The following is a 72,089-nucleotide window of genomic DNA, read 5'->3' as shown; positions in this document are numbered from 1 at the left end:
GATTTTTACATACTGTCCCTGGTTTTATTGAGGCTGGCAACCCTGACGGGTATGGGGCCCTCGGGCAGTACCCGAGTGCCCCAATGGTCAGCCCTCCCCTGGTTTGAACCTAGCCTTACACAGCGATTTATGTAGGTAAAAAAAAAGCATTTGTCAAATAAAATAAAAACTTGAATACTCAGTTTGGGGACCTATGAAAAAAATTATCATTCTGTATAATGTGAGGAATTACCTTTGAGTCAGAGATTAGACAGTCTAGTAGGCTGCTTGTGGTCCATTTATATATACTGTATGCATTGTGGTAATGTGTGGTTAAATAACTCTTTTTACTGTTAAAGCATATTTTGGCTGCATTGACTGCAAATGCATAGACTGCTTTAATGCAATGCACATTAACACATAAAAAAACACACTTGTGTGCCCAAAGCAGAGTATAGCTTCAAATTGTCCTTTCATGAAATTGCCAGACTGTGTTGAAGTAAATATGTGTTTATTCATCCTGTCCCTAGTGAAAAACTAAATTGATATATCGAACTTAAAAAAAATAAATAAATAATGTCAGATTTAAAAAGATTACTTCTGTAGGCTCCATCGACAAAGCAATATCGCGCGCGATATTTGGATCACATGACTCCAAATATCATATGCTATATTGAAAATATCAGTTCATTATTAGTTTAAATTGTAATTACCAACAAAAAAAAAAAATAGGCACACACAGCAAATATCACATAAATTGATCTAAAAGTCAATTCACTAACAAACAAAAATACATTTGTTAAATAAGTTGTGGTCCAGCCGATGACTAGTTAACAAATAAAATTATTAGAAGGTAAGTGACTCCTACCTGCACTGCTTATTCAGCTATCAACTGGGGATTCCTGGCTGACAGGTGAATGTAAACAAGAGAGCCCCAGACAATAACATTTTTTTGTTTCAAATGGTGTGGGGGTATTCCCCACAATCTATACCAGGCCCTTCCATCTGCTATGAATTTTAGGGCCATGCAATGGCAAAAAGAAAAAAGGGTCCCCCCAAAATCCATACCAGACCTTTATTAGAGAATGGCCTGGCAGCGATCCCCCCCCCCCCCCCCCTGGAAAAGTGCCTTGTCTTCATGTTGAAGAAGACAAGAGCCTTTTCCTCACAACCATAGCCCTGTGGTTGTGGTGGCCTGCAGGCGGGGGGTTTATCAAACTCCAAGAGCCCTCTTTAACAATAAGGGGTCTCCCAGATACCACCCCCATCACATGCCTCTACTTCTTCACAAAAAAAGCATGTACCGTAGAAAAAAAAACACCCACATTTTTGGGTGATTTTAGTCCTTTATTAAAAATAAGTCCTTTATAAAAAAATAAAAACATTTTAATGTCCCACAATGTACATCTACCATCATTCATGTCATCCAGCAATGCAGGTCCACCTCAATCATGATGAACGACGGCCTGCCAACCTGATTGAAACTAAAAACCAGACGCCTGCCAGTTCCCTGCCAATGAATGACATCTCCATCCCCCTCCTGCCATACCCCCACCATCAAAGTAAACAAAAGACTGGAGGCACCTAGGTAATGTCATGTACCAAATTTGGACATGTCACAGGGTGACCCCCATCACAGTATGTTCCATTGTGCTGCAGAGACCTTCATTGTACAGTAGGTATCTTGTGCTGTCCTATTATTTTAATTATTTGAATTTCTCTCGGACAGGGTTAAATTCTGCCCAGGGTAATGAGAGCATCATCACTGATTAACCTATATGCTGACATGGATTGCTATGGAACATTTCACTTATACTGTCATTGCAAATAAACTTTAAAAATAAACAGTAGTAAGTAGTGGAAATGCTGTTTGCGGAATTGTAGTTTTTCTGTGAAATATGCATTTTAATTTGTACTGGCTAAATAATAACTAATAAGGCTTCTTGAATCTCTTAAACCCTATCTAGAGTATTTTGGAAAAAAAAAATACATATCTGAAACGAGCATGGTTTTCTTAGTTTGTATATTACATGACACAAAAAAATGTGTGCTCTAAAAAAAAACTCCTGTATATGCAAGGGTGCCTCAGCACCACCTTCTGGCCACAATTCTTTGGACTTTCATTCAAATCTCTACCTATTCATATAGAAGCAACTGGAAACCTATTCAGTTCAAACTTAAGAATATACACACTTGATGGACATTTCCCAGTACATCATGTAATTATCGTAATTCATTTTGTTAATTCTGTACAAAGGGGAATGCTCTAGATTGTCAAACTGACAACTGCTGTGGAAGATTGATATCATTTAAATCTGGGGAATATTTCAAGACAATCTTACTTTTTATGTTATCTCTGAGATGCAAATTACGTACATTAAATAGAACTAGCACAAAGAAATCTTAAATATCTTTCAGCTTTAAATGCTAGAACCCAAGCAACAGAATTAAAAAGTATTATCTTGTTTGGGGATGTATTCAATCTTTTCATCAGTTCAAAAACAAATTTACATGACTAATCTGAAACTTCCTGCACAGCCTGTGACAGTTATTACAACTGACAAAGACTAAAGTAATGAAAAATAAATCTTTTACGGTTTCCTAAATATTTTACAGATGATCCACTGATCTTAAAATGTACTATTTGTTACTATTTTTAATATTATTAAAGTAGAACTTAGGCCGCGTACACACGCGGGGACTGTCTGCCGAAACTAAGTTCGTCAAACAGTCCGCTCAAACTTTTGAATGAACGAACACGCCCGCACACGGCACTTTTTGAGCGGACACATACGGCAAACTTTGTTCGTCGTACTAAGTCCGCGCAACTTTTGAAATGAACGGACTCGCCCACACACGAGGCAACAGTCCGCTCATTTCGAGTGCGTGTGCAGGTAGGCGGGGCTCCGCCGCCTGGAATGTACTTAAAGGGGAACCCCAACGCCGAAAAAAATCGGCGTGGGGGTCCCCCCAAAGTCCACAACAGACCCTTGTCCGAGCACGCTACCCGGCCGGCCAGGAAAGGGGGGCGAGCGAGCGCGCCCCCCCCTCCCGAGCCGTACCAGGCCGCGTGCCCTCAACATGGGGGGTGCCTTGGGGAAGGGGGGGCAGCGCGGCCCCCCCACCCCAAAGCACCTTGTCCCCATGTTGATGAGGACAAGGGCCTCTTCCCGACAACCCTGGCCATTGGTTGTCGGGGTCTGCAGGCGGGGGGCTTATCGGAATCCGGGAGCTCCCTTTAATAAGGGGGCCCCCGGATACCGGCCCCCCACTCTATGTGAATGAGTATGGGGTACAATGTACCCCTACCCATTCACCTGTAAAATAAAAGTACCCAAAAAAAAAACACAACACACGAGATAAAATATTTTATTGCACAGCTCCGGGGGTCTTCTGTCTTCGGGGGTCTTCTCGCCGGACTCCTCCGCTATCTTCTTGTAGCTCTTTTGCTAGCGGAGGAGTCCGGCTTTCTTCCTCCCCGCCGCCGGCCTCTTCTCCCGACTTCGGGGGTCTTGTCCCCCTCTTCGGTTCTTCTGCCGGGCCACCGCGCCTTCTTATAGCTCTTTTGCAGGCGGTGGCCCGGTCTTCTGTCGCCGCTGTCGCCTTCCGGTCGCCTTCCGGTCGCCTTCCGTTCTTCTTCTTCTTCTTCTTCTTCTTCTTCTTCTCCAGGAGATGTTGACACGTCGCTCTCTCCGGCCGGAATGCCAGAGCCGCGCTGTGCGGCCACTTATATAGTGACAATGGGGCGGTGTCACATGGTATATGTCACATGGGTTGGTCACATGGGTTGATGTCACATGGGGACTATGACATCGTAAGGGGGCGGGGTCACCATGTGACCAACCCATGTGACATATACCATGTGACACCGCCCCATTGTCACTATATAAGTGGCCGCACAGCGCGGCTCTGGCATTCCGGCCGGAGAGAGCGACGTGTCTACATCTCCTGGAGAAGAAGAAGAAGAACAAGAAGAAGAACGGAAGGCGACCGGAAGGCGACAGCGGCGACAGAAGACCGGGCCACCGCCTGCAAAAGAGCTATAAGAAGGCGTGGTGGCCCGGCAGAAGAACCGAAGAGGGGGACAAGACCCCCGAAGTCGGGAGAAGAGGCCGGCAGCGGGGAGGAAGAAAGCCGGACTCCTCCGCTAGCAAAAGAGCTACAAGAAGATAGCGGAGGAGTCCGGCGAGAAGACCCCCGAAGACGGAAGACCCCCGGAGCTGTGCAATAAAATATTTTATCTCGTGTGTTGTGTTTTTTTTTGGGTACTTTTATTTTACAGGTGAATGGGTAGGGGTACATTGTACCCCATACTCATTCACATAGGGTGGGGGGCCGGTATCCGGGGGCCCCCTTATTAAAGGGGGCTCCCGGATTCCGATAAGCCCCCCGCCCGCAGACCCCGACAACCAACGGCCAGGGTTGTCGGGAAGAGGCCCTTGTCCTCATCAACATGGGGACAAGGTGCTTTGGGGTGGGGGGGCCGCGCGGCCCCCCCTTCCCCAAGGCAACCCCCATGTTGAGGGCACGCGGCCTGGTACGGCTCGGAAGGGGGGGCGCGCTCGCTCGCCCCCCTTCCTGGCCGGCCGGGTAGCGTGCTCGGACAAGGGTCTGTTGTGGACTTTGGGGGGACCCCCACGCCGATTTTTTTCGGCGTTGGGGTTCCCCTTTAAGTCCATACCAGGCGGCGGGGCCCGCGACGTCTCCCTCGCGGGCCCCGCCTACCTGGAGACGCGCTCGAAATGAGCAGACTTTCCTCCGAGCGGGAACAGTTTGCTCATTTCGAAAGTGGCCTACACACGGGCGGACTGTCCGCTCAAACCAAGTTTCAGCGGACAGTTTTTCGGAATTTCCGAAAAACTTTGTTCGTCAAACTGTCCGCTGAAACTGTCCGCTGAAGCCCCACACACGAGCGGACTGTCCGCTGAAACACTGTTCAGCGGACAAAGTTGAGCGAACAGTCCGCCCGTGTGTATGCGGCCTTAAAGTAGAATATTAAATCCTATCCAAAATGTTTTTTGGTCTTTTTTTGGATAGGGTTGGGAAGTGTAACCTTATCTGACATCTTGAATGATCATATTAATCACCTCTTAGGATCCCTCCAAGTCTATCAGTCCCATACACAATTTATTCAATAATACCAACACTCAATTAAGGGGACACTTTGAACTCTGGTAATATGTTTGCTTTTTTATAATATCTGGGTTAAATTAAATCTTGGCCATATAAATTGCTAACAATAAATGGCAAATTTTCTTATCCTATCATGTTCTTTTGAAAAAAAAATCTATTGTTGTCTGTGTTTCTATTGTGTACCTAAGATGGGATTTATTTAGAGGTCCCTTTCCCCAAAAGAATGGCGACTGTTCATGAAGGCAATCTGGTGCAGGAAATTTGTGTGTGTGTGTGTGTGCATTAATGATACAGAGATAGGAAGGATAGATGACAAAAGTGATTTAATCTGTGCCTACAGTTTGAAAAGGACATTGAATACACGTTACCATCTATTAGCTTGGTAAGGAGCACCACTTTATATTAGAGTTCTAAATGAGGTAAACTTATTTGACCCTTTTCTTTTCATTTAATAGGCATGTTGTACTAAAGTTGTGATGAGGAGTTAGCCCAGACATAGTGTAAAGTGGAAGAGCACAGCTTGCAAAAGAAGGGTTTTGGGACCTTAATGGGAACTATCCAGAAAATATATAGCAGACATGAAAGCACAACCATATTATATGAGGCCATCTTGCCAAACTAAGGGTCCTTTCACACGGGGCGAATCAGTGCTGATTCGCCCCGTGGATATCCGCTTGCTCAGCGGGGATCGCTGGAGCGATCTCCGCTAAGCAGGAGGATGACAGGTCCGTCTCTGCACACTGCGCGGGGACGGACCTGTCACAGCGCCGCTCACCCCTATGGGAGATCGGGTGATGACGGACCGCAGTGTCCGTCGTCACCCGATCTGATCCAATGACGGATGGAAAAATAGCTTTATCCTCCGTCACACTTTTTTGGATCAGAGCGGCTCGGATGTCAGCAGACATGTCACCGCTGACATCCGATGCTCCATAGATCTCTATGGAGCATCCGTTCAGGTCCACCTGAAAAACTGACAGGTGGACCGGAACGGATCGGTAGTGTGAAAGGTGCCTAGGTGTGATCAAGTTTTGGACCAGCTCTTTAAATTTTGATGAATCAGGGTTAACAAAGGTTTAACGGTTATAAAAAGTATGTGAGTGAAGACAGAGGAGGAATCCTAGGTATCTGAGGGCCTTGTGTTGCAACCCAAAGGGAAAGTGCCCTTGGAGGGCCAAATATTTTTTGGGTGTTACCCTTAAAACTGCTGTGGGCAGAAAAAAGGTAGGATTCCTACAGCAGGACTGGGAAGATGATTCTTGGATTTGTAATTTAAAGAAATAAATGATCTGTGTACAGGTTCAGTTTGTTTTCTTGCATTCCTGATTTACTAAATTGCTATAGATAGATGCTTCATGGTGAGTATGTAAAGGTATAGAAACAAGACACAGCCTTGATGCATACATTCTGTATAAATACAGGGTTTAAAAGTATTAAAAGCCATTAATCCTGACTCTTCCAAGGGGGCCTTGAGATACCAATTTGGGCAAGAGTCCTGGAAAGGAAGTTGTCAGAGCCTGGACTTGGATCTGGAATCTCTGCTGTGTCTAGCAATCTGCTTTCCGAGCCACTTGGAATGCTGGACAGTTCTCTAGACAATTCCTTGAATGATCCCACCTTGAATCGTGTTTGCTTTGACCTTTGAACTCTTTGCTCTTCCTATGAACTTCCTAATTTAAGCCATGTCTCTGCACTTCCTGTTCGCCAGATTATTGTGCTCCCTCCAGCCAATATCTTGCTTTTGTCCCTCCTGCTGCCTTCTGTGTCTTCGCTACAATTCGTTACCGACTTTTGGCTTGTTCCTTGACTATGCTTTTGCTGAATCCCAATCTGTAACTACTCATTGCTGACCTTTTGGCTTGTTTCCTGACTAGGCATTTGCTTAATCCCTAGCTGCTTTATCTGCTACTGGACCCAGGTTTGCTCATCTCTTGGTAGGGTGATCCTGAGGACTGTGACCTGGTACTAACACACAGCGAAACCCATCTCCACCATCAGGAGCTTTGGTAAATACTGTTAGTACTTGGACCGTGTGCCTCAGGTGAACCCATGTCATCAGCCAGGGTGACCTGCTTATACAGTATACCTGTCCCGCTTGTTGGTGGATGCTGCTCCACTGCTATAACTACTGGCCTCCAGGCTGCAGACCGTTTGCCTAAAATAACATTCAAATAAGAAATAAACTTGCCCCTATTGCTATGGAAGCTGTGGGTGGCTCATCTTTGTCTTTAGGACCTGTTACCCACAAGACCACCCTGCTTAAACTCCTAATTGAGGCTGACCATCAGGAGACTATTAGCTTTTCGCTGATCACATCACCCAAGTTCCCCATCCTCCTGGCCATTCCTTGGTTCTCTATCCATAATCCCTCCATCAACTGGGAGACAGTGTCTATACATTTTAGATATGATCATTGCAAAAAACATTCCAAAGAATGTTATCAAATAAGCCCTCCACCAATCCAGGATTCTCAAGCAGTTATGAAAACTATCCAGTCATATGACAAGCTGCCTTCACAATATTTTGATTTCCGGGATGTTTGTGATAAAATAATGCCTCCCCATCGCTCATATCATTGTCAGAACCTGAGCTGAAGGTGCTCAGGGAGTTGCTTGATGAGAAGAGTATTTTTATCAGACACTCAACCTCTCCTGCTGGAGCAGCCTTTTCTTCATAGAGAAAAAGGATTCTACCCTGCATCCATGTATCGAGTAAAGAGATTTAACCACCTCAATACAGTGCAGTTACACCCCCTTCCTGACCAGACCAATTTTCAGCTTTCAGCGCTCTCACAGTTTGAATGACAATTACTCAGTCATGCAACACTGTACCCATATGAAACTTGCGTCCTTTTTCCACACAAATAGAGCTTTCTTTTAGTGGTATTTAATCACTAGTGAGTTTTTTATTTTTTGTGCTATAAATAAAATAAAACGTACATTTTGTGAAAAAATTCCTTTTTCTTTGTTTTTGTCATACATTTTTGCTAATTAGTAATTTTTCTTCATACATTTTGGCCAAAATTTATACTGCTACATATCTTTGGTAAAAATAACCCACATTAGTATATATTATTTGTTTTTTGTGAAAGTTATAGAGTCTACAAACTATGGTGCCAATTGCTGAAAATTGATCACATCTGATCAGGCCTTCAGTACATCAGGTGTATCTCATTTCTTGAGACACTAACAAGTCAGGAAAGTACAAATACCCCCCAAATTACCCCTTTTTACAAAGTAGACATTCCAAGGTATTAAGTAAGTAGCATGATGAGTTTTTTTAAGTTGTCATTTTTTCCCACAATTCTTTGCAAAATGAAGATTTTTTTTATTGTAATTTTTTTTTACAAAATTGTCATATTATCAGGTTTTCTTGATCATACATCACGGGACACAGGAGCTTCATTACATAGTGGGTTATATAGGCACCTCTGGTGATTGGACACTGGTTGACCCCAATTAAGGAGAATTCCTCCCCTATATAACCCCTCCCATCTGGGAGGCACCTCAGTTTTTTCGCCAGTGTCTATGGTGATGGTCACGTAAAAACTTTAGCTCTATGCAGGTCCCTGCGAGGGCCGAAGGGCTACAACAAACCGGATCCATACCTCGGGCCGATATTTGACTCCCAAGATGGTATGGTACCCGGGCCTCGTCAGCCGAAGAAGCGAGGTTTTGCCTGTAACTCCTCTCCATTGGAAGACTGGGCTCTGGGAAAACCAGACTTGGTGTACTGTTTATACAGAGCGCACGAAAGTTTCTGGCAGAGCTTTCTACATGGCCCAGGTGGGAGGTTCTTCCAAGAAGGAACCCCAGATAAACCTGAAGGTTGGCTAACAATACCCGCCGTGATGGGTGAAGGCTGGAATTTGTCTGGTTCAGCAATTCCTGCGGTGAGGACAGGTAAGGGAAGTTATCCTGTATATTTAATTATATGAATGGATTTCTTCATTGTGAGTAGTTGTATGTCTTACCTGGTTTCCACCACTAGAGGGAGTAAGAGCAGCCTGATGCATACTTACATGCCTTTCAATACACACGCTCAGTGAAGCCTGGTTCTCCAGCTGACTCACGTCTCCATTGCAGTCCCTGCCACAAACGAAGGTAAACAGGGGTCCCACGCAGTTCAGGGGTCCCACGCAGCTCAGTTTTTGGGTTCTCCTTCCCCCCTGGATTCCGTGGTCCTCGTGCACGCTAATGGAGGAGGGGGGGGTGTGGTTGCGAGCCGTGCACGTCAGTGTGCACGCCGCTGTACTGCACAGGTGCCAGGCGGCAGTTTTTAAAAGCCCAGAGCGTCAGGGGGCTGTAATTGGAGACACAGGAGCTGTGGGCAGTAAGCATCCGTGGGGATTGGATCCAGGCAAACCTTAGACACCTACTCAGCATCAGGTTGTGCAATTTAAGCATATATATTATTGTGAGACTTTAAGCACAACAGTGATTGCACTTGTACTAGTACCTCTGCTTTGTAGCCTAGTACTATGTCTCCTCGTAAGAGGGTCTCAGGGGGGAGGTAGCAAAGGCACTGGTAAATCACCGCCTAGGTCCAGGGGTTCCAAAAGTGCCTGTAAGTTACCATCCCCCCCTGCAAGACTGGAGCCAGCCTCTCAAGACGAGTCAGTGCCCCTGTCGGGTTTTGCAGCCTCTCCTAATGTCGCAGCCCCGGTTTATGTCACTGAGGACTCCCTTAGGGCTACATTGGAGGGTTTTGAAGGGAGAATCATGAATTTTATTTCTGCTTCCCTAAAAGATAGCAGGAAAAGGGGTAGATCCCCTCCCTCTGCTGAAATCCCTCTCTCAGATGAATCTTCTGAAAATGAGGAGGGATCCCTATCTTTGGATAGGGATCATGAGCAGTCGGATGAGTCAGAGGAAGAGGAGATAGTCCCCTCCTCCCAGGCGCTCAGAAAACAGGTGCAGTATTATACTGAATTGGTGCGTACCACATTCAGAATGCCTGCTGCTGAAGTCGCTACGTCCTCTGTTTCTTCCCTGGGAGTCAGGAAAGCCCCACAGACTGCCTATCCCTTCCCAATTCATCCCTTAATGGATAAATTGATGTATGAGGATTGGGGACATCCCGATAAACTGTTTGCTCCTCCTAAAAGGTTTTCTATGCATTATCCTGTGGAGGAAAGTTTCACCAAGAAGTGGGGGGTCCCATCTGTCGATGCGGCTGTTTCTTGTGTGAATAAGAACCTAACTTGTCCATTGGATAATGCGCAGGTATTCAAGGATCCAGCTGATAAAAAGCTGGAAACCTTATTAAAAGCCTCCTTTTCCATGGCTGGCACTGTGGTGCAACCTACAGTCGCAGCCGTGGGGTTGTGTCAGTTCCTCAAGGAACAGGTTAAACAGATGCTTGGGCTCCTTCCCAGTGAGGAAGTAGAAAATTATACAGAATTGCCTCACATTCTGTGTTTCATAATTGATGCGATTTTGGATTCCGTCCAACAAGCATCACGTTGGTTCACATGCGAAGGGCCCTATGGCTAAAGAATTGGGCAGCTGAGCTGTCATGCAAGAAGCATTTGGCTGGGTTCCCGTTTAAAGGGGAGCGTTTGTTTGGAGAAGAATTAGATAAGTTCGTCCAAAATATTTCAGGGGGTAAATCTACTCTCCTTCCAGTCAAAAAGAGCAAGCGTCCTTCATTCAGGCGTGCTCTCTCTTCCGAAGCATCAAGCTCTAAACAGTGGCGATGGCCTTCTCAGTCCTCCTCTACTAGAAAGGCTCAAGGCCGAGCCCAGGGACAGAAAAAGACTTGGGGGCGAAAGCCTGCCAAGCAGAGCCCAAAAACTTCCTTGTGAAGGGGCGCCCCCACTCGGCAGAGTGGGGGGAAGGCTCCTGCAGTTTGCAGGCGCCGTGCGGGAAGAGATCCAGGACAAGTGGGTGATCTCTTCAGTATCTCTGGGCTGCAAGCTAGAGTTTCAGGAGATTCCACCTTCTCGTTTCCTAAGGTCAAGTATCCCCAGGGATCCAGTAAAGCAAAAACCGCTATTTCTGGCCTTAGATCAGTTACATCCCAGGGTGTGATAGTAGAAGTGAACCCGAAAGATCAGGGTTCAGGGTTTTACTCAAATCTCTTCACCGTTCCAAAGCCAAATGGAAGTGTCAGACCTATCCTGGATCTGAAGGATCTGAACCGGTTTTTAAACATCTGGTCCTTCCGAATGCAGTCAATCCGCACTGTAGTCTCCTCCCTGCAAGGGGGAGAATTCATGGCATCAATAGATATCAAGGATGCATATCTCCATGTGCCAATTTTTCCCGCACACCAAAAATTTCTAAGGTTTGCGGTAGAGCGGCGCCATTTTCAATTTGTGGCCTTGCCGTTCGGGCTTGCTACAGCCCCTCGAGTCTTCACAAAGATTCTGGACCCTCTCTTAGCAAACTTAAGAGCTCAGGGCATAGCCGTCATGGCTTATCTAGACGACTTGCTTCTCATGGAGAAAACTGCAGCGTTCCTAAGTCGCAGCGTCACCAAAACGCTAGAACATCTAGAACGCCTAGGTTGGATCATAAACCTAGAAAAGTCGTCCCTACAACCGACTACCAGGTTGGAATACCTAGGTATGATCATCGACACCGCTCAGAGCAGGGTGTTTCTCCCAAGGCTAAAAGCCTTGGCCATTGGGGATCTGGTGCGCCTGATTCTGGGCAGAAGATCTTCCTCCATTCGGTTGTGCATGAGACTGTTAGGGAAGATGGTCGCCTCCTTCGAGGCCGTCCCATTCGTCCAGTTCCACTCAAGGCCTCTGCAAGGATGCATCCTTGCGGCTTGGAACAGGAAGCCCCAATCTCTGGATCTTCCTATGCGTCTATCCCCAGGGACACGCAAGAGTCTTGTCTGGTGGTTACAAACCAAGAATTTGCTGAAGGGCAAAACTTTTCTTCCTCTCTCATGGAAGATTATCACAACAGATGCCAACCTGACAGGCTGGGGAGCTGTATTGGAGGAAACATGCTCGCAGGGAAAATGGTCTGCGACCGAGAATCTACTGCCCATAAACATCTTGGAGATCCGGGCAGTTTACATGGCTCTCATAAAGTGGTCTTACAGACTGCGAGGTTTCCCGGTTCGGGTTCAGTCCGACAATGCCACCGCAGTGGCTTATATCAATCACCAGGGCGGTACCAGAAGTCTGGTGGCCCAAAAAGAGGTGAATCGCATACTTGTCTGGGCAGAAAAGCATGTTCCGTGTCTTTCTGCAGTCTTCATCCCAGGAGTGGAGAATTGGCAGGCGGATTTTCTCAGCCGCCAGCAGTTGTGCCCGGGAGAATGGGCTCTGCACCCCGACGTGTTTCAGAACATATGTCACAAGTGGGGTACTCCAGACGTAGATCTGTTTGCATCCAGGTTCAACAGGAAACTGGACGAGTTTGTATCAAGGACAAGAGATGCACTTGCTCAGGGGTCAGATGCTCTGACAGTTCCCTGGGATCAGTACAATCTGATCTATGCCTTCCCCCCGAGCCCGCTTCTGTCGCGGTTCCTGGGAAGAGTCAAGAGGGAGACAAAGTCGGTCCTTTTGGTGGCCTCGGCTTGGCCCAGGCGACCATGGTATGCAGAAATCATGAGGTTGGCAGTAGGCAGGCCATGGACCCTCCCTCTCCGGCCAGATCTGCTCTCACAGGGTCCAATCTACCATCCTGCTTTACGCAGTCTGAATTTGACGGTTTGGCTGCTGAGACCCACATTCTGAGAGACCGTGGCCTTTCGGGGCCAGTCCTTTCTACTCTGGTCAATGCCAGAATGCCGGCCTCCAGGCTTATTTATTACAAAATCTGGAGGACATATGTTTCCTGGTGTGAACTCAGGAAATGGCATCCTAGAAAATATATCATCAACAGAATCTTGGCCTTTCTCCAGTCAGGCCTAGAGATGAATTTGGCCATAAGCACTATCAAAGTGCAGATTTCGGCCCTGTCAGTATTTTTTCAAAAGCCGCTTGCATCACATTCCCTAGTACGGGCTTTTATCCAGGGGGCTATGCGGACAAAACCGCCAGTTAAACCTCCGGTATGCCCATGGGATCTGAATTTGGTTCTCTCGGCCTTACAGGGGCAACCATTTGAACCTTTGCATCTGGCTTCTTTAGTTCTCCTGACTAAAAAGCTGGTCTTCTTAGTAGCCATATCTACGGCTAGAAGAGTATCAGAGTTGGCAGCTCTTTCCAGTAAGGAGCCGTATTTAATTATCCATAAGGACCGGGTGGTCATGCGTCCCAACAGGTCCTTTCTACCTAAGGTGGTTTCGGGTTTCCATTTGAATCAGGATGTAATCCTACCATCCTTTTTTCCGGACCCTCAGTCCACAGAAGAAGAATCTTTACACACTTTGGATGTGGTTAGAGCAATCAGTATGTATCTTCAAGCAACGTCTCAGATAAGGAAAACTGATTGTTTGTTTATTCTGCCGGAAGGCCCTAGAAAGGGCCAGGCGGCGTCAAAATCCACTCTCTCAAGGTGGATCAGGCAAGTAATTTCTCAGGCCTATGGTTTAAAGGGGAAGATTCCTCCTTTTCGGGTGAAGGCGCACTCTACTAGGGCTGTTAGTGCTTCTTGGGCAGTGCATCACCAGGCCTTCCTGGCTCAGATCTGTAAGGCTGCGACTTGGTCATCAGTCCACACATTCACCAGATTCTATCAGGTGGATATCAGAGGGCAAGAGGATATCGTCTTCGGGCGCAGTGTACTGCAGGCTGCAGTTTGGGTCCTCCGGTCCCTGGCGGTCTATATTTATGATCTGTGTCTCCCTCCCCTCAATCTGAGCATTGCTATGGGACATCCCACTATGTAATGAAGCTCCTGTGTCCCGTGATGTATGATCAAGAAAATGGGATTTTTATATACAGCTTACCTGTAAAATCCTTTTCTTGAGAGTACATCACGGGACACAGGGCTCCCGCCCCTCTTGGGTTTTACGTGGTTTCTTATTGCTTTGCTACAAAACTGAGGTGCCTCCCAGATGGGAGGGGTTATATAGGGGAGGGATTCTCCTTAATTGGGGTCAACCAGTGTCCAATCACCAGAGGTGCCTATATAACCCACTATGTAATGAAGCTCCTGTGTCCCGTGATGTACTCTCAAGAAAAGGATTTTACAGGTAAGCTGTATATAAAAATCCCATTATTTCTCACACACAACATATGCATACAACAAATTACACCCCAAAATACATTCTGCTACTCTTCCTGAGTACGGCGATACCACATGTGTGAGACTTTTAAACAGCCTGGCCACATACAGAGCACCAACATTGATGTAGTACCTTCAGGCCGCGTACACATGCGGGGACTGTCTGCCGAAACTAAGTTCGTCAAACAGTCCGCTCAAACTTTTGAATGAACGAACACGCCCACACACGGCACTTTTTGAGCGGACAAATACGGCAAACTTTGTTCGTCGTACTAAGTCCGCGCAACATTTGAAATGACTCGCCCACACACGAGGCAACAGTCCGCTCATTTCGAGCGCGTGTGCAGGTAGGCGGGGCCCGCGACGGAGACGTCCCGGGCTCCGCCGCCTGGAATGTACTTAAAGGGGAACCCCAACGCCGAAAAAAATCGGCGTGGGGGTCCCCCCAAAGTCCACAACAGACCCTTGTCCGAGCACGCTACCCTGCCGGCCAGGAAAGGGGGGCGAGCGAGCGCGCCCCCCCTCCCGAGCCGTACCAGGCCGCGTGCCCTCAACATGGGGGGTGCCTTGGGGAAGGGGGGGCCGCGCGGCCCCCCCACCCCAAAGCACCTTGTCCCCATGTTGATGAGGACAAGGGCCTCTTCCCGACAACCCTGGCCGTTGGTTGTCGGGGTCTGCGGGCGGGGGGCTTATCGGAATCCGGGAGCCCCCTTTAATAAGGGGGCCCCCGGATACCGGTCCCCCACCCTATGTGAATGAGTATGGGGTACAATGTACCCCTACCCATTCACCTGTAAAATAAAAGTACCCAAAAAAAAACACAACACACGAGATAAAATATTTTATTGCACAGCTCCGGGGATCTTCCGTCTTCGGGGGTCTTCTCGCCGGACTCCTCCGCTATCTTCTTGTAGCTCTTTTGCTAGCGGAGGAGTCCGGCTTTCTTCCTCCCCGCCGCCGGCCTCTTCTCCCGACTTCGGGGGTCTTGTCCCCCTCTTCGGTTCTTCTGCCGGGCCACCGCGCCTTCTTATAGCTCTTTTGCAGGCGGTGGCCCGGTCTTCTGTCGCCGCCGCCTTCCGTTCTTCTGCCGGGCCACCGCGCCTTCTTATAGCTCTTTTAGAGGCGGTGGCCCGGTCTTCTGTCACCGCTGTCGCCTTCCGGTCGCCTTCCGTTCTTCTTCTTGTTCTTCTTCTTCTCCAGGAGATGTTGACACGTCGCTCTCTCCGGCCGGAATGCCAGAGCCGCGCTGTGCGGCCACTTATATAGTGACAATGGGGCGGTGTCACATGGTATATGTCACATGGGTTGGTCACATGGTGACCCCGCCCCCTTACGATGCCATAGTCCCCATGTGACATCAACCCATGTGACCAACCCATGTGACATATACCATGTGACACCGCCCCATTGTCACTATATAAGTGGCCGTACAGCGCGGCTCTGGCATTCCGGCCGGAGAGAGCGACGTGTCAACATCTCCTGGAGAAGAAGAAGAACAAGAAGAAGAACGGAAGGCGACCGGAAGGCGACAGCGGCGACAGAAGACCCGGCCACCGCCTCTAAAAGAGCTATAAGAAGGCGCGGTGGCCCGGCAGAAGAACGGAAGGCGGCGGCGACAGAAGACCAGGCCACCACCTGCAAAAGAGCTATAAGAAGGCGCGGTGGCCCGGCAGAAGAACCGAAGAGGGGGACAAGACCCCCGAAGTCGGGAGAAGAGGCCGGCGGCGGGGAGGAAGAAAGCCGGACTCCTCCGCTAGCAAAAGAGCTACAAGAAGATAGTGGAGGAGTCCGGCGAGAAGACCCCCGAAGACGGAAGACCCCCGGAGCTGTGCAATAAAATATTTTATCTCGTGTGTTGTGTTTTTTTTTTTGGGTACTTTTATTTTACAGGTGAATGGGTAGGGGTACATTGTACCCCATACTCATTCACATAGGGTGGGGGGCCGGTATCCGGGGGCCTCCTTATTAAAGGGGGCTCCCGGATTCCGATAAGCCCCCCGCCCGCAGACCCCGACAACCAACGGCCAGGGTTGTCGGGAAGAGGCCCTTGTCCTCATCAACATGGGGACAAGGTGCTTTGGGGTGGGGGGCCACGCGGCCCCCCCTTCCCCAAGGCACCCCCCATGTTGAGGGCACGCGGCCTGGTACGGCTCGGGAGGGGGGGCGCTCTCGCTCGCCCCCCTTTCCTGGCCGGCCGGGTAGCGTGCTCGTACAAGGGTCTGTTGTGGACTTTGGGGGGACCCCCACGCCGTTTTTTTTCGGCGTTGGGGTTCCCCTTTAAGTCCATACCAGGCGGCGGGGCCCGCGACGTCTCCTTCGCGGGCCCCGCCTACCTGGAGACGCGCTCGAAATGAGCGGACTTTACTCCGAGCGGAAACAGTTTGCTCATTTCGAAAGTGGCCTACACACGGGCGGACTGTCCGCTCAAACCAAGTTTCAGCGGACAGTTTTTCGGAATTTCCGAAAACGTTGTTCTTCAAACTGTCCGCTGAAACTGTCCACTGAAGCCCCACACACGAGCGGACTGTCCGCTGAAACACTGTTCAGCGGACAAAGTTGAGCGAACAGTCCGCCCGTGTGTACGCGGCCTCAGACGTTCTACGAGTAAAAATGACGCATTTCATTTCTCAACCACCTATTACACTTTTGAAGGCCCTGGAGTACCAGGACAATGGAATTGCCCATAAAATTACCCCATTTTGGAAAACAAACACCCCAACATATAATCTGTGAGGCATAATGAGTCTTTTGAATGGTTAATTTTTTTCCAGACGTTTTTGGAATATGTGGAAAAAAATTTAAATGCATTTTTTTTTTACACAAAATTGTCAATTTATGAGATATTTCTAACACATAGCATGTATATAGCAAAAATTACACCCCAAAACACATTCTGCTACTCCTCCCGAGTATGGCAATACCACATGTGTAGGACTTTTACACAGCCTGGCCACATAGAGAGGCCGAACATTGAAGTAGTACGTTCAGGCGTTCTAGGAGCATAAATGACACCTCATTTCATTCCTACCTATCACAATTTGAAGATCCTGGACCACCAGGACAGTGAAATTACCCACAAAATGACCCCATTTTGGAAAGCAAACACCCCAACGTATATTCTATGAGACATGGGCTGCAAATAAGTACTGGGGTACTCTGATGGGCTGGAGATAGGTACTCTGGTACTCTGATGGCCTGGTGACAGGTACTCGGGTACTCTGATGGCCTGGTGACAGGTACTCGGGTACTCTGATGGCCTGGTGACAGGTACTCTGATGGCTTGGTGACTGGTATTTGGGTACTCTGAAGGGCAGTGACAGGTACTCATATGGACTGTGACAGGTACTCGGGTACTCAGATGAACTGTGACAGGTACTCAGATGAACTGTGACAGGTACTCGGGTACTCAGATGAACTGTGACAGGTACTCGGGTACTCAGATGGACTGGGACAGGTACTCGGGTACTCAGATGAACTGTGACAGGTACTCGGGTACTCAGATGAACTGTGACAGGTACTCGGGTACTCAGATGAACTGTGACAGGTACTCGGGTACTCAGATGGACTGGGACAGATACTCGGGTACTCAGATGGACTGGGACAGGTACTCGGGTACCCTGATGGACTGTGACAGGTACTCGGGTACCCTGATGGACTGTGACAGGTACTCGGGTATCCTGATGGACTGTGACAGGTACTCGGGTACCCTGATGGACTGTGACAGGTACTCGGGTACTCTGATGGACTGTGACAGGTACTCAGGTACTCTGATGGACTGTGACAGGTACTCAGGTACTCTGATGGACCGTGACAGGTACTCGGGTACCCTGATGTGCTATGACAGGTACTCGGTACCCTGATGTGCCGTGACAGGTACTCGGGTACTCTGATGGGCCGTGATAGGTACTCGGGTACTCTGATGGGCCGTGACAGGTACTCGGGTACTCTGATGTGCTGGGACAGGTACTCGTGTACTCTGATGTGCCGTGACAGGTACTCGGGTACTCTGATGGGCTGGGACAGGTACTCGGGTACTCAGATGGACTGGGACAGGTACTCGGGTACTCTGATTGGCTGTGACAGGTACTCAAATACTCTGATGGACTGTGATTGACAGGTACTATGAGGGATGGTGACAGGTCTTCTTTATTGGGGGGGGGGCGTAATCAGTGTGATTGGTGTACACTAGGCGGTAACGAGTTGTTATCGCAATCTCCTCCTCACACACGATCAGTGTGTGAGGAGGAGAACAACCCGGTAACATCTCGTTACCGCGGTTTGTTTACATTTTAGTGATCGGCTGTGATCCTTTCACAGCTGATCACATGGGTAAACAGCCGGCCAAGGGCTGTTTACCAGCGTCGGTGACGAGCAGTGTTCCCGGGGAACACGCCGCCACCGACGTGCATGCTCAGCGCGCTCGCGATCGCGCGCATGCCCCGTGTACAGCCGGGGTGTGACCATCTGTGATCGGCCGTGACTTCATCACGGCCGATCACGTGGTAAACAGCCATAACCAATGGCTGTTCACCCCCTTCGGTGGCGAACGGTGTCTCCGTAACACGCCGCCACCGAAGAAACAGGGATGCGCACGCCCGATCGCGCGCATTCCCTGTTTAAACAGGAGGCCGTCATGTGACGGCCTCCCGCCACAATAGGTGCGCCGCCTGGCCGTCATTTGACGGCCAGCGGTCAGCATCTAGTTAAAGAGGATCACTATTAAAAATCGCTATCCACTTTCACTGATTCCAGAAATGCACCAGAGACTCCGCTCCACCAAGCTCTTTACCAAATTAGATTTACGGGGGGGGGGGCTACAACCTTGTCTGCATTCATCCTGGAGACAAATGAAAAACAGCTTTCAGAACCAGATATGGATATTTTTTTTTTATTTTTTTTATATATAATCTTTATTTATGAAGGACATGGTATTACATTGCAATGTATAAGAAAAAAAAGAAAAAATGACAGGAAAACGTTTGTCAAAGGAAAACTTTTGCCGAAGGTAGTGGCCACAAGTAATACACCGATCATTCCTTTTTTGTACTTCACCCGTAAAGGTTACACAAACATGTATGGTAAACAGACACAGTTTAACTAGATGCAGCTTAAGTTATAGAGAAGCATTTATCAGGTGATGGATCAGCGGGATAGTTGCCCGTTCAGCGGTCTTAGCCCGTTGTATCTTCCTCCGAGTATAAGACATATCTATCCCTCTAAGAGGGATTTTTGCATGTAGTGAACTTGGCCGGCTTTTATGTTATGCTATTATGGCGTCTCACATGGGGCCAAGGGACGGGCCAGGCAGGGATGCGTGGGGAGAGGGGGGCGGACTCACGCCTCCAGCTAACCTCACCCTGACTCCCACCCAAACCCAACCAGGCCCCAGCATCCGCACCATGATGGTGCCGAGGCACCATTTCCCCATTCACATCAGGGTGACATATGGCATCAGACCGCCAATTCCCATTAAACCAGCCTATTGTCTATTTCTTGCCCATCACCTGGCATCTAACATACTGACCATCTACAAATAGACAGCGGCCATGACCAGTTAAGACATTGAGCACTAGAAAGTAGTAAAGGGAGAAAAAGAAAGAAAAATAAAGTTGTTCTAGAGCATACCTGTAGCCTCACGTTCAACTTCGCCTCCGCTCCGAGCCCCGTTGACCTTTCCACTTCTGCTAAATAATCAAAATGGGAGGAAAAAACATCTCGTCCCCTACCCACGGTTAGCTAAATGCCATAATGGTGTGTTGGAGCTCTGTTAGTTCTTGGTTCCCATCTGTGGGCCTCGGGAATGCCCCTTCAGGGATGGTTCCGCCAGTTCCAAGAGGGCCACATCTAAGCTGGAAGATATGTGGTCCGGGTCTGAGACATACATGTTCCAGGGCTGCCAGGCCACCGTGAAGCGGTCATGGGCTCCCTTGCAGGCGGTAATCCAATCCTCCGCCTCCCGAGTGTCACCCACCTTGCGACGCCATTCCTCCTTGTTTGGAATTTGCGGACGCCTCCAGAGTATGGGAAGTAGCCGCTTAGCTGCATTTAGCAAATGAGGCAATATACCTTTCTTGTACTGGCTCATTGGCATGGGAGGAATGTGCAGCAGGATGTGAATCGGGGAGAGCGGTATGTCTATGTCCATAATTTATTTGATTTGGGACTTAATGTCTTCCCAGTAGAGTCTGATCTCAGGGCAATCCCACCAAATATGCAGAAGAGTGCCCTTGTGACCACAGCCCCTCCAACACTGGTCTGATGTTGATGGGTATATCTTTGCTAAGTCTGATGGAACATGGTACCAGCGCATCAGTATTTTGTAATTCATTTCCTGCGTCTTGGAGTCAATTGAGCTGGATCTGGTAAATTGGTAGAGGCAGGCTAGTTGGGCGGGGGTGACAATTATCTCCAAGTCCCGTTTCCAGGCTCTAATGTAAGCGGGTTTCACTGCGGGAGATGCCGAGCTAAGCAGTTGGTAGAGTTCAGAGACCATATGTGGGATCCGTTCCTCTGCTATGAAGAGGCGTTCAAAAGGTGTGAGGGAGGAGATGTCTCGTATGGAGTCTCCTTGTGTTTTGAAAAAATGGTTGAGTTGCCTGTATCGCCAAAAGTCCATAGGAAAACTCCCCCTCTGGTCTCGTAGGGTTTCTAGGGGTATCGGTTTGCCATCCTGCATTCATTTACCACAACTGTCACTACCATCGTCCACTCAGGGACCAAAGAAAGCCACCTGTTCACCAGGAAGGAACCACAAGTAGCCCCCCAGTGGGGCCAGTGGGGACACAGGGGGGCCAACATCTAGTTGGTATTAAGTCGTCATAGGTTTTCAGAGCCTGGGTCATCAGTGGAGAGGTAAAGATTGACAGCCCCCTGTGTTTCCATGCCAGCCACAGTGCATAGGGCAAATTTCTCCCCGCCATATATTTTTCCAGGGAGACCCATAGTTTGGATTGAGTATGGAAGCGCCAGTTCAGGATTCTTTGGAGGACTATAGCTCTGTAATACCTTTGAGCATAAGGGAGGCCCAGGCCTCCTGTGTTCCTATGGCGACTCAACAGTCTAAGTGCAATTCTCGGTCTCTTGTTGTTCCAGACAAAAGTTGATACGTGACTGGATAATTGGACAAAAAAGGTCTTAGGTAGGGCTATGGGTACAATCTGCATATAGAACAGCACGCGTGGGAGAATGTTCATTTTGATGATATTAAGTCTGCCTATCCAAGTGAAAGCTGTCTTAGTCCATAGGGCCAAATCTTTCTTCACGTTTATTAGCAGGGAGGGAAAGTTAGTGGAATATAGGGTGTCAAACCTGTCTGTCAGCCAAATACCTAAGTATTTTAGGGATGATTTAGCCCAAGTGAATGGGAAGGAAGTTTGTAACCTGTCAGCCAGGGATGGCGTCAGTTGAATGGGTAATATATCTGATTTCGTATAATTAATTTTAAAGTTAGAAAGTGTCCCCAAGTGTTGGAGTTCCCGCATCAGATTGGGCAAAGAGACCAGGGGTTCCGTGAGGTGGAAGAGTACGTCATCTGATTAAGCAGAGAGCTTATGCTGCGTATGTCCCACCTTGAGTCCCTTAATATCTGTGTTCGCCCTAACAGTGCGTAGAAATGGTTCCAGCACTAGAACAGAAGTGGTGAGAGGGGGCACCCCTGTCTTGTGCCATTTATGATCGGGAATTTTGGGGAGAGAAAGCCATTGACTTTGACTTGAGCGTTCAGGTCCGAATACAGAGCCATAATCCAGGAAAGCGGGAGCAGGCCCAGCGCTTCCAGCACAGCAAGTAGGTATGTCCAGTCCACCCGGTAAAAAGCTTTCTCTGCGTCGGTGGACAGGATCAGGTGGGGGGGACTCAGGGGAAGCGCGTCCCCAGTGGATAAGGTGGATTGCTCTGATAGAGTTATCTCTAGCCTCTCTACCTGTTATAAACCCTGTTTGGTCTGGGTGGACAATTAGTGGGATCAGGCATTTCAGTCTAGTCGCAAGAATCTTAGCCAATATCTTTATGTCCACATTAAGTAGGGATATAGCTTTGGGGCATAGTAGGGTATTTTCCTTCCTTGGGTATTACAGAAATATCGGCCAATAGGGCTTCGCTAGGGATCGCCGTGCCATTTGCTATGGAATTAAAGTAGTTGCACATCGACTCGGATAATAGGGGTAGAAAAAGTTTATAGTATGCCTTGGTGAACCCATCAGGGCCAGGGCTCTTCCCGTTAGGGGCTTCCAGCATGGAGCACTGTTCGTCTGTCAATGGGTCAGGCCAGATGCAGTCGGGTAAGTTTGAATGTCCTTGAGTCTCGCAGCCTGGGTCTCAGGGGTCTGAGTGGAATTCAAATTATAGAGAGTGTTGTAGTTGTCCCGGAAACCCAGAGGCTATTTGGGAGAACCTGACCGTGAAGTTATCTGAGGAGAGGCGTAGCTTGTGTACATACATGAGGACCTTTTTTTTCCTAATAGCTCTGGCCAGCATACGGCCGCATTTATTGCCGTACTCGTAGTATCTATGCGACAGGTATCACAGTTGCCTGCATACCTGCCGAATCCAGCAGTCGAGAGAATAGTTCTCTCAATTCTATCAGTGTCCTCAGTACCTCAGGGTCACTGTCCTGCTTGTGTTTGAGTTCCGCCTTCTGGAGTGCCTGGAGTACCTTATCAAAATCTGCTTGTCGGGATTTCTTAAGTCTGGATCCTTTATCAGTTCACCCCTCACCACTGCCTTGTGGCCTTCCCAGACAATTCCTCTGCTCATCCCTTCCCTGTGGTTTTCCTTGAAATAGTGGGACAAGACCCCTGTGACCCCGGAGACCACTGCTGCATCATCCAGTAGGGATTCATTTAAGCGCCAGGTCTTAGGGGTGCCTTGTGGTAAGGTTAGTGTTGCCGTTATTGGGGCATGGTTGGAAATCATAATATCCCCGATAGACGAGGCCTGCAGCAGCTCCAGGGCCAAGTGGTCTACACAAATCAGCTCTATGCGAGTATAGACATCATGTGCCTTGGAGTAATAGCTATAGTCCCTATCCAAAGGGTGGAGAACTCGCCAGCTATCCAAGAGGCGGTGGGCCTGTAGGGATCTACAAAAATGTTTAAGTAAGGCATGTGAATGGGAGGGGCGGCTGTGTGAAGTGTCTAACTGTGGGTCTGGGCTAATATTAAAGTCACCCCCTAGGATCAAAGGGCTCTCCCTGAATTTTGTCAGACTGTTGAGGGTGTTATCCAAAAGGGTGAGTTGATTGGAGTTCGGGGCATAGATCGTGGCAACTGTGAGCTTTCGTCCCACTATAGTCCCCTTTAGGAAGACATACCTCCCCTGAGGGTCCGATTTACTTTCTATGGCCTGGAGGGGGCAAGACTTGTGTATGGCAATAGCTGTGCCTCTAGATTTCGCAACCGGTGAATTGCTCAAGAACCACTGGTTGTATATGTGGGTGGGCAATTTAGGTTGTGACAGGTGGTGAAGTGTGTTTCCTGTAAAAGTACCACCTGAGCCCCTGAGCGTTTAAGTTCCCACCATAATTTACTGCGTTTACACAGGGAGCAGAGATCGCACACATTGTACGAAATTACCTTAAGTGACGCCATATGGGGGTCCTGGAGTGGGTGGGTCTCTCAGTACAACTGTAACTGTAGAGGAGGAGGCGGAGCCGGAGGCAATTCCTTTAAGGAGGCAGGAGAGAAGGAAACATGGCTAAAAAGAGTATAACACATATCTAACACAAAGTGCATTAGTAGTAACAATTCCTCAACATGGGGTATCTGGGGGCCGGGCGTCGGGTCACCACCCTTAGGGGAGAACATCCCGAGGCTCATCCCTATTTCCAAAAAAAGGAAATAAATACCTAAATAGGTAGGGCCTACGTGGGGAATGTGGACCTGCATGAGAGGGAAGAGGGCGAGGTACAGCCTCAGCCCGCCGCCATCTCTTGATCACTAGACAGTGTACTAGAGGGGAGAACTTTCAGAGTAACAAAAACTGGAGAACCGGGTTCAAAACTTGAGGAGGGAGAAAGGTAAACTTGGGAACAGGGTATCCAAAGCAAAGGCTTATTGGGCTGGGTTTGGGGCCGTAGTTTTTTTAGTTGTCCTCTCAGGGCATCAATTGGAGTCAGTCTCATTAGCAGGGTGAGTTGCTCCATTAGAGGAGTTCACAATGACATATTGTGCAGCTGAGTTTGTCCCAAGTCCAGGCAGTCTGTCTATTCAATTGGGCAAGAAGCCCAATTGAATAGATCCCTGTAACTGAAGGAAATAATGATCCTCACAAAAGTGCTGAGGGCAGGCCAGAGAGAGGGAGCCTGCCTTTAGTGCCGTGGTGACCCAGGGTTTGCGGGGGAGGCAGAAGAGGGGCATCTGTGGCCCCGTCCACGACTCCTGTGTTTAGCCGGGAGCCAAGGTTGGGGGAGCTGTAAGTGTGGGTGATCTTGTGGGCCCCTCCAGACCGGGAAATCAATTGGCTCGAGTCCCAGGGTATCCAAAAAATGTGGGAGGTAATCTTTAGTATGCAACGCAGCATTTGTCCCAGCATTGGATGCCTGCAAGTAGAAGGGGAATCCCCAGCGATAAGGCAGGCCCGGTTTTTGGAGGGCCTCCAGCATGGGTCGGAGGGCCCTGCCTTGCATAAGAGTGCATCTTAATATGTCCTGATTGAAATACAGGTGGGCTCCGTCAAAGTCAAAGTGTTGCCTCCCTCGCATCTTTTGCATATTCCTGTCCTTCAGTGTATATTTGTGGAGTTTACCGATGATATCTCTCGGATTATCCACATCTTGGGAGGGTGGTCTGAGGGCTCTGTGAGCACGGTCTATCTCAATTGGAGCCGTGGCAGGTAGTCCTAATATCTCTCTAAAAACATCTTCCAGGGTGGGGATAATATCCTTAGGAGCCGTGGCCTCTGGCAAACAGCGTATGCGGATATTTGCTCTAATGCTGCGGTTTTCAAAATCGTCAAGCTGACAAAGTAAAGCTTCAATTTTATGATCTTGGTGGATCTATCCTGGAGCATGAAAATAGCAGGCAGTACCTCATCCAGCCTCTGTTCTACAGTTTCCACCCTGGCTCACAAATGATTAGTATCAGCCTTGAGCTGGGATATATCCTCCCTGTAGGCTTTCTCTATTCTTGTCGTAAATCTTTCCAGATCATCTCGGGTGGGAAATTACCAAATATGGTGTTTTATGTCTCCTTCCCCTAGGAAGTCAGCCATGTCAGGGCCCTGGTCATGGGAGACAGAGGATCCCGGGGAGGGTGGTGGGGCTGTGTCACTCACCAACTGTGGAAAGGGGATCTGTGAGTCCTGTAGCTGCTGCTGTAGCTGCTGCTGAGCTGACGCTCTCTGTGCAGCATTTGCTACCTTTCTTGTTTTCAGTGTCAGGGAAATTTTGGGGGCTTTGTGTCCCGGTCTGCGGGTCGGGCCAAAATAAGCATCCAGCTGCTTCTGCCAGGATCCCTCCGCTCTTGAGTGCTGTGAGAGCACTATTTGTCCCTGCGCCCCCCAGATATGGATATTTTAAGTCTTTGCTCATGTCCTTTGGACTTTGCAATGCTCAGTAACTTTTCAACATTTCATTAATGATATTGTGATTTGCTGGACCAGTTTGACATATCATATTTGGATGATATTCCCATGTTTTCTGATAATTTGGAGGAGCACATCAGAATATTGGTAAATAGTGTATAACACCATGAATTCCTGTGCTAAACAAGTGATTATAAAGAAATCAAAAAAATATAGCTGCGCTAAAACTTATAAAACAAAATTATAAAGTGACATAATCTATCTGATTTTCAAAAATCCCAAAAACATGCAAAATAGTCCCAAAGTAATGATTTCAAGGCATATAAGCAGTCCAAAGAAAAGGAAAGATGGATAGGATGCTGAATCTTAATCCATTTTCTGTGGCAAGAGATGTTTCCCGACCGAGAGTCAGGCAAAGAGTCTTTGCCTGACTCTCGGTCGGGAAACATCTCTTGCCTTTAGCCCTACTAAATGATTGTGGTGGAACGAGATATATCTTAAAGAAGGAGCAGATTGATTGGTGTTACCAACAGAGCCTAGTGAGGGGACCAGGAACGTATCATTTTACAAGCCTATATGATCTCCTTAAAAAAGAGATCTTGACAGCTAGTAAGCCTCCTCTAGTTTGGTGGTGGATAATCTCCTTCTACTCTGGGTGCACCTGCTACGTGTGTGAAAGGGTGGTTTTGAAAGTCACCGAAAATGGATTAAGATTCAGCATCCTATCCATCTTTCCTTTTCTTTGGACTGCTTATATGCCTTGAAATCATTACTTTGGGACTATTTTGCATGTTTTTGGGATTTTTGCAAATCAGATAGATTATGTCACTTTATAATTTTGTTTTATAAGTTTTAGCGCAGCTATATTTTTTTGATTATTGTATATTGTGTGTGTCTCGCATTGGGTTGCAGCAAGAACTTACTTTTGTCAGTATTAACACTAATATCAGGTTTTGTTTCATTTACACTTGATTTTTATGTATTTTTTAGCACTTTATTCAGACCAGCGCTGTTTTTCGAAGGTTTTATAGATTATAAAGAAATAATTGATGGTAAAAATGAATTACTAACATTCTAACATTCAAGGTTGCTGCTCTCAAAAGTGCATGTGCCTTTAAAAATGTGAACAAGATAAGAGCGCTACCATATACTATACTAATACATTCCATGAATTTTATATATTTATTTACTTGTTCACTGGAATTTATGGACTTCATATATTGTCATTTTATATTTGATATGAGTTTTTATGATTTATTTGTTGATGTATTAGTATAGTATATGGTAGCACTCGTATCTTGTTCACACACCAGTCTGTACTGTCTTTGAGAGATTAAGGCAGAATCAAATTTAAATCAAACTAGAGTTTGAACAAACTCAGATCCAGGTCTTGGGGTATATAATTTTTTCTGAAGATCAAAGCAGTGATTGATTGGCCTGTGCCTAGGAATGTTAAGGACATACAATGATGTGTTGGATTTGCCAACTTTTACAGAGGATTTATGAGGAATATCTAAAAGGTAATTGCTCCAATTACACAGCTGACAAAGAAAGGGGTGCCCTTTTTGTGGTCACCTGGGCCAGAGGCTGCCTTTAGTAAAAGAAAGACTTGCTTCATGTCTGCACCAATACTGGTACATCCAGATCATGGAGAAAAGATGTGGCTTCACCCTTGTGATTATTTCTCTCAATTAATATCTTCAACCGAGAAGAATTATGACATTGGAATCTAGGAGCTGCTGGCAGTTAAGGAAGCATTTCCTGAGTGGAGGCATCTACTGGAAGCTGCTAAGCACCCTGTAACCATTCTCTTAGATCATAAAAATGTAGAATTTATTTTTTCTGTCAAAAGGTTGTCACCTAGACAAGCAATTTGGATCCTATCGTTCTCCAGGTTCAATTTTGTTATTTTGTACCACACTGGGTCAAGGAATGGTAAGGCTGATGCCCTATCATGAATGTTGTCTGGGCCTCTCCAGGAAAGCAACTCTGAATATATGATCCTGCCTCAAAAGAACTTTCTAGGGGCCACAAGTTCTAAGACATTTTCAAATCTTCTCAAGAAGGGGTATGAGAATGACCCACTGCTTAATCATCTTGACATTATGGGAAGCCCACAAAGTTGTCATTCGTGGCAGACTGATTCAACAGGCAGCAGCCCTTAAGCCAACTTTAATGTGAGCCATGCAGCTTTTCAATCCACCCCTAATGCTACCACCAAAGCGCGACTAGATAAAGCCTGTCTTGACTTTGACTTGTTCCTGTTTGACTCGCCTGAGAAATGTATTAACAAATTCCAACATGTATCCTACCTTAAGGCTAACAAACCCGATACGCCTATGGCACAATCCACTCTACACAGTCGCCAATACTTTTAAAAACGATTCGAGATACATACACCAGCAATCCCATTAAAACACTCCAAGTGTTTTGATCTAATCTTGCCAAACTCTACTCCCCTACTCAGGACATTGTTGCGGCGAAGGCTGATGCCCTATTTTCCAACATTACCCTCCAAACCCTTGCACAGGAAGAGCAAGACCTACTTGAGCACCCCATCACAGATCTGGAGGCTAAAGCCTTAAAGGCCCTGAAACACCATAAAAGACCAGGCCCGATGGGTTTTCCGCAAAATACTACAAACGCATATTCTGATGCCTATTTTAACTAAAGCCTTCAATTCTCTGCTAGAGGGTGTCAGAAACCATGAATCAGACTGAGACAGAAGTACAATAAAATCACACTTGTTTATTAATAAAAATAAAAAGGTAAATAGAAAAAGCGTAGTCAAAGCATAGCCAGAGTCCAGTAACCGGATAGAGTAGTCAGCCAGGCCAGAGTTCAATAACCAGATCGGATAGTCAGCCAGGCCAGAAGTCAGGGATCCAAGTAGAGCAACAGCAAGCAGGATAAGGAGCCAGAAGGGATGTCAGCAAGCCAGTCTTTAAACAGAACCGCAGGAGGTTTCTTGTGATGCGACCAAGGCGAAGGCAGAGGTGAAGTGAGCTGGATGGCTTTAAGTAGGCAGGTCAGACGAGCATGATCAGGAACAGCTGGTAACTGTGGAGAGAGATGAGAGATGGCAATTAGCTGACAGCTGAGCAGCCAGCCCAGAGAAGGAAGGGCTAAGCCAGCCTTGACAGTGGGGCACTCATTTAGAACTGAAACTCTAACCTCCATAATCTCTAAGTTTCCCAAACCTAGATCGGGTTCCTCCTCTTGGACCAACTACCGTGCCATACATTAGGTATGTTGGCTACAAGTCAGCAATGATAGATATCAGGAGACACACTAGGCAAGGGTGTCCCCTGTCCCCATTGCTTTTTGTCCTACTTATAGAGCCCTTGGCACAACTGATTGTGTCAGACCCTGATTTCAAAGGGATAGAACTGGGTGGTCATCACCACAACGTACGCCTCTTTGTGGATGATATTCTCATCTTCTTAGCTCATCCCCACGTTTCCTCCCCAAATCAGGTAGCCATATTATACAGCTTTGCACAAATTTCTGGACTCCATATCAACCCCCAAAAATTGAATGCGTTCAACATTTCCCTATCACAGTCTGAACTTCAAGAAGCCCGGGACTCCCTGATGTTTACTTGGGTGATGCATCATTTCCCATATTTGGGGGTACAACTTACAGCCTTGTTATCAGATCTTTTTGCGGCTAATTACTTACCACTACTGAGACAAGTCACCAATCTCATGAAACACTGGTCTCCACTTCCCTTATCCTGGCTCAGTCAGATCAATGCCACAAAAATGTCGATATTGCCTAAACTCTTATACCTATTCAGAGTACTCCTCATATCAGTACCATCATATTTCCTACAGCTTACGCAACGCAGAGTAATGTCCTACATAGCCCCATATACCTAAATCAACGCTTTATCTTACTAAATTATGCGGCGGGTTGGGCATACCAAATTTCTCATCTTACTACTATGCAGCGAAACTCACACAACTGCCCAAGTTTCACGCAGCAGTGGAAACATTGCTGTGAGTGGCCATTGAATTAGATCGATTGCGACCCCATTTCTGTGGCTCCAACCCAAAAGCAGAGCTCACCTCTCAAACCCCATTACTAAACACTCCCTAACCATCTGGGACAAATTTAGGGGCACCCTCAATCTCCAATACCCTCACAACCCCCTACTCTCCTTCCTCAGAAATTATGCATTTTACCCAGCTTGGAAATCCCCTTTGGCATTTACGGCCTGGTCTAGCGCAAATCTATTCCCACTCCAAATGCTAGTCTCTACCAATGTTCTCCCTGCGTTCCTTACCTTATGCAAAACTTTTGGACTCCCTAGAACTGAACTCTTTTGCTACCTGCAAGTAAAAAATTTATATATGCCCTTCCTCCAGATGGGATGACCACTAAACCAGATGACACAAGTTGAACACACCTGTAAGAGTGAGCCACACATATCAGAGGACCGATATCACTCCCATATTAACACCTTCATGTAATCCCGATTGAGGCACTGCCATCTTACACCACTAAATGGACACAAGACATGGAACACACATTCCAGATCACAGATTGATCCAGCATATGGCTAGCCACCAAATCCTCCTCCCCCAGTAGCTTGGCACTTGAAACCAATTATAAGGTTCTAGTACGATGGTATCTAGACCAGCGAGAATTGCAAAATATGTCCCATCATACCCAGGGACTTGCTTTCAGGGCTTCTCAGGTCCTGGCACCCACATTCACATATGATGGCAATGTTCGGTCACCCAATAATTTTGGAAAAAAAATGTCCTCCAAAGCCTTGGAAACAGATATGCTTCCTGACCCAGCCACAGCCCTTTTAAACCTTAAACTAGCTGAACTCACTCATACTCAATTCCGATTACTCATCCACCTTACCACTGTAGCCAAACAAACCATAGCCAGCAGTGAAATCCCAAACCTTAGTTGTGGCTGAAGCCAAACACAGGATAAATAGAGTCCTTATCTTCGCCAAAATGACAGCTATTGAAAACGTTAAAATTAAGAAGTTTGACAAAATGTGGCAACCATGGGTCAAACACTGCTTACCTCCCGTCTTTGATATGTCTTTTTTATTGCCTTGTTAATAGAATCACCCTACCACCTGTTAGGAACATTTCCTGACCACGAGCCACACTACCATCATGGGAGGCTTCCCCCCTCTTTCTCTTCCCCTCTCCCTTACACGGATCCCAGAGACAGCAGGGACCATCCTTATTGCGCAGCGTGACTCACGCATGCGCAGTAGGGAACGGGAAAGTGAAGCCGCAAGGCTTCACTTCCTGATTCCCATACCGAAGATGGCGGCGGAAGCACCCGAGAGCCGATCGAGAGATCGGCTTTGGGTGCCGACATCTCGGGGGCGCGCTGGGCGGGTAAGTGTGCTTATTTTAAAACTCAGCAGCTGCAGTATTTGTAGCTGCTGACTGTTAAAAAACAAAATACGGCAGAACTCCCGCTTTAATTAAACTTTTAATGTTCACCCTCTGGCATATAAGCTTACATATGCTAATGTTCAAAGTGATAGTATCTCATGTGACTGTGTATAAACTTTTCTGTCTTGCATATGTATACCTTAATAAAAGCATTGAACAAGGAATGTAGCTGCCACATCTAAGGACTTGTAAGTTGCAAGATATTACTGTTGTTCTTAATATACACTTTAAAGGCTTTCAGGGTTGTTTTTCCACCCACAAACACAGAGAGATATACTTTGGTGTTATAAAATGGGACTCAGGTTCTTCTGCCATTGGAAATTTGTGACAGATGTGCTTATTCATGCTGCAGTGTCTAAAAAAGGACCCTAGGAGTGAGAGAGATAGAGCAGGAGAGAGAAGAGAGAGATCATTAGTGCAGAGGAACCCTGATTACAGTTTTCTGAGAAAGTGTCAGGACCCCACTTCATGCCAACATCCCTCAGAAACTCATGGTGGAGAAAAGTGGAGCAGTGATGGTTGTGGCTGCCACAGTGAGGTTTTCAGGCCTTTTCTTAAGGATGCGGTCTCCAGTGTCTTTCAGAACAGGCATTTTGTGAAATGGGTGGTTTGGGGGCAGAAAAAAGAATCCACCTATCAACCCTCAGACAGTTGACTGGCTCAGCTTAAAAATTAACCAGTCCTGGACCACTGAAGAATACCAAATCATGCAGTTGATGTTAACAATTAACTGTTTTATTGGAATCTGGTGCAAAAACAATTATATACCATACAGCCTTACCTTCTCCTACCACTGCTGGCCTGTCACCTTTACCATCCCCTGTTGCCTGTGCCTATGTCATGCACACTGAAGAATTTTCAATATTGTGTATAAACATTAAAAACACTTTAAAACAAGCTCTCATTTATTTCTGCATCTATAGTAGAGATGAGCTTGATGTTCAACATTATGGGGCATTCATGGGAAATTTGAGCTCTGCGAAATACCCCATAATGCACTGCGAGATCGCTGTGCAGTGCTGTATGATGATTGGCCAAAGCATGCACCTGACCTGTATGCTTTTGCCAATTACAGCGCACTCTGCTGAGAGAGCCATAATTGGCCAAAGGCAGGGTGCATTAGACCAATCATGGCTCAGGGGGACTAAGTTCACGCCCGCACTATATTATAAGGCTGTTTACATAGAAGCCGTGTGTAGATAGCTTGAGTTAGATTAAGCAGGCAGGTTTTATATATATATTATATATATATATATATATATATACACACACACAGTATCTCACAAAAGTGAGTACACCCCACACATTTTTGTAAATATTTAATTATATCTTTTCATGTGACAACACTGAAGAAATTACACTTTGCTACAATGTAAAGTAGTAAGTGTACAGCTTGTATAAAACCCCATACACACTATCAGTTTTTATGCTGAGTTGTTCCTTTGCATTTACCAAAACCATATGATATGAGGTCAAACCTTAGGAGTTTCAATTTGTATGCAATCAGGCAGGCCCTTGCACTACATGGTTTTGGTAACCGGTGACGGCAGCACTCATGCAGCCCCAGACCATGACACTCCCACCACCATGCTTGACTGTAGGCAAAACACACTTGTCTTTGTACTCCTTACCTGGTTGCCGCCACACATGTTTGACACCATCTGAACCAAATACGTTTATCTTGGTCTCATCAGACCATGGGACATGGTTACAATAATCCATATCCTTAGTCTGCTTGTCTTCAGCAACTGTTTTCGGGCTTTCTTGTGCATCACCTTTAGAAGAGGCTTCCTTATGGGATGACAGCCATTAAGAACAATTTGATGCAGTGTGCAGCATATGGTCTGAACACTGACAGGCTGACCCCCACCTTTTCAACCTCTGCAGCAATGCTGGCAGCACTCATGCGTCTATTTATCAAAAACAACCTTTGGATATGACGCTGAGTACATGCACTCAACTTATTTGGTTGACCATGGCAAGGCCTCTTCTGAGCGGAAACCTGTCCTGTTAAACTGCTGTATTGTCTTGGCCACCAGGCTTAAGCTCAGTTTCAGGGTCTTGACAATCTTCTTATAGCCTAGGTCATCTTTATGTAGAGCAACAATTCTTTTTTTCAGATCCTTACAGAGTTCTTTGCCATAAGGTGTCATGTTGAACTTCAGGTGACTAGTATGGGAGAGTGAGTGTGACAACACCAAATTTAACAGACCTATGACCTTTTAACACTAATGAGTCACATGACATCAGGAAGGGAAAATGGCTAATTGGACCCAATTTTGACATTCTCAATTAGGGATGTACTCACTTTTGTTGCCAGTGGTTAAGACATTAATGGCTGTGTGTTGCGTTATTTTAAGGGGACCTCAAATTTACCCTGTTATACACACTGTATATACTCTGCATTCAGTGTAGCCTATATATATACAGTGCATTTGGTGGTGTATAGTTTCTAATACACTTCAGGCAGTGTACACAGTATGTAATACAGTGTAGTGTGGTGTTGCTAAACAAAAATTCATCATGTCTGGAAGGCCACCAAGGAGAGGCAGACACTCACATGCCACTAAAAGAAGGTAAACAGCCTCTGTGTCTACAGTCAACAGTGGTAGTCATGGACATGGTGCATCCTCTTCAGCTGGCCATGGGGCACGCTTGTCCTTATTTTCTGCTGCTGGCTGTGTTATTGAGCCACAACATGCAGAAGAGTTGCTGGAGTGGATAACAAAGTCATCCTCATTCTCCTCATCCTCTGTCACCCAGGCTCAGAGTAGTTTGCCTTTCAACGCAGCTCGCAAAGCAGCCTATTCCACCGGCTCCTTGTCCACAGTCACTCCTTCCATAGCCCCACCATCCTGCATGGAGGAGTCCCCAGAATTATTTGACCACAGTGTCTGTTACATGGTGCTGGAGAAAGCGCAGTGATTTGAAGGCTCCCATGTTGGTTCATAGGTTGAGGAAGGGAGTAACGTGAGCCTAGAGAGAGGGCCGCCACAGAAGGACAAGAAAGTCATGTTCCCCCAGCTGCAGCATACTGCCAAGTTTGCTCCAGGGATGAGGAGGGAGGGGATGATGAGATCACTGATTGTACTTGGGTGCCTGAGAGAAGAGAGAAGAGAGAAGGATAGTGAGGAGGAGGAGGCACAATTCCAATGAGGCAGGATGTCCTCTAGGTGGCAGCTTAAGGGCAGTCACCCCATTTCATCACACCGCAGAGCTCCGCAGGTGCAGAGCGCTGCTGACTCTCTGCTGACTTTTAAAGGTTCCTTGGTATAAACCTTTTTTGACACGTGTGCAGCAGATGGCACTGTTTGCAACCTGTGTCTGAAGCAGCCAGAACAGCAGCCATCATAGGAAAATGCAGACTTCTCCTTGCTCCTCATCTGGGATCTCCAACCCTACTATACCTCCAGTCCTCTCAAAAACCTGCACTGAGAGGATTGAAGGTATAGCAATAGGTGTTCCAAGTACTTGCAGCCAATCTGCTAGCAGTACACCACCAATTGATTTTAGCAGGCAAATTTCCCTACCCTAGTTGCTGAACCGTAAACAGAAATTTGGTCCTAGCCATCCACATGCTCAGTGTCTAAATGCTAGCTTGGCCAAATTGCTAGCACTGCAATTGCTGCCTTTTCAGCTGGTAGACTCTGCCCCCTTTTGTGAATTTGTGGAATGTGCTGTATCTCAGTGGCAGATTCCAAAATGCCATTTCTTTTCATGGGAAGGCCATTCCGGAAAAGATGTGGAAGGCAATGTTTTGGCCTCATTGGACAGGGCGGTCAGCAGTAAGGTTCACAATACCACTGTGTTGTTGAAGCTTATTCCGCCACCATTTCTCCAAAATGCTAGTGGTGATTCTGCCACAACTATCTCCTCCACCCCTCCTCTTATTCTTCCTATATGGCCTCTTCTGCTGATTTCTCCTCTAAACCAGCACCGTAAGCGTTCAAGGGGCCATGCAAGCAGCCAGGCTAAAAGATGCCATGCAGTGCTTGAGTTGGTCTGCATAGGGAACAGGAGCTACACTGGAGCAGAATTTCTGTCAGTTCTGCAGAGTCAGGCTCAGAGGTGGTTGTTTTTGCCATGCCAGCTTCAACGAGGAATGGTTGTATGCGACAATGGCACCAACCTTTTCACTGTCCTCTGACAGAGACATTTGACCCATATTCCATGTTTGGCACATGTCCTGAATTTGGTGATACAGCGGTTCTTGATCAGGTACCCAGGTTTACAAGATCTCCTGAGGCAGGCCAGAAAAGTCTGTGGTCATTTCTGCAGGTCATACAATGTGAGTGCTTGCCTGGCTGACATTTAAAGGGAATGCAACATGCCCACCAACCACCTCATTTGTGACATGCCCACCAGGTGGAACTCAACTTTGGCAATGCTGCAGCGGCTGCACACACACCAGAGGGCTATCAATGAGTACCTGAGTGAGTAAGGCACCAGGACAGGGTCAGGGGAGCTTGGCTTCTTTTTGCCATGCCAGTGGCTACTGATCAAGGATGTATGCACTGTCCTGTCACCATTTGAGAAGTCCACAAGGATGGTGAGCGGCAACAATGCATGCATCAGTGACTCTGTCCCTCTAGTCTTCCTGCTGGAGCACATGCATTGTGGAAACATGGCACTTGAGGCAGAACAGTGGGAGGAAGTGGAGGACTTCCTTTCCTCTTAAGGCCCCCTTTATCCAGCTAGTATTCCTGTGGGCCTGCCAAACACACAGGAAGAAGAGGAGGAGGAGGATTGTGTCAGCATGGATGTAGAGAATAACACTCAGCAGCAGTCTTCAAGGGATGGTTTTCAGTTCCCTGACAGAAACCCAAGGAGTTGTATGAGATTATTCTCTTACTAACAGCCTTTGAAAGCTGATTGTACACTGTTTTTGGTCCTCATATGGGGAGATAATGATTCTCTGTAGGTAGATATAATGTTTTTTTGTTTTGCTTTTTTGCTTTTGGATTGGTACACTTTCTCATGGCAATGTCCTACCTCCCATGTCTTTATTTGATAATAGCATGGTTATTATCCTCACAAATCCAGAATCAAATTACATGATTCAACCCCTCACAGACTTCAATGGGGTTTGCCACAAAGTTTGTAAACTTCAGACAACATTCGCAAAATTGTAAAAGGCGGGGGGCGTGGCTTCGAGCGGGACCGTGATGGCCGCTTGAATTCTGAGCTCCGGCGACCAGGACTACAGCGCAAGCTTTTATACACTTATAGTGCCCGATTCGAGAGCCTGAGATGGCGGGGAGAAGCGCTCAGGTCCCCCGCTCGCAGCAGGAGCAGAGCACGCAACTGAGCCGGACAATACCCAAGCTCTTCAGAACCCAGCAAGCGGAGGCTCCAGCACAGGCCGCGGACATGGCGGCGCAGATCAGCTCTCCTGACCCCATGAGACACACTGGATCTCCGGCGCATGGCGCGCAACATTCGCCGCTCCTATGCCTGGCGGACCTACAGTCAGTGGCACTGGACATTAAATCCACCCTGTCGGCGGCGATCTCGGACTTGAAGACAGAGATCAGGGCGGTGGCGACCAGGCTGGAACATGTGGAGACGGCAGCCATGACCCACGGAGCAGCAATACAGCAGGTACAACACGTGGCCGGGGTACAAGGACAGATTATGCTGGATATGCACAGGCATATCGAGGACTTAGACAATAGGGGGAGAAGGCATAATTTGAGGTTCAGAGGCATCCCAGAGTCAGTGGAGAACCCCCAACTACAGCAAACAGTATGGGCTATTTGCAATACACTTTTGGGCAGGCCCCCTGATGCCCCTATAGAGATGGAAAGATGCCACAGAGCTCTCAGGCCCAAAGGTCGTGACACAGACCCCCCGAGAGACGTGGTGTGCTGTCTGGTCAGTTTTAGCCAGAAGGAAGACATTTTGCGCCAGGCTAGGAATCAAGGCCCGTTACAGCATGACGGCGCGCAGATTCAAATTTTCCAGGACCTGTCCGCCATTACCCTGCAACATAGAAGGGAACTCCGCCCCCTCCTGTCTGTCTTACGGGAAAGACGCATCATTTATCGCTGGAAGTTCCCCTTCTGCCTGGTGGCGTCTGTGGGCAACCGCTCCGCCTCCCTTCGCACTCCTGCAGACTTACCTGCATTCTGTGACAGCCTGGGTATACCAAGAGTGTCCGTCCCTGAGTGGTACAGCACGCTTATGAGACCTGAACCGTGGATCCAAGTATCGCAAGAACTTACCCCACGCTCGCAACGCAGCAGACATCGCTGACGCAGATCTACCTCCGGCTCATCGCAGAGAGGCCTGGATGACATCTCTGACCGAGATCCGGCAGCTGTGCCCTCGTCGATCTGGAGGCGCATTGAGGATCGCCTGTAGCCCACCGCACGCCAAAGGTTTGTACTTTTGTCTCTGACACCTCACCAAGACACATAATCAGTTTGCTTAAGTGATTGACAGCCCCACACTGATGTTAGCTTCATGGCTATGGACATGAGGACTGTTCTGTGTGCCCCGTTAGCTGACGAGCCCAGACACGAGCGCCTTGATCCTATCCGGTTTAGCTTGAAACCATGAAGATGCTAAACCTCACACCGCATCACAAACCGCGTTTGGAGCAGATAGCAGCGGGTAAGGTGATCCTTGCTTTACCTGGAGGATTTCTACACTAGGCTATGCAACTGGCTCGCTTCTACCAATGCTCTGTATGGGACAGTCTCCCTTTACCTTTTGCACTATGCTGTTATGAGGGGGGTTTTTGAGCAATAGGTGGAGCGTGCCTTTGACACCACTGACTCTCCCTACATTGGGAGCTGCCCTACACTGGGTGCTCACGACGCCGATGTTGGACTACCTGTGTCACATAAACTGAGCTGAGCACTGAAGGCCAACGTGCTATATGAATCCCTAGGCTTCGCCCTGCTTTCCACTATCTGGGACGTTTTGCTATGATTATGTATGGCGGCGTACATGCTCACCAGTCGACTGTTATCAATAAGTGTCCTCTAGCCAAAGAACAGTATCTTTTTGTTATTGTGGGTTAATGTCATGGTTAATATGGTGGGGTGTCGGGTATAGTTTTTCCTGGTTATGTTCTCATGTTAATCTTTTGTATGCCCTTTCTAATAGTAATTATGCTAAGGTGTTATGACTGCCACGGGGGTCTCTGTGAGGTTCGCTGCATGCCATGCACTTTGTGGCGCTCAGTGGGGGGCCTCGTGGACCAGTTCCCTCCCCAGGGAATTTGCAGGGGGGGGTTGGAACGGGAGGCCTCCGGCGGACGGTCCGGACCTGGCAGTTGGTCCCTGTATGTTGGGTCATTATCGGGCATGGAGGTGAGGATCGAGTTCCGCCGAGAGGCGGTACCTAAGGAAGCCCCGTGGCGCCGAACACGGGGTTATACTGCCCTGAGTCGGGCCGCCGAGAGCAGGGCTTTCGGGGGACAATGGGCTGTAACGGGCTGTCCCTCGGTATCCTGCTCCGGGCTTTCCCCTTGTGGAGCCTGGAGTTGGATGCTGAAGTTATTAGGTTTTTGTAACCTGCTCCCTCAGTGGGGGCGGGGGGGGGGGTGGAGCGGACAGTTCAGTATATTGTGCAGGCTCAAACTTAGCACTCAATTTAAGGTGGCCTCAGTTGCTGTTAGTCCTGGTTCCCTGTTGCTGCTGTTTAGTCCTTCGCTTAGCCTATCCCCTAACCCGGAGGGGCGGGCTCCTCTCTGAAAACTGCCGGATCTCCCAGTAATCTCCCCTTCTAGATGGGTTAGCAGTCCTGTTCCCGTCTCCAGCTTTTGTTCTAGGGGCACTTAGTGTTCGGGGTATACCCCGCCCCATCAGGTATAGACCCGATAGCTTAGGTGTACAAGCTTCAGTCCTATCCGTCTGTGAGGTCTATCACCTGTCCCTCATCTTACCCTCTATTCAATACTTCTGACTTATTAGCCCCCTTCTCCCCCCCCTCTCTTCCTTCCTCACCTCTACTTGGTCCCCCCCCCCCTTTTTTTTTTTTTTTGCTTTTCCCCACGCGTGTTGCATCTCTCCCTATCTCCTCTTCTCACCAGCTGCCCTCTCCTGTCATAGCTTAAAGGAGCCCCCCTTTTTTTTCTTTTCTCTTGTTTGTTGACTGAGCTGCTAGATGTCCTGCTCTAAGGGCTATTGGGGCAGAGTAGATTATGGCCAGTGTGCGCACATCCTCGGCTCCTCTATCTCTCAAAATCTTTTCCTTTAATGCCAAGGGACTTAATGTTCCGGAAAAGCGCAGCAGCGTTCTATCAGAAGCACGTCGACTTAGAGCGCAAATCCTATTTATACAGGAGACGCACTTTAAGTCTGGATCGGTTCCTCATTTTGCCAGTAAACAATTCCCAGTGGCGGTCCACGCCTCTACACATAATTCAAAATCTAAAGGTGTTTCTATTTTATTCTCCAAAAACGTCCCCTTTGTAGTAGAGGACCAGCTGATAGATGACGAAGGGAGATTCGCCTTCATAAAAGGCACATGGAATGACAGACCTCTGACGCTAGCAAACGTTTATTGCCCCAACACCAAGCAGGTAACTTTCATAAGAGCAATATCCGAGAAGCTCGCCCTGTTCCAATCTGGCATTCTCATATTAGGGGGTGACTTTAATGTCCCCCTTGACCCCTTAGTGGATACCTCCACCGGTACCTCCACCCTTCCGTTCTCAGCCCTACGTCAAATTAAGGCTCAATTAGCCTCACTATCCCTGCACGATGGGTGGAGGACTCTGCACCCTAAGGATTGCGATTATACGTTTTTCTCGCCACCCCATAATCGATACTCCAGGTTGGACTATCTGTTTCTGTCCCAAGCGGACCTGCCATGCCTCCGTGAAGCCACTATTGAAAATATGATTCTCTCCGACCATCACCCCATTACGATGTCCCTAGTGTTCCCTGAAACTGTGACTTCTTCCAAGTTATGGAGATTAGATGCGTCCACACTGACAGACCCCAGTGACTTAGCAGATCTGAATTTAGGCCTACGTGATTTCTTTTTACAGAATGATACCCCTGATGTCTCGGCAATGACGTTATGGGAAACGCATAAGTGTGTTGTGAGAGGTCAGTTGTTAGCGATTTCTGCAAAGAAAAAAAGGGAGAGTCAAGCCTTGATCAGGACTCTCACCGCCAGATTGCGCAAGTTGGAAACTATCCACAAACGCACCCTGGCGGTGGAGGCGGCGCAGGAACTGGTGGAAACACGATCACAGCTGTTAGACGAACTGCACAAACGGGCACGGCGCCGCAATATTCTTTCACATAAATTGTTTTATGAACAAAGTAACAAACCGGGTCGCCTGTTAGCAAGAGCCACTCAACAACGTAAGACCGCCCATACGATCCACCATTTAGTGGACTCTTGCGGTACAGTTCATTCTAAGAGTGATGACATTGCGAAGCAATTTCAAATGTTTTATAGCAAGCTTTACAACCTTCACCCGGAACACCTAGATCAGGGTACGGCGGCTAAGCGGGCGGACCTAATCAGGGACTTCCTTAAAGAACATAGTCCCAAGGCCCTACCAGAAGCAGACTCCCGAGCGTTGGAAGCCCCGATATCCCATAAGGAATTTATAGACGCGCTGAAGGCCACGAAACCGGGTAAGAGTCCGAGCCCTGACGGATTCACAGCATTATACTACAAAACGTTCGTGGACATTTTGTCCCCTAGGTTCCTCAGAGCGTTTAACTCACTTTCCACCGGTCCCTGCGAGTCGGAGACGCTATTAGAGGCCTACGTGGCGGTCATTCCCAAAGAAGGGAAGGATCACACTAACGTAGCAAGCTATCGCCCGATTTCACTCCTAAATGCTGATGTGAAGGTTTATGCTAAGATTTTGGCATCCCGCCTATCTCGGTACGTGCCTGCATGGGTCGGCCTGGACCAAGTGGGGTTTGTCCCTGGTCGAGAGGCCAGGGACAACACCATTAAGGCGCTTAATTTACACCACTGGCTCACCTTTTTCTCACAGGAGGGGTTCTTCTTATCGTTGGATGCAGAGAAGGCGTTCGACAGGCTGGCCTGGGACTACATGGCCGCTGTCCTGTGCTCCTTAGGACTGGGGCCCGATATGCGGACCCGAATCATGTCCCTGTATGCCAACCCCAGGGCGCGGGTGAAGGTAAACGGACGCCTGTCGGATGCCTTTCTCATCCACAATGGCACCAGACAGGGGTGCCCATTGACCCCCCTCCTATACATCCTGTCGCTAGAACCCCTCCTGCGATGTATACGTGCCAGCCCAGACATCAGGGGTATTCGGGTACGAGAACGTGAATTTAAAATTGCCGCATTTGCGGATGATATCCTTTTCTTCCTATCTTCACCTTTGACTTCCCTGCCCAATCTCTTAGGGGTCCTTGATTATTTTCGCTCCATCTTGAACCTAAAGATCAACTACACTAAGTCCTTTGCATTGAACGTCTCCCTTCCGGTCGAGTTGATGACCCAATGCCAACAGGCATTTCCTTTCCAGTGGAAGCAAGATGCGAGTAAGTATCTGGGCATTCAACTACCGGCAGATTTGTCACAATTGTATAGTAAGAATTTTCTGACAGAAGTCCATCAAATTAAACAAGACCTACAAAAGTGGGACAAGTCCAACATATCATGGTTTGGAAGAGCATCTATCCTCAAAATGTCTATTCTCCCACGCCTTTTATACAAAATTCAAACCTTGCCAATCCACTTGCCAGGTTCATTTTTTGGAATGTATAAATCAATATGTAGGGCTTTCCTGTGGCATGGTGGGTCCGCACGTGTCAGCTGGGACAAACTGATTCTAACTAAGGACAAAGGTGGCATAGGCCTACCTGACCTACATAGATACTATTGGGCGGCGCATCTTGCGCGGATTGTAGACTGGAATATCCATACCCGCTGTAAGGATTGGGTGGATCTGGAGGGACGGGTGGCGCATCCAGATCTACGATATTTCCCGTGGCTAGCCAAGGAACATATAACGGCCAAGGTGCTGGCCCATCCGCTGATTGGGCCTACCTTGGCCACTTTTGATAGGGCCTGCAACAAATTTGGAATCTCGGCGAAAGTTTGCCCCATAACTCCGGTTCGGCGCAATCCGGACTTTCCACCGGGTCTCTCGGATACCTTTCTAGCGGCAGAATGGCCGCACGACCAAATGCTAGCCAAACATTTTTTTCGCAGAGGGCGATTTTTAAAACAATCGGATTTAGCGAACCTTTCCCATACAGACGCCTTTCCTTTCTGGCCCTATATTCAAATAAGGCATCTTCTGGATATCCGATACGCAGAGGCGGATTTGGTAGAAACCCGACAGTACTGGAATCTCTCTGCTCAAGCGCCTCCCCCCAGAAACACCTTATCTCCATTCTTTATGGAACCCTTCAGGGGAAGACTCCAGTATGTCTAGCAAAAGAGCGGGCTTACTGGGAGGAGGCTCTTGAGGTTACATTAGAGGAGAAAGACTGGGATAAGATTAACCTTTACCTACACAAAGGGTCATTAAACGTCTCGGTACAGGAGAATGGGTACAAAGTGAGGACACGTTGGTATAGAACACCGGAGATGATCCACAGATTCGCACCGGAGGTGTCCAAAGAGTGCTGGCGATGCGGGGAGGAGACGGGCACGTTCCTTCATATATGGTGGAGCTGTCCCTCTTTACAACCATTTTGGCGTAGTGTACATGATGTGCTTACGAGGGTATCCTCTCTCCCTTTAGTATTCTCCCCGGCGCAATATCTCCTACACCTCTCTGAGATTCCCAGAAAACAGTATCACAGATCGCTCGCGTTACATATGATTAATGCGGCTAGAATGTGTGTGCCGATCCATTGGCGAACAGCTTCTGTGCCGACCTTGACTGAATGGTTCCATCGTATCAACAAGACAGCAGAAATGGAGGAGCTGATCTACACCTCACTGGATAAGACGGCTTTATTTGCCGCAATTTGGGGCGATTGGTCGTCCTTTAAGGCCTCTCAGTTGTATCTTGACACCATGGAGTCAAGCACACGTAACGTGTCTTGATGACAGTAAGCAAAATTTAATTTGTGGTCAGCCCTTGGGGATGTCTTTTCTGCTAGAGCCTAGGAGAGGGCAGCTGGGGAAGTCCTCACTCTCTCTCCCCCCATCTTTCCATCATTCCACCCTAGGGAAATACACCTTAGACCTCTCTTTACCCACGTCTCCCTATGTAGCACAACCCACTTGCACTACCCCTATCCCCCCTTCCCTCTATACTTGCTCCAGTCTTCCTCCACGACTTTGAGACCTTCTTGACCCCACCCACACATGGGGGTTTTTTTCTTTTCTTTTTTTTTTTTCCTTTCCCACTCCCCCTCCCGTCTTACCCTGCTATACAGTCTGTTCCCTCTTATGACTAGAGTGGTAAACACGCACCTCAGGTTTGGCTTAAGACTGAGATATCGGAAGTGTTTAAACTTGAGGTTTTCCTTTCCGTTGATATGTATACGATTACTTTTCCTTGAGTCAATGCATAATTATTTGTCTTATGTCGATGTATGTATGAGCCATAAACCTGGCCCTGACTCACTGTTGCTAGATATCTGTAAATGACATTGGAAGCGACTGTTCTTCTTTGTACCCCCCCTGTTTTTTGATTCAATAAAATGTTTATGATAAAAAAAAAAAATTTGTAAAAGGCAGATTCACTCATCCCTAATTCTAATCTATGAATCACCACCAGTTTCAAAAACAAATATGTCATGCTCAACACACATTTATGAAGAAACACACAAAACCAGAAAAAAATTGCACTTGAGGATAGGGATATATATTTTACAATTATAAGTTTGATTCGCGCTTGAGTGTTTTTCTGCTCATTTTTCTGATGCCTGATTATGCCTGACTATACTCAACATGCAGAATCCTATTCATTATAATTTTCCCTGTACTTTAATGGATGTGCCTGTAAACCCACAATACAGCACAGAAACAAAAAAAAAAAAAAAACACCTGTAGCTTCAGACACATCCAAAAATTACTGTAAAACTCTTTTAAACTGCTTTTTAAAAAGGCTTGAAAAAACACTTGGAAGTTACCAGGAAACTCTCTGCTAAGTTGTGAATGTTGGCTATAAGGATGCTATTCACGTTTGATTCTCAACTGTGCCATGCTGATGGGTAACTTGAACACAAAGTTACAATTTGGAATGGTTTCCAAGAGAAGATGGAGCTCTAGAATACAGTAATTGGCATATTTTATAGCAGAGAATGTGTCATTCATGGTATATTTACTGGAGAATGTTGTTTTTGGATTTTAATGGATCAAACAAGGAAATTCAGAAATAGGCTGAATTCAGAAATTGACAACTTTCTATATGAGCATCTTAAAATGCAAAGGATGATACAGAGTTCTTATTTTAATATGGTCACATATATACAAATGAACAATAATGAAAAGAAATGTCAAGAGTTCCTAATTCTGTTTATGAATCTACATTTATTAAGTGACTTTAATTTTATATATTCGCTCCATTAATAAAATCCATTAAGCTTTACAAGCCTATAACATTCTTAGCAGCTTCTGTTTATGTAAGAATCTACAAGGTCAGCTGATTGATGTAGATTTTATATTAGATGCTAATTTATTATGCAAAGCATTTTAAATGTCATGGTAAAATACTTGTCATTCTATAAGTAAAGTATTTAATGTGGCTGACTGTTCCAGCAATTCTATGTGTCTCTTCTAATTTTTCTGAACCTAGTCAGGTCTGGTTATTCTTAAGAGTGTATTTATAAGCTTGTTCTAGATTATTACTCTCAAAATATTACCCCTTTTTAAGTGGAAGTATAGGCTAAATATATGTCTTGTTGAAAATGTTAAAAAGGAAAAGATAAAGCAGGCACTCAACCCTAGTTCCAGTTAAATACCACTATTCATATAGTCACTAAGGCCTGCAATAGTGCTTTACAATGCACATAAAATAAAGTGAAATAAATTGATAAAATGCACTGTATGGGAGCCCTGCTAATTAGTTAATTGGTCTTAGGTAAACCTATGAAACAGGCATGTCTTGTAAAGTTCAAAGATCCAATGCTTCTGGATAACTAGAAGGGGAAGCTCCGGGATCATGTTGACGAACAAAAGAGAACAGCAGAGATCATAGTGCAGTAAGTATATATAACTATTTATTCATTATACAATGCATAAATGCACTCACAAACATAATGAAGTCAAGAGCATGTTGTGTTGCGTACTGGCAGCTGATGTGACCACAGGTCCACTCTGAGGCTCAGGAGTGCTGGATGGGATGCATGCTGGAGTTCTAGTATTGCTCCGCTGAATCTACGTCCAAGGAGGAAAAGCCTCCCCTGTCAGTACACACATTCTGAATGACATCACACATTAGGAGTGCCATGATACTAAGATACTGGAAGGGAGGGATGCACATTTCTGGGGGAATTCCCTTTTCATCAGCCTCCTGGAAATTGGACCATCCTGCATCTAGATTGGCATTCAAACTCCTGGCATCAAGATCTTGGCACTGGAAATATTATTTTGGTGCGATAATCTGTGTAACAGAATGGGTAATCAGCCAAATGATCAGACAGGCAATAACTGTAACTTTCAATTACAGCTGCAAAAATGCAAAAAGGTTCAGGATGACAAAATAGAAATATACACAACAGAATTGATGTCAAGCTTACACAAGTCCAAGGCCCATCAACACAGACCCTAAGGAGTGAACAGGTGTGGGAGCTGAATTGGTTAACAACTATTCCTATGTAGAATCCATTAGATTGATATGATACATTATTTCTGTGCCCTATACCCTAAAGTGATTTCTCCATAGGGATGTATAAAGAATTCCCTGGTGGTAGATGCCCTAAGAATTTATGGGTAAAGTTTCTTGACTTTTTAAAAAATTCTGTTTTGTATTTGATGAGCCATTTAGTTCTATGCTAATCATCAGTATCCACAACTCTTACCATTGTTACATAACTGTTTCTATCTATAGAATAACAGTAAAAATTACAGTATACAGCTTAAATAGTTAAATAATTGTGCGCCGGACAACGTAATCTGACGAAACATGTAGGGCAGAGGGACGCGCTGAGGTCACCTATCCCCTCGTGTCCCGGAAAGATGGGTTGGGCACTAGCCGCCACACGATACTCAAGGCATCTATCAATCAGTTACTCTGTAAGTGCATTACCTTACTTCTAAATACATTTTATAAAAGGTTTTATGCCATGTGGAGCTTCTGTTGTTTTTGACATATAACCATCCATCTATGTGAGTAAGCGACCCCCCCGGTACTAGGAAAATGATTCCATTGGGAGAAAGACCCAGGCTGAGTATTAGCCAAAAGCGTTGTTTGATCCCCTGTAATGGGGGATCATTTGGAGTTGCTAATCTCACTATTGGTGGCGGTACTGTTCACATTAGGTGATTGATGGTGGTTTTATCATCAGGAATCATCAGGTCTCATAGCTAGAATCACTGGTGGACTTTTATATAAAAACGTTATGTTTTTATATCTGATGGACTGATTTATTTTTTGTAACTTAGCTCAATTCTGTTTCGAACACAGCAGGCATATCTAGTAGTGAAGATAATAGTTAATTTGGACCAATTCTAAAATGTGAAAAGGGGAATAATAGCTTGGCTATTTATTTATTTTTTTTGCAGAAGTTCTGGAATTCTGTTTTAATGAGCATATATTTAATGGACGAGTACTTGATAAACTTTGGTTTCATTCATAATTTTTCTATGTGCATGTTTTTGGGTAATTAGTATGGTAGACCCAACACCTGCTGCTCCAATTCCTGACTGATATAAGTAAGCAGCAGGTAGTTCTGTCTTTGAAGCATTGACTTTAACTGAAATATTCATTGTTGGTAGCCTGGCCCTTTAAAATAAGAAATATAGATTGATTTTTGCTCTATTCTATGGTAATTTATGACCCTTATAATTGTCCACATTAGGATCTGGCTGTTTGGGCTTATTTGGCCCCTGGACACTGAACTGTCTGCTTTCTGCTTGTTATCCAGGTAAAGGTTAAGTGGGAAGACTGGCTGAATTTCATGGTTCTCAATTTGTTAATGCCAAGAGTGAAAACAGATGCATCAAGTCTCATACAAAGTACCCATCCACTGAAATGTTCTGCCAGGATGTGTGACATTATCATTGCAAAATGAGTAATTATTCAACATATCAGCTCATCATTTCTTCATACTTACACAGGTGTCTTAACCAGATGCCAACCCCTTACCTCCTCCAGGTTACTTATTGCACAACATCTTCAGTAACAAAGTTGTATTGTGATAGAAATGTATTATTTCAAGCCAGCAACCACTCTGTGTATTTGGAACAACAGCAAAATGCGATTTAATTTACAGTCTCTTGTTATATTGTAATTACCTAAGTCAGCTCACATCAGTTACACTGTAATCAAATGTTCCTTCTTCTGTGCAAAATGCATTCCAGTTGCATGAAAAACAATATAATTGGGCATCTTTGTAACAGAGAGACAGTATTATCGTACTTCAACTACAAAAATATGGCATTTGTTCCTTATTGTTATCAGAAACAAAACTGAGAGTGCTGAATTGATCTTTCAACATTGGGGATGAGTGAATGTGTCTGGTTTCAATTTAGGGGGCATTCAATATACCCCTCATAAAGTCCGAAAAGTAAAGCAACACTTAACAATATTGCTATTTTCCAAAAATATTTCATGCATATCCTTTGGTCATACTATCTGCTCTGTGTCCTAATGCTGTGTCCCCCTGTGTGTGTGTGTGTGTGTGTGTGATTTATATAAGACATTTGGATTATACCTCATTTCAGAGCAACACACAGTGCTCACGTGATAGATCGGCACTCTTCTCGTCTGACAGCTGCAGTGGGTGAGAAGAGAGGAGGAGAGACCTGGCGTGTCACGTGATTGTCGAGCAGCGCTCTGAAATTAGGTATAATCAGATTTTTTAAAATAAATCACACACATAGGGGGACACAGCATTAGGAGACAGCATGGATAGTATACAAATGTGCATGCTATTTCAGCATCAGTAGGGCCAGGGGCGGGCACTGTCACAAGCTGGCAGGCAGGGAGGGGAGAGAGCAGATGACAGAGGCCTGTAACTGACCACCTTGTCAGGACTCAGCAGCCATGATGAACCGTATTCAGTTTACAGAGAGAAGGGTAGAAACTGACAGGATAAGACAGGTATTTCAGGTGATAGAGAGGGCCAAATGACACAGCACAAGCACTGTGCTGTGTAACATGCTTTAAAGGTACAGGATTCATTTTCTTTAGGTTAACAAATGCTTTAACGGCCCTGTTATCTATTTTTCATTAAATCATTTCTGACTGTGTTTTTCTGCCTTCTTGTAAGATCCTTGATGAGCTCCCAAACCTCTCCTTTTCTCCTCATTAATCTTTGTTTGTTACAAGCAGTGCACGTTAGCTGTTGTCATGTGCACTTCTGTATGCACACTATATTTCCCATAGTCCATCATCCCTTTTGAGAAAGAGCGAAAGAGGATGGCCTTTCCTATGTACAGTGGGATAATCGAAAACCAGCCTAGCTGCTCTCTATCAAGAAATCGATTCAGCAAAAAAAAAAAAAAGTATTTGGAAATTTGGAGGCAGCTAAGATCAATAGAAGGTACATTTTAAATCAAATGTTTATTTATTTATTTTTCAAAGACATTTTTTTGGTTTCCTTGTAATTTTAACAGTTGGAGTAACAAACAACCAAGGTCACTAGATAGTCTATACAAACTCTGCTAAGTGAATAATAGACATTGCTAACAGGAGGAGGGATGGGAGACGAGAGGAAAGAAGAAAGGAGCAGCTAGAGGTGGGAGAAAGAAGGGAGAGAAGGTTGTGAGATGAAGGCAGAAGGAGACACCGACTAGGGATAGTGGATGCCATCCCCCTTTGGCAGCTCCAGGTACAAACCCAGAGAAAAACATATAAGGACAGAAAATAACATTTCAGTCTCAAGAATATCAATTCTGTAGATCCTAACAGGCAGCAGGTTAACACAGAATGTAATCGACCAAGACAAAGAATGGCTAAATTTTTCTCGCAAGAAGAAAGTTTTTGGTGTCAAGACTTATGAAGAGGATAGGCATGTCTGCCTATGAGTAGGGTTCGAAGTCAGAATATGCTTTTGATCGATGTGCAGGAATGAAGTCGAGTATAGGTGATTTTTTTCCGGAGGTGTCAGACAATGGTCGATAAAGGATGACCATTTTCTCGTGAATTTGATGTTGAGCCAATTATGTTGGATCATAGCATCCAATTTTTCTTGGAAGAGCAGGGATTTGAGGGGACTTATTGTTCCTGACACTGTCAGAGGAGCAAAAACAATCCAATGGTTAAGGATATTTCTGTGGGCTATGAGCAGTGTTAGAAGGATCCATTGACGGTTTCCTTGGGGTGGCAGATTAGCTGTGTATGCGGCTTCTGGTTTTTAAGGGAGATATCCAAACAGGAGGAGCATAGGCTCTTTCTTGGGTTGCCAGTTAGTCACTTCATAAATGAATGTGAGAATTGAAGATCAATAGGTGATGATCCTTGAGCAGAGCCAGAAGTGGTGAAGTAACAATGGATTACAGAGAGAACACCATGGATAAAATGATCCAGCAAGGGGGGTGACTCACTGAAAAGGGGAAGTAGGCTCTGTGCATTAGCTTGAATTGAGTTTCCCTCCAAGATTCATTTGGTGTAAGTCTTTTGATGGCTTTGTAGCCCATGAGGATGTTGTCTATATTGATTTGACCAGGTAGGTCTGTCATCCAGGAGTTCTAACAGATCTATGAGATGGGCCATGGCAGCTTCCAGGTTCAGAGTTGGAATATTTGGACGATTGTGATAGCCAGTCCAAGCCTGATCTTAATGAACATGCAAGATTGTACACTCTGATATTCGGAAGACTGGCTCCCCCTTCACTCTTTGGGAGAACTAGTTTTGTTAGCGCAATATGAGGTTTACCCTTTTTCCATAAAAAGGCAGTGATTGCCTTATTTAAAGACTGTACATCTTTATGTTTAAGTAGTAGTGGTAAGGTTTGTAGTGGGTATAAAAGACAAGCAAAGCTTACCATTTTGAGGAGTGCGCATCTCCCAAAGAGTGATAGTGGAAGGTTGGACCTGGTCTCCGGTTCTCTCACAATTTTCAAAATCAAAGGAGGGTAGTTTAGGTGATAAAGAGAGGATGGCTCCTTCCCTATTTTGATGCCCAAATAGGTAATATGCTTATTGTTTATGTGAAAAGGGGAGGAAGACATCGACGGTCGGGACATGTGTGTACCCAGCAGAAGAATTTCACTTTTGGCAAAATGAATTCACAGACCAGAGCACTAGCGGAATGAGTTGAAAATATTTTGTATGACAGGAATATCTAATTGGTCAGAAGTCGTAAACAGCAGATGTTGTCTGCGAACAAGGCGGCATCCAATTCCTTGTGCCCAAAGGGATTCTGTGAATGGGGGCTGTGGTATTATGGTAACGTGATAAGGACTCGATGGCCAGATTAAATATTAAGGGAGAGAGGGGCATAGGGTTAGACTGGGTTCCTGATGCTATTACTGTGGCTGTTGGGGATGAATACAAGTTATATGAAATGGTAAAAGGGGCCTGATATGCCAAACCTTTGCATTACTAGGGTTAGCCATTGAAAATTAATTTTGTCAAAGGCCTTTTCAGTGTCTAACGTCATAATTGCTACGTCTTTCGAGGGGGTTGTTGTTTTGCATACTGTAAGGCGGCTAAGACCTTTCTTAGGTTGGAAGCAGACGATCTGCCCTTGGTGAACCCAGACTGCGTGCGGTGAATAAGAGAAGGCATGATGTTTGCCAAACGGATAGCTATTATCTTGGATAGTATTTTGAAGTCAACGTTTAACAGTGATATTGGGCGATACGATCCCAGGTTCTATGGGTCCTTACCTTTTTTTGTGATCAGTTTTATGTTTGCTAGATGCCCTGTCAGAAGTTATGGGTCTCCGTCCCATATTGAGTTGTACACCAATAGGAGAGAGGGGGTGATTGAGTCTCTGAGTAGTTTAAAAAGTGTGGGGGTGTAGCCATCGGGAACCGGGGCCTTTCTGTTTGAGAGGCCGCTGATGGAGGTCTCAATTTCCTCTGCAGTGATAAGGGCATTTACATTTTTGAGCAGGTCTGGTGCTATCTGGGGAAGGGGTGTAACATCTAACCAGTGTGCTGCCTCTGCATATTCTATTGTTTCTGGAATAGAATGATTCCAGAATTTTACTTATTTCCTTGGGTGATGTGGAAAGTGTGCCATCAGTATGGCGTAGGCCGTTGATGTGGGTTGGCATGAAGGTGCCTTTGGTGAGCCTGGCTAGTAGCTTTCCGGCTTTATTGCCATTTTGTGATAATGTAGTTGAGTATGGGACATTTTCATACATTCTGGGTTATGTGCTCAGGAATCAAAAAAGTCCTTAGCTTCCTGCCACACCTTATGGTTTTCTGGTGTGTTGTGTTAGTTGGGAAGCCAAATTGGTGAAATAAGACCTGTCTGGGGAATTAGGTGCATAGATATTGGTTATCCTCATCGCTCTTAATTTCAATTTCAGGTGAACTGAAATTAACCTGCCTTCCTCATCTTTTGAGATTAAGTTGTATGCTAGTTTTTTGTGTAGGAGTATAAGTGTACCCACTTTGCGGCCCTTGGAAGCTGAGCCTACAACCCTTCCCACCCATAGCTTTTGCATTCTGGGGAAATCACTCTCCGCCAGGTGCATCTCCTGAAGCAAGGCTATATCCATTTTTAGTCTTTTTAAGTGTCTGAGGATTTTCATTCTTTTTATCGGGGAACGCAGCCCCTTAAGGTTCCAGGATATAATTTGTAAAGAGGTCATAGGTTAGGAATGGGGTAGATAGGTTACGTGGTTGTATGTGGGAACTACCTGGATCATAGGAGCGGAGTACAATTTCATGCAGAACAATGCAGGGTTCTGGATTTGAGACAGGAGGAGCCATCCCTTCTTTAGAAAATTGGGTGTATAAGAGGGAAAGAGAAAAGATGGAGAGAAAATAGTAACTATAAGATAAAAAATTTACGCAACTTCACTTTTTTCCGTATGCTACCTCACCACCGGTCCAATCGCTAAAGGAAGTGGGGTCGGCCATTAGCCCCCACCCCCCGCACAATACAGGATTAAACTATGGGATTGTTGTCCCACCCTGTACTGTGGGAATCTTGGTAGGGCTATAACATGGGTGAAGAAGCATGCCTCCTCTCACGTGGGAGTATTCAAATCGCACACTATTGTCTAGAGCCAAAATCGCGGGGCATGCACATAGTAACTTAGTAAGACATACCCTTCAGATAACAGGAACAGAACATAACATCATAACAGGGAGAGTTGCTGTAAAAGGAAATGAAATTAACACGGGGAGAGCTATATCTTTAGAGAAGCACTCCTTTGGACCTCTCAAAGGTTAGAGGTGTCTGAGGAACAATAACGGGTAGAGGAGAGGACTTACACCACCTACATGTGGGAGGTAACAGTCTAGTGCCATCTTCAGCGAGGTTCTTGCTGATCACTTAGAGAGGTGGGCTTTAAGCATTTGGGGGGGTCCCTCCTGGGCTTCGTTGCTCCCTGGGCCCAAACTTCGCTTTTCTGCATATGTTTCAGATGGGTTTCGCCCGGGTGTGGATGAGAGTGTGTGCAGAAATGCGCTCGCTTTCTCCGGCGAGTGGAAGGTGAGCTGTTCTCCATCTGAAGCTTGTAGGCGGAGAGTTGCTGGGTATGCTAGAGTGAAGCGGATGCTCCTTTTGTATAGCTATGCACACACCAATTGGAATTCGTTGTGTTTGAGTGACACTTCGGCGGAGTAATCCGCAAAGAGGAGGAGATTGTGGCCCTCTACCATGACGAATCTGGCTTTCTGAAAGCTTTGTAGAATGTCTGTTTGATCGGCGTAGTTAAGATATTTCACTATAATCAGTCTCAGACGATTGCGGTCATTTGCATGGGCTTCGACCCGATGGGCCCGTTCCACAGTGAATCTGCGGTGTATTCCGAGGGCTTTCAGAATGACGGAGGTGCATAAATCGAGAAATGAGCCTTGCTTATGGGATTCAGGAAGACCAATTATCCTCAGATTGTTCCTTCTGGAATGATTCTCCAAGTCCTCCATTCGATAATGGCTGCATTCATATGGTACTGGTCATCTTCTATAGAAGATATTCACTGCTCGGCCTCTGTCAGCCTGTGCAAAAGCTCTTCCAGCTCCTTTCTCAGCTGCAGTATGCCTGCAGATACTGCTCTGTCCACTGCGGCTGTTATGATGGGAGATAGGAGAGCAGCCACAGCCTGGGCAATCTGCTCATAAGAGCTGTGCCTCCCCTGGTTCCCCTGACCGCCTTCCTCCACGTCCTCAGAGGGGAGTTCTTGTGTGTAGGGGATGATTGTTTGCAGAGAGTGATGCCTGCTCTGAAGAGGAGATGAGAGATGTGCTGCAGCAGCCATTTTACCATTCCCTGTGGGAGAAGGAGATGTGTCCCTCGATCGTGAGCTGGAGCAGGATCGTGGCTGTGTGTGGTACCGCTCCATACGCGATGTTGCTGGGCGATCGTACGCAGGCTTTTTTTGGGGGGGGGGGGGTGCTGAGGTCTGCTTGCCCGTTTTTATATGCCGGTTACCTTGCAGGATGAGCAGAGTCACCAGTCTCCCTGTACCTCACATACCGCGTCGGAACTGGAAGTTGATAAATGTTTATTTTTAAAGTTAGTGTGTAGAATCCCAGTGAAGTCTATAGAGTGTGATTCTTAAAATTCTGTCCGTTTTAGAAAATAGGCAAGTGCTTGTCAAACAAATGGCTTGGGAAGATGGATACTGGCATAGGTGACTTGTACCAATGAAAAATAAACATTTTAAAAACGTTGTTCAGTGGGGGGGGGGGGTCTTTCTTTTTTGGCACTTCAAGGGCAACATAGGAAAATCACCAATCCTTTCAATTGCCTCTTTGTGAGATGTATGTGGTGCTATAAATCAATATAGTTGTCATAGACAGTGTCATTGACAGATATATTTGTGTAGTACATTTATAGCCTTAATTGAGTGGTGGACATAGCAGCCTCAACAAATCTAAAAGCTATAGGGAAATGTACTTCTCTCTACTTTGAATCAATTGGCCATTGGCAAAACAATTTCATAGTATAGTTTGTGAGCTTTTTTTAACAGTAATTCCCTGCATTGTCTCAAAATAAAGTGTCAAAATGAAGTGCACAAAAACCCTTCAAAATCCCAACCCAACATTTCAGAGAAAAAGACAGTTTTAATCCTAAAATAAAATGAAATTGCATTATTTCAGAGACAATAGCTACACATAAAGTACAGTGGCTGGAGAGTGTATTAGTAGCTGGATTAGTCAATGTAAGAGTCAGTTCTTATTAACCAATAGAAATCAGAGTTTATTATTTAAAAGGCAATAGCCAGAAATATCATACAATTGATGCACAGCATGTTAGCTGCACAGTATGCACAGTATGTTAGCTGCAAATTAGAAAGGAGGGTCAAGGCAGTTTTTTATCAAGAAACAAAAATAAGAGTTTAATATTTCACAGACAAAAGCCACAAATATTGTACAATTGATGCATTTGTAGCGGGTGACATTTGGGATCAAATGTCACACGCATTGTAAATGTAGTTTTTGCCTCAGGACCTTACAGTACTGAGGGTTAATTGTGTAGGTAAGCCTTAACACCAGTCTGGCCAGGCCATGGTTGATGTTCTGCCTGGTCATGTGAGCGGTGAGGTGCCCATGACAGGCTAGAACCAGGCTTGGTTTGATGCTTCGGTATGGCCCTCTTGGAGCCAATTAGCAGGAGTGCCGGGCCTGCTGGGGAGTCTGGGAGGGGGTACTTAAGCAGGTGTGGGTCACGTGTTCAGGGTTCCGGAGTTGTTCATAAGACCTGTGTGGTCTTTTCTGGTTCCAGGACCGGGGTAGCCCCGCGAGGGGTCCCGGTCACGGGGTGTTTGACATCCCGCAACATGTTCCTGTCAGTGGCCCCTAATAGACCTGCCTGGTCTGGGGTAGGGATCCATCTGTTCCAGAGTCTCGGAAACCTTCTGGTCCGAGGCGCTTTAACTGAGGGAGGATTCAGAGTGTCTGGGTGTGCTCTCGGCTTGGAGGGGCACCACAGCTCGTGCAAGTGACCGGGGGAGGACTGTATGGAGGAGGGCCGACAAGTGGCATCCTGAGAAGTGCCTGGTTACTGAGTTGGAAAGGACATTGACAAGTCCACACTTTTCCAGTACCTCAAAGGAAGCGGGAAACGTTCCAGGTACAGTTGGAAAAAGGTTCCTGTTTATCTTCAGTTGATTCTTCAAGTTTGAGTCAACGTGCTGACTGCCATGACCTCTGGCTAGAGGTCAGTTCAGCCTTGAAGTACCCAGCTGCGAGTGGCTATTCTCTGGGTGGAAGTAGAGACTTTGTTATACCTGCAGTTCTCACCCGTGCCCTCTCTTCCCTAAGAGACTGTGTTTTGTGAAAGTTCTACTGCAAAATAAAACCTTTTGAAAGGACTTTATCTGTGTCAGTGTACAAGTCGTGGGTATCAACCCTGGGAACCCCTAGACGCGGAGGAGCAGACCAGGAGAAGGTAACCGGTAAGCCCATTAAGTCAAGGCCGCCCTGCAACGGGTTATGCCTACACATAGTTTGTAAGTTTGTAGTTTATAAGAAGCTTTATGAGGCCACATTTTTTTTTTACAGAAGTACAAATGTAGTGTAATATTTCATAGAAAATTTATATTTTATGAAAGTGAGCTGGGGGGGCGTGGCTTGGAGCCGATGCGAATGGCCACCTGAACGCTGAGCTCCGTCCTCGGGAGTCCTTCACAGACGAAACAGCGGCACCTCACGAGCCATCTCTTCCTCTCGCTATGGGGAGAAGTAAGGGTAAGGGATCGCCACCTCGCTCACGGTCCCCGAGGGGACCCGAACCGCAATCCGGACGCAGCATCCCGGAACTCTTCAGGCCCCGCTCACGCGAGGCTGAGGCCTCACCACAGGCCTGCACAAGGCCTCGCTCCTCCAGCAGGAGCCCGCCGGGAGACAATCCAAGGCGAGACGCGGACCACCAGCGCGAAACACACGTGCTCACGATGGCTGACCTTCGGGCAGTCGCAACAGATATAAAATGCTCCGTTACCACCACAATCTCAGAGCTCAGGAGAGACATTCACTCCATGCATGTGAGAATGTCTGACCTAGAGGAAACAGCAGACCGCCTTGACACTGCTATCCAACAGCTGCACCGTATATCTCAGGCCCACAACTCTCAGCTCAGAGATATACACAGGCACTTAGAGGACCTCAATAATAGGGGTCGCCGCCACAATTTGCAGATCAGAGGCATCCCTGAAAGTGTGGAGCAAGCTAACCTGTCACAAGTCACGACACAGATCTGCAAGGATGTTCTGGGCAGACCACCCGAGACACCAGTGGAATTTGAGAGGCTGCACAGGGCCCTTAAACCCAGGGGGAGAGACACAGATCCCCCGAGAGATGTTATTTGTTGCATCGTTAATTTTAAACTTAAAGAGGACATTCTGAGAGGGGCCAGGGACCGCCATAACTTGATTTTCCAGGGATCGGAAATTAAAATATTTCAAGATCTGTCCCCCTTAACCCTCCAGCATAGACGCGATCTGTGACCACTACTTGATGTCCTGCGCCGCAAAGGCATTCAGTATAGATGGAGGTTTCCTTTCTGTCTGTCAGCATCTGTGGGAGAACGAACCGCAAACCTGAGGGTCCCGGAGGACCTCAGGGAATTCTGCGCTACACTTCAAATAGCGCCTGTGGAGCTTCCAGACTGGTACAAAGCCTTCCGTCCAGCGCACCTTCAAAGGACCGCCTCGATGGACACTATACCTGAAAGAGACGATTTCCACATCAGGCGGCGCAGATCCCCATCACCAAGACCACTCACGCAGAGGGGCACTGGGGATAGAGTGTTTCCAAGTCCTACGGCCTCCCCCGCCCATAGGAGGCCCAGGCCTGAAAACTCCTAAACAGGCACCCGCTGAAACACTGAGGAAGAAGATAGGGGACACACAGATCAACGTGCAATGCGAATCCCTCCAGGTAATCCACAACTACTCCTGATTCTCAGAAGACCCCACGACGGTTGGCGAATCCTTTAGACCCTCGCCATGTGAAGCATCACCCTCCAACAGAAGGAAGACTCACCAACTCGCACCATAGCCGACCACAACTCTTCTGCACTCCTTGCAGGGTTACACCAAACCCCTGAGAAGCTTTTCACCACCCATGGGGACTCGACCATGCGTAGCACAGGCTTCCTCTCAACCATGGATAAATACCTTCGGAGCCCTAGTCCCTGAGGTACTGATTGCCCTCCTCATCTGAAAGCACCCCAACGTGTACAATTCAAGATCCATCTTACACTTCAAGGACCGCTCACCCCCCCACCTCCTCCTCCCCCCCCCTTGGTGAGGGTCTTGTTGTCTTTGAAGCTACAGTGAATACCTCGTGTCTATAGTGTCGGCTGATGCCCCGATTAATGGAGCAGACCCAAACTTCCATTTCTCTGGCCATCATCATCCATTCTCCGCATTGTTGCTGACCAAGCCACTACAACTGGCTTCGTTATACAACCTGCCGCCCTGACATTTTGGTCTGACCGATTACCTGGAGGAGAGGACCAGACCCATGAGTAGACTCGCCCCCCCCTTCTTCCTCTCCACAGCCTTTAGGATACCTGCCTATCTCAACATGTTACAGCAAAAAGGTCTTCTGTATTGTTAACAGTTCGTTAAAACTAATCTGTATTATCACTAGGCCCCTGTTGTTAGATGATACCTGGTTAACATTTTCTTGTTTCTATTGTTTATTCTGTTTTCAAAAAAGATTTTAAGATTTTTGCCTGACTTTAACAATGGCCTCCCCACCTGTTGCTGTTTTTTTTTATTAGCAGGCTCTTCCCTTATATCTAACTTAAGTCTGTGAGGACTCCCGCAGGACCGGACATCGCACCCATTCGACCCGGACTACCCTCCTCGCCTCCACGCAGCGGGAGACTTGACTCGACCGCTGACCCACCCCGGACCTTTCATCCTGACTAAGGGTAAGGTAGCAGTGCTACACACCCCACCGGTTACTCCCCCCCCCCTCGCTGACTGTCCTTTTCCTTTCAAACTCTACCCTTGACCCTTCCCTTTAGATCCCCCTTCTCTCCTATCCCTCCTCCTTCCCTGCCCCCCACACACTGGGATCTGATCCCTCTGACACCCGCCGAGACATCTCAAGCTCCCTTCCCAGGGCACACCCCTACTTTGCCTGTTTACTAGACATGTGCAGAGTAAAATATTTCGTTTCGGAATTTCGTTTTCGTCCGAAAGCTTAATTTATTTAGTTACTCCCGAAATTCGTTTTTATTTATTTCGTTTTTCGTTCAAAAATTGCATTCGTCCGAAAATCCACATGAATTACGGTCGAATCTGTCTTGGAAGGCTTATGGTGTCTGTCGAATGTATAAAGAAGATTCGACGGAGCTAACTATATAGCATACTTTAGAACCCTATTAAAGTCTATGGGACTCCAACGTTCAAAATCTAAAGTGCTAATTTTAAAGGCTAATTTGCAAGTTACTGTCCTAAAAAGTGTTTGGGGACCCGGGTCCTGCCCCAGGGGACATGTATCAATGCAAAAAAAAGTTTTAAAAACGGCCGTTTTTTCGGGAGCAGTGATTTTAATAATGATTAAAGTGAAACAATAAAAGTGTAATATTCCTTTAAATTTCGTAGGGGGGGTTGTCTATAGTATGCCTGTGAAGGGGCGCATGTTTCTGGGGCTTAGAACTGTCGCTGCACAAAGTGTCATTTATGCAGGAAAAAAAGTCCTTTAAAATCACTCGCAGCTATTATGAATTGTCGGCTCCCGTAATACAGAGAACACTCATTGAAAGTCATTGATAAAAAAATAAATAAATAAATAAATAAAAAAAAAAGCGTGCAGGTCCCCCAAATTGAATTACCAGGCCCTTCAGGTCTGGTATGGATATTAAGGGGAACCCTGCCTCAAATTTAAGAAAAAATTTGACGTGGGGTTCCCCCTAAATATCCATAACCAGACCCTTCAGGTCTGGTATGGATATTAAGGGGAACCCCGCGTCAAATTTAAAAAAAAATTGACGTGGGGTTCCCCCTAAAAATCCATACCAGACCCTTTATCCGAGCACGCAACCTGGCAGGCCGCAGGAAAAGAGGGGGGGACGAGAGAGCGGCCCCCCCTCCCTCCTGAACCATACCAGGCCACATGCCCTCAACATTGGGAGGATGCTTTGGGGGTCCGTGACCCCTCAAAGCACCTTGTCCCCATGTTGATGAGGAGAAGGGCCTCATCTCCACAACCCTGGCCGGTGGTTGTGGAGGTCTGCGGGCGGGGGGCTTATCAGAATCTGGAAGCCCCCTTTAACAAGGGGACCCCCAGATCCCGGCCCCCCCCCCTGTTTGAAATGGTAAGGGGGTACAAAAGTACCCCTACCATTTCACAAAGAAAGTGTAAAAAAATGGTTAAATAAAACAAAGACACTTTTGAAAAATTCCTTTATTAAAAATAAAAAAATAAAAAAAAAAGATTCCAGCGGCGGTAATCCACTCTTGCTATCCAGCGACGGACGATCATCTCTCCCGCGATGTCATGTCATCCAGCGCAGCGAATCCTTCGTTCTTCTGTCTCCGCAGAGGAGACAATGCAGGGATTCCGGCTGGCTGACGTTTCTTAAATACGGAGGGCGGGGCCACCCGTCACCTGACCCCGCCCCCCTCTGACGCAAGGGGAAACCCGGGGTTCCCTGTGACGTATAGGTGACCCGCACCCCTCTGATGTAACACAGGCAGGTTTCCGTTACATCAGAGGGGGGCGGGGTCACCCATACGTCACGGGGAACCCCGGGTTTCCCCTTGCGTCAGAGGGGGGCGGGGTCAGGTGACGGGTGGCCCCGCCCTCCGTATTTAAGAAACGTCAACCAGCCGGAATCCCTGCATTGTCTCCTCTGCGGAGACAGAAGAACGAAGGATTCACTGCGCTGGATGACATGACATCGCGGGAGAGATGATCGTCCGTCGCTGGATAGCAAGAGTGGATTACCGCCGCTGGAATCTTTTTTTTTTATTTTTTTATTTTTAATAAAGGAATTTTTCAAAAGTGTCTTTGTTTTATTTAACCATTTTTTTACACTTTCTTTGTGAAATGGTAGGGGTACTTTTGTACCCCCTTACCATTTCAAACAGGGGGGGGGCCGGGATCTGGGGGTCCCCTTGTTAAAGGGGGCTTCCAGATTCTGATAAGCCCCCCGCCCGCAGACCTCCACAACCACCGGCCAGGGTTGTGGAGATGAGGCCCTTCTCCTCATCAACATGGGGACAAGGTGCTTTGAGGGGTCACGGACCCCCAAAGCATCCTCCCAATGTTGAGGGCATGTGGCCTGGTACGGTTCAGGAGGGAGGGGGGGCCGCTCTCTCGTCCCCCCCTCTTTTCCTGCGGCCTGCCAGGTTGCGTGCTCGGATAAAGGGTCTGGTATGGATTTTTAGGGGGAACCCCACGTCAATTTTTTTTTAAATTTGACGCGGGGTTCCCCTTAATATCCATACCAGACCTGAAGGGTCTGGTTATGGATATTTAGGGGGAACCCCACATCAAATTTTTTCTTAAATTTGAGGCAGGGTTCCCCTTAATATCCATACCAGACCTGAAGGGCCTGGTAATTCAATTTGGGGGACCCGCACGCTTTTTTTTTTATTTATTTATTTATTTATTTTTTTATCAATGACTTTCAATGAGTGTTCTCTGTATTACGGGAGCCGACAATTCATAATAGCTGCGAGTGATTTTAAAGGACTTTTTTTCCTGCATAAATGACACTTTGTGCAGCGACAGTTCTAAGCCCCAGAAACATGCGCCCCTTCACAGGCATACTATAGACAACCCCCCCCCTACGAAATTTAAAGGAATATTACACTTTTATTGTTTCACTTTAATCATTATTAAAATCACTGCTCCCGAAAAAACGGCCGTTTTTAAAACTTTTTTTTGCATTGATACATGTCCCCTGGGGCAGGACCCGGGTCCCCAAACACTTTTTAGGACAGTAACTTGCAGAATCTTTTCTCTCCGTCAAATCTTTTCTCTGTCGAATATTTTCTCTATATAATCTTGGACTAATAGAGGTAAGGTTAGGCACATTCGACCATAGGTTCTATAAACACGTTGTCAGAGTCATGTCGAATCTCCTATTCTATATCGAACTGTTGTAACAACGAAAACGAAAATAAAGCATTTATTTATGTCGGATCTTTCGTTTTTCGGATTTTGTGCTTTCGTTATCGTTTGTCAAAACGAAAACGAAAATAGCTGAAATTCGGACGAAAATGCATTCGGACGAAAACGAATGCACATGTCTACTGTTTACCCTTGGATCACTCTGCTCCCGGACGCGTAAAACCACTACAACCCAGATTTCTGGTAACTTTAAGTACTTATCCATAGCTGACCAGAGCACAATGGCCCCGACCCACTTACAGGCTCGATCAACCACTCTCAAAGTGGTATCGCAAAACGTAAAAGGGTTAAATATACCCGAAAAACGCAGTCAGATCCTATCTATGATGCATGCCTTGAGGGCAGATGTTATATTCCTACAGGAAACCCACTTCTGCTCGAAAAATGTCCCCAAATTGACAAATCATAGATACCCTGTAGCTTTCCATGCAACTAACCCCTTAGCGAAAACTAAGGGAGTCTCAATTCTAATTTCCAAATCCACCCCATGGCAACTGCTTGACTCTTTCGTAGACCCAGACGGCCGGTATATATTCCTTAAGGGCACCATTCACAACCGGCCCGTCACGCTGGCAAACATTTACAGCCCTAACACGGCCCAACTCAGCTTTTTTCGTTCGACCTTCGAACACCTAACAAGCTTTCAGTCTGGTATCACTGTTTTGGGAGGCGATTTTAATGTGACACTCCAGCCCCTTTTGGACTCATCCTCCGGCTCCTCCTCTCTCCCCTATAAAACAGATTAAGACACTCTTGCATAATCTCACACTACATGATTCCTGGCGCACGCTACGCCCACACGATAAAGATTTTACGTTCTTTTCTGCACCACATAATCGGTACTCCAGGCTCGACTACCTATTCCTATCCCAAAAAGACCTCCCCTTGTTGAAGGCAGCCACGATCGAACCTCTTCTCATAGCAGACCACCACCCCGTTACTCTCCTTCTTTCATTTGCGGAGAAAAACTGGTCCACTAAAACATGGAGACTTGATACCTCACTCCTCACTTCGGAGGCTGATATCAACTCAATCCATTGCAGTTTAACTAACTACTTCCAGGAGAATGACACCCCGGATGTTACTCCCTTGACGATTTGGGAAGCACATAAGTGCACCATCCGTGGGAAATTTATAGAACTCGCAGCTATTAGAAAAAAAGCGCACCAAGCGTGCTTGAACACACTAATTACTAAAATTAAGAGATTGGAAGCTTCCCATAAACGTACTCAGGCGCAGAACACCCTTCAGGATCTGATAGACACCAGAAAGCAACTCCTGGAAATACTCGATCGCAAAGCACGCCGCAAAATTACCCTTACTCGCAAACTGTTCTATGAACAAGGCAACAAATGTGGGAGACTACTAGCGAGAGCAATTCAGGCCCAAAGAGCAAGTACAAACATACATACCATCAAAGACTCCCTCGGTACTGCGTATAATTCCCCTAAAGATATAGCGACCCAGTTCGAGAACTATTATAAAGGGCTCTATAATCTCCCCCCCACCCATCCCAATGATAAGGAACGCAAACAAAGAGAGATGCACATCACACAGTTTTTGCATAAATATGGCCCCACCAAGCTGTCTAGAGAGGTTACCCAAGACATAGACCATCCACTTACCGAAGCAGAATTCAAAGAGGCCATTAAGCAACTTAAGCCAGGCAAAAGCCCTGGACCGGACGGCCTCACAGCCCCCTATTACAAAACCTTCTCTGATGTATTAGCGAAACCCTACCTCAAAGCATTTAATTCACTAAACACAACAACGCCACCCTTTCACAGGCTATTGGAAGCCCACATCACAGTGATCCCAAAAAGCGGCAAGGACGCAACAGCGGTCACCAACTACAGACCGATTTCACTACTAGACGTTGACCTTAAACTATTCGCTAGAATCCTGGCGAACCGCCTCCTTCCTTTTCTCCCCACATTGATTGGCAATCATCAGGTAGGCTTTGTCCCTGGTCGAGAGGCCAGAGACAACACCATAAAAGCGATCAACCTTCATCACTGGTTAACATCTAACAAACAAAGAGGATTCTTTTTATCCCTGGATGCGGAGAAGGCGTTCGACAGGCTGGCCTGGGACTACTTAGGGGCGGTATTGCGCCACCTGGGCTTACCAAGCAGGCTATATAATATGATTATGTCTCTATACACCACCCCTACGGCAAGAATCAGGGTCAACGGCCAGCTGTCGGACGCCTTCCCCATCCGAAATGGAACGAGGCAGGGTTGCCCCCTCTCCCCTATTCTTTTCATCCTGACACTTGAACCACTACTAAGACGCCTCCAAGCCAACGACGATATCAAGGGAATTCATGTGGCGGGACACGCATACAAACTAGCGGCATTTGCCGATGATATCCTCCTATTCCTTAGGGACCCACTCACATCTATCCCCAACTTACTGAAAGATTTTGACTTGTTCAACCGACTATCTAACCTTAAAATAAACTTCTCCAAATCCAATGCCCTGAATATCTCCCTCCCTCCAGACACAGTCATGCATTTTCCTGGCAGAGGGAATCAATTACATATCTAGGTATCCAACTCCCCGCCCACTTATCTGATTTATTCTCCAAAAATTTTCTCCCTTTAGTTCACACAATAGCAGAAGACCTACGCAGGTGGGACAAACCTCAATTTTCGTGGTTTGGTCGCGCGGCCATTTTAAAGATGAACGTTCTCCCACGTTTTCTTTACTTGCTACAGACAATCCCTATCGCGATCCCCGACTCGTTCTTCCAACGCGTCAAACGCATATCCCAACAATTCCTTAATTGCATAAACAACCAAGGATAAGCTTTTCCCAACTCACAAAGCCCAAACACCTGGGGGGCATCGGTCTTCCAAATCTACGATACTACTCCCTTGCTTGCCATTTGGGTAGAATCGTAGATTGGGCTACCCATGAGAAGTCCAAGGGTTGGGTCCATCTTGAGAGCCTAGCCTCAAACCTACCCCTTAAAACTTTACAGTGGATTCTCCCTCCTCACACACCTAAGGGAGCTAAAGAACATCCCCTAGTAGCTGCCACCCTGAAGAGCTTCAAGATAGCCTGCAAACAATTTCAACTATCATCGAACCCAGGTCCGCTCACGCCGATTCGCATGAACCCGGCTTTTGCTCCTGGCATGAATTATTGTTTTTTGCAGCCGGACTGGCCTCTCGAAGACCTACAAGCGCATCACTTCTACCAGGGTGGTCGGCTACTAGACTACGATGGCCTCCCCGTCAGACCCGACGGAGAGCCCCTCCCGTTCTGGTCGTACTTTCAGATCCGTCACTTTCCTAGAGCGTCCAACCGTGCGGGAGCTCTATTACGGAACCGGACCCCGTTTGAGACTCTCTGCTCCCAAGCTACTCCACAACAGCACCCGATATCAACTATACACACTATGCTTTTTTGGCAGAGTTCTCCGAAACACGGCGGGGCCTGCCCTGCCTGGGAGAGGGAGTTGCAAACTGACTTTTCGGAAGCTGAATGGGAAAGCATTCTGATCGCCGCACACAAGGGATCCTTAAATGTACATACACAGGAAAATAACTACAAAATTCTATCCAGGTGGTATCGTACACCGACACGCCTTCATAAGTTTAACGCAGCGATTTCGGAGACCTGCTGGAGATGCCAGTCGGGACTGGGGTCTTTCATTCACATCTGGTGGTCTTGCCCCAAAATCCAGACCTTCTGGATTCAGGTCCACACATTAACCTCCCGAATCACAAACCAGCAAATTGAATTTACACCGGGCACACTCCTTCTCCACCTCTCCTCCACATCTAACTCCTCTTACAGAAAGTCTTTGGGCTTACATATGCTTAACGCGGCCAAGCTGTGCATACCGGTACATTGGGGATCTACAGAGATTCCGACTATCTTAGAATGGCTAAATAGAGTGGGAAAGATAGCGGAAATGGAGGAACTTATCCATATTGCCCGAGACTCGCCCCACAAATATGCCCATACTTGGGATCGCTGGACCCAGTTCCGTTCTTCTGCTGAATTCGGGGCCCTAACAAACCCGATCACACATGACTCCAGGAATACTCTTACCTCTGAGCAAAATTGATCCTATACACCTTCCCGATGGTGGTACGTCCGGGATCAGATAGGTCCTCTCACACCAGCCCCGAAAACACGAGGGGTTCCCACCTTTGTAGATGGGGCTACCATACCTAGCCCCTATCAACGGTCTGTCTTGGGGGAGTCAGTGGGCGGATCGGGAAGGTCCTTGCCCCCCTCACCTTCCTCTCCCTGTCCTTCCTTAGGTACCCCTCCTCTCCCTTCCTCCTCCCCCATCCCTTACATTGCCCCCCAACTGTTACCCACATACCTGATGACTTGACACCAGACACTTACCCCCCACGACCCCACATTGAAGACCGTCGTAGATGTGACTCTTACTAGGAAAAATTCTGTTGACACCATTTGAGCACGACGCCCAGGAGAGATCGTCTTGTGTCACAGGACGGACCAACTTGACCTTACTCAGATCGAGCGCCACAGCGTTTTCTCTTTTTCCACTGATGGAATGACTCAGTGCTAACGCGAAGGCAGACACATAGGGTAATCCCTCCTTATGCCCTCCCATGTGAAATTTATATCTCCCATTTCTCCAACTGAGTTTTTTGGGGTAAGGAGATATTTCTAGTTAAGGTGATCTAATTGTTTGGGATATTTGTTTGTTACCTATCTGAATGTAAATCTGGTATACTCTGAAATGCAATGTGTACTTTCCCTTTTCTTTTATGAAAAAATAAAAACTTTTATGGATAAAAAAAAAAGAAAGTGAGCTAGCAAAGTCATAAGTTGCAGTGCGTACTGTGCAAGTTTCAGCCAGTGGTCGAGGCGGGACAAACAATAGTCCATTAGGTCTTCACTTCAAACAGTGTACAAATCAGTCCTGGACCCCAATTAATCTTCAATCATATGGTTTAGATGTTCACTGTTATTGCTAATTTCAACTAGGCATATCCCCTGCGGTGGGAAAAACTACTTTAAGCCCTCGTTCACATCAGTGCCATTTGACATGCGATTTGACATGTCAAATTGCATGTCAAATCATAGCCTATTGCTGCCAATGGTACTGTCCCAAACCATGTGGCACTGACTTTGCAGCGCTGCACCGATTTCAAAAAGTAGTTCCTGCACTACTTTTGGAGACTTTGCCAAAATCTACCAAAAGTCCTCAGTCTTCCAAAAGAATGGTCACCTTGTAATGGGCCCTTTCCTTTGTGGCCTAAGTCCTGTAGTCTTTCTGCAGGTATTTCAGCATGGATGAGCCTATTCTGTGCAAAGTGTCTGCAGCAAAAGACCCATGGTTTTGGTATTGCTGATGACAACTCAACACCTCAACAATCTCAACCTGGGAACTCAAAATGCATACATTTCCTTTACCCAGAAACCTGAAAACCAAAAATATACAGTAAATCATTTTACTACTATTTATTTTTTTAAATTCAAGAACTGAAGACCAAAGGGCAGAGGCTATGGGGTAACTATATAAAGTAGTTAAAGTTGGAGAAGAAAATGGTGCTTAGGTCAGTACTTGTGCCCCACACTGCCACTATAATAAATTAGTCCTAATACTAACTCTAACACTAACTCTAGCCCAAACAATAACCCTAGTCCTAATGCTAAACCTACATGTATTCCTAATCCTAAACCTAATCCTAACTACAACCCTAACCTAACTCTAGTCCTGACACTAACATTAGCCCTAACCTAACCCTAACCCTAGCCCAAACCTAACCTTAGACCTAATCCTAACCCTAGCTCCAGCCCTAACCTTTCCCTAGTCCTAATCCTAACCCTAGCTCTATCTCTATCCTAACCTAATCCTAACTACTCATTTTTACTTTGAATTCCAGCACTAAGTGCACCTTTGAAGATGAGTGGGAGGAAGAGAAGGCAGGGGGAGCGTGTGTTAAAAACCAACCAATGTACCTGCTGGTTCTGTGGGTGCAACTTCTGAGGTGTCTTGTCCCACCATCACCTTACAAGAACCTATTGTTCAACTAGAGGAGTAGTCTGGCTCATCCAACACCTGCAACATAGAGCCAGAAACTGTCCTCCCAGGAGACAGGCAAAGCAGGTAAATGATGGTTTCATGTTGCCCATGATAAAATTAGCAGAGAAAAGAGCAGTGGAGATTTTAAAAAAATGTCACCTGGCTTTGGCATAAGTCCTGCTTATTAAACAAGTTCCAGTAGAAAGCAGATCAACCATGGGCATTGTAGCTCTTCAGAGTGCCCAATTTCCATATCCCTAACCCCTCGCTTTTTGGTACACCACATGCACCTACACCACGTCCACCACATGTGACCGATGAATCATATGTTCAGCTGCAGTTTCAAGTCCCTGCCCTACACCAAATATCCAATGCCAGATGTATGAGCCCTATCCTTCTTGTGGCCTGGGCTCACATGTAATGGGTCATAGGCTGTAAAGCCAAAAATGCCAATGTAGCCAGTATAAAGGAGATCAAATGAGCATATGGCTCTTCAGAGTGCTCTAATAATCTTAACACTTTTCCATTTTAGTGCTCCACATGGACCAACACCACCACCATGAGTGGCCCACTAATCATTTTCTCAGCTGAAGTCTTAAGTCTACCATCCCCCCTACCATATATCAAATATGCAATACCAATTGTATGAGCCCTACCCTTCCCATGTCAAAGGCTCACATGCAATGGGCCATAGGCTGCAAAGCCAAAACCAGGGGAGGCCATGGCCTCCAGAGCAGCACCAACCCCAGGGGCAAAAGGAGAAGCAAACATATCAGCTCTCTACTCCAGCATGTGGTTTAGAAAGTACTCAACACAATGTCTATTTGATGTGTCCCCTGCTTTCTTACATGCAAACTTAGTTTTAACAGAATGCTTATCATAAATGTTTTATAACTCTGAGCATGCCATAGGAAGTAACAATTAACATTATTTGATTAAAAAATTGCTTTTGGCCATCAGCTATTTGATGGGTATGCTTTGGCTGCACTATTAAGAATGCATTGAGGTGCCATAATTGAATATGTGTGGATTTATGGTGGTAGACAATCTTAACTGCAATTGAGATGTTGCTCATGTAGAAAGTTGTTGAAAGATTTTTTTTTTTTCAAAGAGTTGTTGAAAGATTTTTGTTGCTTTCTTGGGTTTGGAGGTAGATTCAGACTCTGGGTCTCATACCATGTACCCATTTCCTGCACATGATGGGTTTACCCTATTTTACTTTGCAAATATAGTCTTTGCATTTGGTAATGAAATGGGTTTGACCATTTGTAGGGATGTAATGATCAACCAGTGAGGAAGAGAATATTATTCAGTTTGTATATCAGCATTATATATCTGCCATTGATGTATGATACTATGATACTGTATACTGTATTTGTAGGCGCTGGAATCTTTAATAGCAATACAAATGCCATTTTTTTTTTAGATCAATGTATTCCTTCTTCTCAATGCTTTTCTATTTTTTTTTTTTTTATATTCTTTATTTATACTCAAGGAGGTCACAATGTTAAATTACATACACATACATATTCACATACATACATTTAACAGTTCCCAGCCCGTCTTGCTCTCAACAGAGATTCCATATTCCCGTTTTTAGTAGCTGAGAACTCTATCCTAATTATCTCCACTATTATTAGGTGCTGTACTTTCCTCCTTTTATTTTAATATTTTCCCCCGATCCCCCCCCCCCCAAAAAAACCCCTATTAGTTTCCTCTACATTCTACCACCCCTCCCCCTTTTCATCACCCACTCCCAAGTGGGGGTTCAGGGACCTCCATATTATTATTATTGTTATTGAATCCCACAACATAGTGGTTTCCTTATCCTTCCTTGTTCCCCATCAGTCTCTTTCCTTCTTCTGAAGAGACAAAAGCATTCCAAACTGTCCAGACCTTGGCATATTGCTCATTCCTATCCTGGGCTGAGTATACTAAATCTTCTATAGCCCCCACCTTTCTAACCTTATTTAACCACATTACTATTGTGGGTGGCTTAGGGTCTTTCCAAGATCGGGCGATACACGCCTTAGCCTCGTTAACCATATGACACAATACCGAGTTCTTATATTTTTGTATTGAGATATGTGAGAGGTGCAACAGAAAAAAAGCCGGGTCATCCAGTATTCGGTACATTTTTGCACAATCTTTTGCACTTCCCTCCAATACTGTCTGATCCTCGGACAGGTCCAAAAAATATGGTATAAAGTCCCCCGTCCCCTGTTGCATCTCCAACATTGATCTGAAGCTCCAGGGGAAATCCTCTGGAGCTTCGACGATGTATAATACCACCTTGTCAACAGCTTATAATTTAGTTCCTGAGTTCCGGTACAGACTGATGAGTTTAACGAGAGGTATATCATCCTCTGACGTTGATCTGGTGAGAATGTCCTATCCAAGTCCCTTTCCCACTTTGCAAAACCTAGCATCTCATAATTATCTGGGGGGGCAGTGAGCATTGTATATATCTTTGATATCGTTCGGGAAAGAGGTTCCTTCTCTTCGCAATATAATAAAAAAATCCTGTCAGATCTCGTTTATAATTTGTCGCTGGTCCCAGTGACTCAAAAAAGTGCCGAAGCTGCATTGACTACCAAAAATTTATTTCAAATCGACCCCCCTGTTGAGTCAATAAGGTCACTGTAGGCCAGCAATCAGATTGCAAAAAGTGTGATGCCTGAGTGTAACCTTTTTCCCGAAGTCTCCCAAAGGCCTTACTCTCCATCCCTGGTCCAAAGCTAGGGTTGCCCAGTATCGGAAATAGTGGGGATTGTGTTGACGAAAATTTAGGATTCTGACTAATTCTAAGCCCGATTCGCAATGTCGGGCCTATAAGGGGGTGCTTTTTCAAAGACTCCGGTAGTACTGTGTAACACCAAATCGCTCTTCGTCGGGGTACTGTACTCATTTCTTGTTCTAGTTCCGTCCACAGTTTAAATTCTGTATGCCTACACCAATCAATAATCCTACCAATATGAACTGCCTTATAATATTTAAGTAAATCTGGAACTGCTAAGCCTCCATCTCTTTTTGACATAGTCATCCGACTTCTACTGATCCTTGGTCGCTTACTTGACCAGATAAATTTAGTAAAGACCGTGCCTACTTTGCAAAAGAAGGCAGATGGAATCTCTATCGGTAGGGCCTGTAGTAAGTACAGGAATTTTGGCAGGATACTAATTTTAATGGAATTGCAGCGGCCAAACCAGGAATGCAGTCCATGTTGCCATTTCTCTAATAAAGTTCTAACTGCCTTAAGCAACGGGGGAAAATTCATCTTAAATGTCTCCTCTATCTTTACTGGGATCTGTGTACCCAGATACTTTAAAGCCGTCCCTACCCATTTAAAGTTAAAATTAGGTTGTAGAATTTGTTGTTTCTCCTGGGGGTAAAGCTACCCCCATTGCCTCTGACTTTGCATAGTTGATTTTAAAATTTGCTAATGCTCCATATTCTTCCACTTCCTTCATTAAATTTGGCAATGAGACGTGTGGACTAGCCAATGAGAACAGCAAATCATCTGCATACGCAGAGATTTTATAGTTCCTGTCCCCTATTTGGAGACCTCTAATATCTGGATTTAGCCTAATTTTATTCAGTTGTGGTTCTATCGAGAGGGCAAATAGCATAGGAGAAAGTGGACAACCCTGCCGCCTTCCATTTGAAATTTTGATCGGCTCTGAGAGTACCCCGTTGACTTTAACCAGAGCCTGAGGGGAGGAGTATACTCCAGATATCCGTTTTATCATGTGCTCTCCCAACCCCATATGCCTAAATACTTCAAACATAAAACCCCAATTAACCCTATCAAACTCTTTTTCTGCATCAGTACTTAAAAAGATAGAGGGGGTTCTTGTTTGGTTAGCATAGTGGACAAGGTTGAGTACCTTAACCGTGTTGTCTCTCGCCTCCCGAGTAGGGATAAACCCTACTTGAGCTCGATGTATCAGCTGGTTTAATAATGGCTGGAAGCGAGATGCCAACAGTTTGGTAAAGAGCTTTAGATCGATATTTAACAATGAGATTGGACGACAACTCCCACATTCCACGGGGTCTTTCCCTTCTTTTGGTATTACTGAGATGTGTGCTCTAAGTGCATCCAGAGGAAGGGCAACCACTTGACCTATTGTGTTAAAGGCCTTTAACATATGGGTACCTAGGGTTGGGAGAAAATTCTTATAATATTGAATTGTAAATCCATCCGGTCCCGGCGCTTTCCCCTGTTTAACTGTTTTTATCACTGCACTTAATTCCTCTATCATTATAGGGGCTTCCAATCTTCTACGCTCCAAGGAAGAAAGCCTACTCAGGCATGCTGCAGAGAGGTATTCTTCCATTTTAGCCCGGGGTACCGGAGATGGTAACAAGTTGTATAGAGAAGAGTAGTATTCTCCGAATCTCTTAGCTATATCTTTAGGCAGGGAAATCAGACGTCCATTTTCTCCCTTAATATGAGGGACATAAACCGTCTTCCCCTTTTCTTTAAGCTTCCCTGCTAATACTTTGCTACATTTGTCTCCTAATTCATACGTTACTTTCCTACCAAACTGGATTG

This window comes from Lithobates pipiens, unplaced genomic scaffold (genome assembly GCF_037356315.1).
Source record: "Lithobates pipiens isolate NorthernLeopardFrog02 unplaced genomic scaffold, aLitPip1_a1.2 Scaffold_8, whole genome shotgun sequence".
In the NCBI taxonomy this organism is placed as follows: Eukaryota; Metazoa; Chordata; class Amphibia; order Anura; family Ranidae; genus Lithobates; species Lithobates pipiens.
This window is presented reverse-complemented; position numbering follows the sequence as displayed.